The sequence below is a fragment of the Cryptomeria japonica genome, chromosome 11 (assembly GCF_030272615.1).
Source record: "Cryptomeria japonica chromosome 11, Sugi_1.0, whole genome shotgun sequence".
NCBI classification, from domain to species: Eukaryota; Viridiplantae; Streptophyta; class Pinopsida; order Cupressales; family Cupressaceae; genus Cryptomeria; species Cryptomeria japonica.
Window position 1 is genome coordinate 697,273,786 of NC_081415.1, and position 72,089 is coordinate 697,345,874.

A 72,089-nucleotide genomic window follows, 5' to 3' on the forward strand; every position below is an offset into this window, starting at 1 on the left:
AGTTGAGGATGTGAGATTCTTCACCAAATGTCATGTTGAAGAACTCAATCATGTTGAAATCAGAGACACCTATGATGAGTTGTGCACAGATGGTAAATTGAATAGCAAGTATGAACTCATCAATATCAAGGGATTAACTGAAGCCCTAACCTATCCCTGTGTGTTCAAACACCAGTGGGTTAAGTTTGTTCTAAGCAGAGTTCACAATGATTTCATGTGGCTAGAAGAGAAACCATTTAAGATTACCAAGGAAATCATTCATCTGATTACCGGTTACCCCATTTATAATCATTCCTGAGCCCAAAAGATGATATCACAGAAGGAATTGATCAGTTTAACCATAGTGGAATTAGATTGCAAAGGATTGAAACTAAATAATGTCATAGATTAAGAACTAAAATTTTCCATTAGAGTAATGGGCTACTGTTTCTTCCAATCGGCAAGGGAAAACAGTCTACCCTATGCAGCAGTAGACCTAAGAAATGAAGAACAAAAGATCTAGATGGACATAATGACACTTCAGACATTATTCCTTCCTCATCTTTCATCTATCCAAGAACAGATCAACCGAGCCACCTCCTTATCTACTGCACAAGAAGGAAGCACTCTAGATAGCTTAATATCATTATTGGCTGATATTCAAGCACATAATTCTTTAATGGATAGTGTAAATAATGCCCTCTCTATTGCTCTCACCAAAGCTTGAACCAAGTACAAATCCATTTTTGACTAGTTACCGCCCCTGAATGGTAATTAAGTTTTGATGTTTGTCAAAAAGGGGGAGTAATATGTTATAGTATTAGAGGAGTGATACAGTATTGGGGGAGTGTAGCATAAATCAAACAAAAGGAGTATAGTATATAGGGGGAGTATACCGAGCAAAGCAAGCAGAGTATCCAAGAGCAGTGCATCGAGTAGTATACAATACAGTAAGCAAAACATATAGAACAAATCACCGAGCATACAAAATCAGAGTTTTGTATAGTATATCGATAAGGTGAATATATCTGGATATATTATATTATTGACTATTGTATATACTGTCAGCATAGTCAAATTTTGCAAGTATATAGATTATTGAGTCATAACTTTGAAAGTAGTTTTTATCAAACATCTCAACTAATGTCAAAAGGGGAGATTGTTACTACTTATCAAGTTGCCATTAGTTTCATGTCAAAGTTATTCTATATACTCTAGTCAGTTATCTCTACCGAGATATTCAGTCGGTATGCATAGTCTAGTCAGTTATTGAAGAAAGTAGTCTCAAAATGTAGTATACACCAAACTGTCTACCGAGTATCATTTCATGTCTATCGAGCAGCAAAGATGACACACCAAGTTGATATACACTGAGTGAAATGTGTTACCAGATTCATTGAACCTGGACATACATATGAAAATGTGTTACAAGATTGAGGCACATCTAACCGATATCACATTGGAAATTGCATTTAAAGATTGTGTATGATTTTGAGGTCATCTAACCAATGAAATAATTTGCATGGTTATTCATTTGATAAATCATATTTGTAAGATCGAAGCAATGAATGGATCACCGTCATAAGAGATCTATTTATACAACATGAGTTAATAATTAAAAAGTGTGTGTGTGCATGAGTGTAAGAAGACTATTACAAAGACACAAAGGTCACCGAGAAGGTTTTCAGAGAACAGTCAAAGAACAGAGTAAACAGAAGGGTTTACCGAGTTACTATATGGGTTACCGAGGTATGCTATAAGCAAGGTAACTTATTTTGAGTACATAGAATCTGCTATAACATTCCATATGTAAAGTTGCAGTTATTTGTAATGATTTTATTGTAATATTTTGAAGTTGTAAGAGAAACCTTTAACAGGGTAAAAGACTCTAATCAAATCTATAAATTGTAAAGCCTCTAACCAAGTGCAACATTTAGATGAAGTGTTGTGAAATCCTTTAGCAAGGTAGATCTAATAGATCTTGTTACTCCTAATAGGGTAAGCTATCAGAAATAGCTAAACATGTAGCTCTAACTGAGCACTCTTTATTATTGTAGTAGTGAAGTTGTGGGTGCCATCCCCACCATGGTTTTTCTCTCTAACCAAGAGTTTTTGTGTCACCAAAATATATGTGTTATGGAGTGAATCATGTATGATTGCTATCTATTTGTTTTAGCTTTATATTATGTTACTGTACTATTCGGTTTATGCATAACAGTAAAGTTATTATTGAAGAAAAGTTTTGGAGTACTGATTCACCCCTCCCCTCTCAGTACATTAGCTTTCCATATTGGGCCTAACAAACCAATGTTTACTTTAGTGGTGAATATTCACCAATGGCAAATTTTTCACGTCGGTGACCTAGGAAATGGTGAATATATTGTACCGGCTAGGGGTGGCCATGTCGTCATAACATTATCATTTTTTGTCAAATTCATAGCTCAATCACAATATGTTTTATGTAATTAATTATTTCTATGTGAGGATTTTGCCAATACAATATACGGTGGACACACAGTAAATTTAAATTTTTCGCCTACACTCTCCGAGGTTGCTTTAATAGACAACCATAATTTTCCTATAGGCATATGAAGATTTGTTGGCCAGGAGGACCCAATTCACTTGACATTTTATCGACATGTCTCTCCATCCACCCCAAATTTTTCCAACTCTATTGTATTTGCCAATTAATTGGATGATCCATAATCGCCTCGAAAATTACACAAGTTGTGTTATAGTTAAGTGAGATTCACCAAATATTTATGTACCATATTAAATTCCCATGGAATTTGCCATTTAAGGATTTGTATAAATACAATCAAAGATCAGATCTATCTCTACACAAGCTGGTGGGTTCTAGGCTCTGAATTCAGATCAATAGTGAAGTTTTAGACCAAGGAAAACCATTGTTGTTGACTGCATTGGCAAGTGCTAGTGACCAAAAGGTGAGCGACCATATTTTTGAAGTGTTATAATATTATTATGAATTTATCTATATCTGTTTGCATTGTTGAGTTCATTCTTATTCAGTGGGGACGTGTTAGTGCCAAGTGGTCAACCGAGAGACCTCAAACATCTAGATTGTAGGTCATAGGACCAATGAAACATATATTATACTTTATAGTCTATTATTACTTCTTCAACAAATTGATATTTTTTTTGGAGCCTTTATTTCATTGGAGATGTCGAACAAGAAGAAGGGTAGGACTCTTGAATGTGGGGAAGCCCATGAGAGGCCATTAAAACATAGAATGTTGTCTTCATTTTTTGTCTTTGGCAAAGATTGTGGTGAAAATCAAGAAGGTACATCATCACAACTATAAGTACAAAATTCACAACCTACACCGCATGTTGAAGATGGTGGTGAACGTGATATCGTAGATCAAGATGAACTTGAAGAAGATTATCTGGTAGATACCCAAGTTAGCCGAAATGATATGATCAACTTGGGTGATAGTATCATAGATGATAATGCATAGAAGGGGAAAAGAAAAGACAAATCAAAAAATGATCAACCAAAATCAAAAGAGGATCGGGAGTGGGATATGCCAGTGAGGAATTTTCAAATTAATTGGGCATCAAAGTTTTAATTCATTGAACTAATGGAGAATCGAATTGAAGGTGAGCCTCTAATAGAATGCAGGTGTAATATTTTCTCTTGGAAACATAACAAGGAAATTAGGTTGGAGCTAAAAATTGACACCATAGAAAAGAATATGGGTAAATTTTATGAAAAACAAATGATAGACGGAGTTGAAAAATCAATGATAAGACATAAAACAAAGGAGGAATGTAAGCACGTGGGGAATGTCTAAGAGTATTATTTTCATGAGAAAATATAGATGAAGCTTACTGAAGTTAAAGGTTCTATTGAAGCTATTTTTAGAAAAGCAATTCAAATAGAACAACTGGGAAAAGTTGTTCAGTTAAGTGTTGTATTTTATATTTTGAGCAGAAGGTGTGCTATGACAAATTTCCCATCAATTAGTGGTTTATTACATTTTTTCAAAGTTCTTAACTATCCAAATAGTCATTGGTCAGTAAACAATGGATGGGAATGGGCAAGTTGTCTTGTTGAGGTTGAAAAAGAAGATGTAAAGGAAAAAATAAGAGAGTCAAACTTTATTGCATTTTCTTTAGACAAAGTTACGACAGTATATAATACTTCATGGGTATGCATGCATGTTTATATTGTACATAATCATGCTTGCCAACCTCATCTACTACCTATTGCTAAAATTAAGGATAGTGTGACATCAGATAATTTATTTCAACTAGGAAAGAGATGTTTTATTGAATATGGAGGTATGGATGACATGACAATTGCCAAAAACTTGGTGTGTGTTGGATCAAATGGAGCTTCAGGAATGCAAGGTCATAGGAATGGTCTTTGTACAAATATGGAAACTTCTTCTACACCTGACATTACTGACATTCACTACATGGCTCACAAAATGAATCTAGCTTTTGAAATTGTGAACAAGTATGCTCCTATTGTTAGTTGAGATGAGAGGGGGGGGGTGTGAATCATAAAACTTACAATTCAAAATTATTCAACAGATTCAAGCTCGGTAGCCTTTAATGATATGCAACTAAGACTATAAATCATTCAATACTTATAAATAGATACACTTAAATATCATAACACATATAACACCAGATTTAATGTGGAAAGCCAAATAGGGAAAAACCACTGTGGGATTTCAGACCCACTAAGAAATATACCCTTCTAGAGTATACTTGGTTAAAAGTAAATCTTGTTAAAGATTACAAACACATTGCTAGATGTGACCCAGTTAAGGGATTTCCCTTAGACTTTTTAGAGTCTTGCACTTTGTTAGAAGTGACCTTGTCAAAGGATTTCAAACACTCATTTAGAATGTTACCTTGCTAGAGGGTTTACAAATAAGACTGTTAAGTCCACTCGGTTAAGAGATTTCCTATCACTTACAGAATAAAAAATAGTAATAAAATATATCTGCAACTTCACATCTAAAATGCTAAAGCGGATTCTATTTGCTCAAAACAATCTTATCATACGACTTATCTTGTCCCTTGTTGGGCTTGCTAGGCTTCTCAATCTGTTCTTCAATCAGATCTTCAAGCTTCTATGCTCGATAAACATTACTGTAGCATCATTGTGTATACATTTTACCTGCATACATTTTTCATCAATAATTCCTTATTTATAGACAGTTCCCAACCGCTTAATCTCCTTGATCACATTTCCCATGATCAATCTTAGCCATTAGATCTTTAAACTTGACTAGGTTCATTGTATCCTTCGATCTAAAAATGTTTTACCTTGCCTTGGAACTTGCATTCCTTCCTTGGAACTTTTGCTAGGTTATTGTGATTCAATCTGTGTTGTCGATCTTCCTCTTTGATTTTCCATGTCGTCAATCCTCAACATACTTCATGCGCGGCATACCAATCATTTATTCATTTCTAGCTCATCAGCATCCTTTATTAAATAATGCTTTTATCCATCCAATGCGATCTATTATAACTCGGTTGTTACTCGGTAAATATTGAACTTCACTCAGTAGACATTCTACCTTCTTTAACTGATATCGATAACCTTAGGGTTTACCGACTAGGTTCTTTGCTCGATGACATAGTATAGTATTAAACAACATATGAAGGATATCAAAAATAATCAAAACAACATGATCTCATCATTTTTTAACTCGGTAATAGTTGCCCATTGAATAACTTATTATTCCCCTTCATTATCACATTCTTTTTAAGTCACTTACTGACCTCTTAATTTTCATCAAAACATACTTCTTAAGATATGGCAACATCATTCTAAGTCAAAAAATCAATTGCTTAACATCAATGACAAAATAATATTATTAAGATAGTAATCATCCTTCTTCAGTTATATCAATGATCTACAACAACCTTCTCAATATCCTTATTGAAATGCCAACAATCTCCCCCTTTGGCATTGATGGAAAAACCAACTTGATTTGATTCAATTGATTCAAATTTTGATTGTTGTGTCAACTTCTCCAGCTGTGTAGATTTCTTTTGAAGTCTTCTCCTCCTATCATTAGTCTTCACCATTTAGTCTTCTCCCCCTTTGACAACAATGCCAAAAATATAACTAATTCATGATTTCTACCTTTGTGAGGTAATATCCTTGCAGTCTCATTCATAGTCAGAGCATCTTTGTCTTCAATCACTTTTTATTGTACAACTTTAGGTGACCTCCTAAAGTGTAAAGCAACATCAACTTCATAGATAGTTATTCTTTAGATTCAGAGAACTGATGCTTTCACTGAACTTTGTCAGTGAGTACTAGATAGGGGTAGGTCCCCTAACTGACTTATGAGATACTCAAAAGTGTCCCTTGGTAGTGGCTTTGTGAAAATATCTGCTATTTGTTCTTTTGAACTGATATATTCTAACATAACTTTCTTCTCTTGAACTTCTTCTCTAAGATAATGATACTTTATAGAGATATGCTTTGTCTTAGAGTGCATTACCAGATTCTTTGAAATGTTAATGGCACTAGTATTATCACAGAATATAGCTACTAGTTTGGTAACTTTCTCATTCATACCTTCCAATAGTTTTTTGATCCATGCTATATTGGTACCATTCAATGTTGCAGTGACATATTCAGCTTCAGCTGTTAACTATGAAATGCATCCTTGTTTCTTGCTAAGCCAACTTACTAGTCTATCTCCCAAGAAGAAAGCTCCACCGCTTGTGCTTTTCCTATCATCAATGTTTCCTACCCAGTTAGCATCAGTATAGACTTCTAGGTCAAAAATATTCCCTTTTTGATATGCTAAGCCATAATCTTCAATGCCTTTCAGGTATCTAAAAATTCTCTTGATTGTTGTCATATGTGTTTCCTTGGGATCTGTAGAAAATCTTGCAACTATACCTACTACATGTGCTATATCCAGTTTGCTGTGAACCACATATTTCAACTTTTCAATGGTAGATCGATAAAGTGTCTCATCAATAGATGCAGATTCATCATTCTTTGATAGTTTACAGTTGGTAGTCATAGGAGTACTTACAGGTTTAGAATCCTCCATTCCAAACTTCTTCAAGATTTCCTTTATATATTTGGATTGAGTAATGAAAATCTCATTTTTCATTTGCAGTATCTGTAAACCTATAAAATACTTTATTTCACCGATTAATGACATCTCAAATTCTTTGCACATTTCATTTCCAAAGTTCTTGCATATGGAGTCATTTCCACAAAAAATAATATCATCAACAAATATGGCTGAAAATAGTATACCATTGTTCTCATCATTCTTCATATACATGTTGTTGTTTTCACTTGTCCTTATAAATCTAATCTTGATTAAATAAGAGTGTAGGCTTTTATACCATGCTCTGGGTGCTTGCTTTAGACCATATAATGCTTTGTTCAGCTTACATACCTAATCTTTATTCTTATCTTCAATAAATCCTTTAGGTTGTTTAATATAAACTTCTTCTTCTAGTATACCATTCAGAAATGCAGATTTAACATCCATTTGATATACCTTGAAATTTTGTAAGAAGCATATGCCAACAATTTTCTTACTCCTTCAAGTCTTGCCATAGGTGCAAAAGTTTCACCATAATCAATTCCTTCTTCTTGAGCATAACCTTTGCAAACTAGTCTTGCTTTATTCCTTCTTTTTCATTCAGCTTGTTTCTGAAAATTCACTTTGTACTGATTACATTTTTCTCCTTTGGTCTTGAGACCAATGTCCATGTTTCATTCTTCTTGATTTTATCAATCTCTTCTATCATAGCATTTATCCAATCTTCATTACTAAATGCCTCTTTTACTATCCTCGGTTCAAATTCAGATATCAGACATGAGTTTTGTCTCAATTTGTTCCTTGTCATTACTGGATCATCCTTATCTCCTATAATTTGACTTGAAGCTTGATTTCTTCTGACATATTTGGCTAATATAGGCTTAGTAGGCTCTATATGATCTTCTTCTTCACTCAGTAACTGAGTATTCTCTTCATTTTCTTCATAAACTTTCTCGGTAGAATTTCTCAGTTGAACATAAAGAAATTCTTCATAATTTTTTGGTTCTTTGGAATTTCCTTCATCATTTCTTTTTGCAAATTCATCAATTTTCACATTTGCACTTGTAAATGTTAAACAGACTGTTAGAATAGTTTTATTTAATCAGTTCTCTGATCTCTGTATATTGTTAATTCGATTTTATTCTTCTATCGAATTGCCTCTGTTGGTTTGCAAATTACATATATCTATGACTGATCTCTGTAGTGATTTTATTACTGTATGTAATAAAATGAACCTTTGACAATGTCAGTATGGAGTTTCGTATTTATCCGTATACTAGTCGCCTATACTCTATTATCTTTTCTTAACATTTGTAGGGAACATGTTTGGCATCTATATATCATTCACATATTGGATTGTGCCTCCACAGGAAGTCATGATCCTATGTGGAACCATCGTGGTTCCACATAGGGTCATGACCCCTATGTGGAGTCACGATCCTACCCAACATTGGCATCAACAATTGAAGAGATACTTAGGATGTTTGTTTATGTCTAAGTATTGTTAGTTAAGTCTGCTAACAAATATGCAATCAGTACGATTGTTACCGTGCGACGTTCGTCTGAGACTATAAACTTAACACTCCCTCTTAGTCTTAGAAGAATAGGCTTGATACATATCACTTTATCTGAGCTCAATACTAATCTCATGAGAATCTCATCACCTAGGTGTGAAGTATCAATGTGTGATACTAAGGATATACTCACTTTGATATCCATGTTATGGTATATGCACTGACATTAATACACTTACATAATGTCTACCATAACTTATCATATTATTGATATTCAAATTGTATGATTTTTAGTTTATATGATCTTCCAAACATTTGTAAGATCGTCACCTTACAATGTTTAAATACAAGTGTTCATTAACTAGAGAATCATCATCCTTTAGTAATGTACACAAGAAAGATTGTAAATTTCATATACTCATTTATATGAACAAGAAGTTTACATAATTAAACATCTTTATATATCACTAATTATATTTTAACCATACCAAGAAGCCTCCTGAAGTGATCAATTTTCACTCTTGCTAGAGGTTTGGTGAGAATATCAGCTATCTGATCTCTTGTATTGGTATATTAAAACTTTATTACCTTTCTTTGTCATGTCTCTTACATAGTGATATGGAATCTCAATGTGTTTGGATCTATCATGGAAAACTAGATTGACTGAAAGTTTAATGCAGCTTGGGTTGTCACAATGAATGATTGTAGGTTTTAGGCTTTCACCAAATAATCCTACTATCAGTTTCCTCAACCATACTGCTTCTTTTGCTGCCATGGATGCAGCTATATATTCAACTTCTGTAGAACTTTGGGCTAAAGAAGATTGTTTTCTACATATCCAAGATACCATAGCTGATCCCAAAACATAATCCAAAAGTACTCTTCCTGTCTGTTACGCTTCCAGCCCAATTTGAATCAGAGAATCCATGTAGGTTCAATTCAGTGTGTTCATAGTGAAGTCCATAATCCAGAGTACCTTGAAGGTATCTCAATATATGTTTTATTGCTACTAAATGTATTTCTTTGGGCTCAACCATGTGTTGACTGAGTGCATTCACTGCATAACATATATCAGGTCTGGTATTAACAAGGTACAACAGTGATCCAATAATCTGCCTATATAATGTCGGATCTGCAAACTTGGAGTCTACTACTACTTCTTTTAGTTTATGAAGATTTGTTTCCATAGGGGATGACATTGACTTACAATTCAACATTCCAAATCTCTTTAGAATGTCAATGGTGTATTTACCTTGATTTAGATAAATACCATCTGGTATTTGCCATACTTCTAATCCAAGAAAGTAATGGAGTAATCCTAAATTCTTCATCTCAAATTCTTAAGCTAGTTCTTGTTTGCATTTTGTAATGAGATGATCTTCTCCTATAATTAATAAGTCATCTACATATAGTATCAACATCAACATTTCACCTTTGACTATCTTAAAATATAGATTTAGATTAACAATATTCTTAGAGAAACCTATTCCTAATAAGTAACAATCAATTCTTTTGTACCATGCCCTGGGATCCTGTTTTAATCCATACAGTGCTTTTTCTAACTTGCATACATGTTTTTTTGCATTGTTTACCTCGAATCCTTTAGGTTGTTCTAGATATACTTCTTCTTCAATTTTCCCATTCAAAAATGCAGATTTTACATCCATTTGATGAACTTTCCATCTTTTAGATGCTACTATAGCTAGGATTGTTCTGACTGAAGTGTATCGAGCAACAGGTGCAAATGTTTCTTCATAATCAATTCCCTCCTTCTATGAGAAGCCTTGAGCAACAAAGATGCCTTGTGTTTTTCTATACTGGCATCAGTAGCATGCTTGATTTTAAAGAGCCATTTAGACGATACAACTGATTTTTCTTTAGGTCTAGGTACAATTTTCCATACATCATTTTTTAAGATAGATTGATATTCCTCTATCATGGCATTCTTCCATACTTGTTGTTTAAGGGCTTCTTCTGCATTTGAGGGTTCAACATTTATGATTTCTGACATTAGAGTCACATAGCTAGAAAACCTTGAAGGTCTTTTGCTTTCCCTAACTATTCCTCTTGGTGCTACATAGGTTTCTGCTTCCTATACTATTTTGGTGGTCCATAGTGTTCTTTTCCTAGGGTTGTTAGTAGTAGTGTTCTTTTGTCCCAATGTGTTTTCCTCAAGATGCTCCCTCTGCATTTCAGAAATAGAATCTTCCTCCAAATTTATGGAGTTGGTTGAAGTCTCATGTGTAATGGAACTTCTTATTTTGTTAATAGCTACATCTTCTTCAAATATGACATCTCTGCTTAATTCTATTTGTCTTTGACTAGGGATGTATATTCGGTAAGCTTTTGAAGTTTCACTATATCCTACAAAAATCCCTTTCTGCCTAGTGGGTTCTAGTTTAGTTCTTTTCTCCTTGGGTACATGAATATAGATAGGACATCTAAATATTTTGAGATGGCTAATATCAAGTTTAGTTATAGTAAAGACTTCTTCAGGAGTTTTGTCAATGATATGAGAGTGAGGACATCTATTTTGAATATATACAGCTATGTTAGAAGCCTCCCCCCAAAGTGCAATTTCTAAGTTTTGATCAAATAGCATAGCCCTTGCAGCTTCTACTATTGTTCTATTCTTTCTTTCTGCATTCCCATTTTGGTGAGGATTATAGGGTACTGTGAACTCCCTCTTAATCCCAACATCTTTATAGAATTCTTTAAATAAGTCTGAAGTGTATTCCCTAACATTGTCAGTCCTTAGTGATTTGATTTTTCTACTAGAATGGTTTTCTATAATAGATTTGAATTCTTTAAATTTTCTAAGTATCTCTTCAAATTCCTTGCTTCTAAGAAAATAAATCCAAGCTTTCCTAGAGAAATCATCTATAAATTTTACATAGTATAATGAATCTCCTATTGATGGTTCAGACATAAGTCCACATAAATCAGAGTGAATTAGTTCTAAAACATCCTTAGTCCTTCTAGAGTTGCAGGGAAATGAGCTTTTAATGTTTTTCCCTAGTGCACATCCCTTACAAGTGCCTGAATGAATTTGATTTAATTTAGGTAGTCCTGTGACTAATTCCTCCATAGAGGGTAGAGCGCGAAAGTGTAAGTGCCCTAGTCTTCTATGCCAAATTTCTGTTAGATTTGTGACTTCATGAAATAAAGTCTGATTTGGCTCATTACACAATTCATATAGATGACCCTGTTTGTAACCAATCACTTGTGCTCTTTTGAAGGTGGATGATTTTGCCCATGCCATTACCTTTCCTTCTATGAATGAGACCCTGTATCCATTATCTTCAAGTGCAGAAATAGAAACTAGGTTTCTTTTGATTCCTGGTACAAATAGTACTCCGGTGAGTTGAACTGAGATTCCAAACTTTAATTTTATGGTACATGTTCTGACACCTCTTACCGTATGTGCAGAATCATCTCCTATCATTACCTCCTCATTAGATTCCTCTTCCATTGAGTCTAGTAATTCTCTGAATCTAGTGACATGCCTTGACAATCCACTGTCTATCACCCAAGTGGTAGATTTGTTTGAATCTTGACTGGAAAGTGCAGAGTAGAATACAAACTTCTCAGATTCAATTTCTGACTTCCTCCCTACTTCGGTGAATGATGTTTGTTGTTTTACTTTGTTAGGACAATTGAATGACATGTTTCTGTACTGATCACATCCATGGCATTGAATTTTTGACATGTCTCTCTTGCTTTTCCCATGGTGAAATTTACTTTTCTTGAAGTTTTTCTTCTTACCTTTCTTATGAGAGTCAATATCGAGAATGTGAAGATCCTGATCTTTAGTTTTATGATTTCCCCCTTTTATTTTCCTTGATTCTTCTAGAAGGCAGTCTTCCCTTAGTCGGTCAAATTTTGTATAATTATCTCTTGCATTTATGCCTTGTTTGAATGATTCCCAAGAATCAAGCAATCCATCTAGAGTAATTATTGATGGTTCCCTTTTCTCGACATGATAATCAAGTTTTTGTAGTTGATCTCTTAGAGAAACTAATCTCATGAAATATGAATTCATTGATTCCCCTTTATTCATGCTTATGTGGTTTAATTATCTTTTTAGAGCTAGGGTTTTGCTCATATTGTTTATTTCATATGTCTTCTCTAAGGTTCTGTACATTTCATATGCTTTATCATGTTTTGATATAATTGGTATTATATGATCTCTAACTGCGTCGATAATTATTTTAACTACTTTATCATTTCCTTCAGTCCATATAGATTTCTCTGGTTCAGCCTTGGGTTCAGGTTTGTCTTCTTTCACGAATTTGTCTACTTTGTTCTCTTTTAGCACAATCATAATTCTGACTTTCCAAGATGCAAAATTTACTGCTCCTTCAAGTTTGTCTTCGAATCTGATTTTGTCCATCATTTTAATGAGTCTTTGTTTAATTATAAACTTCTCCCTTAGTCTATTTGGATCTTTGAATAGTTAGGCTTTGATACCATGTAAATGTTAAACAGACTATTAGAATAGTTTTATTTAATCAGTTCTCTGATCTCTGTATGTTGTTAATTTGATTTTATTCTTCTATCGAATTGCCTCTGTTGGTTTCCAAATTACATATATCTATGATTGATCTATGACTGTTGTGTGGAGTCACGATCCTACCCAACATTGGCGTCAACAACTGAAGAGATACTTAGGATGTTTGTTTATGTCTAAGTATTGTTAGTTAAGTTTGCTAACAAATATGCAATCAGTACAATCGTTACTGTGCAATGTTCATCTGAGACTATAAACTTAACAACACTTTCTACTATTTTGTTAGATGATTTTATCATACATTTAAATGCTTTGCTTCTAGAAGAATAGCCAAGAAATGTTCCTTCATCATTTCTGATCAAACTTTCCATTTCTATCATCTTTGTGAACATAACATCTACTTCCAAAATCTTAAAATAACTTACATTGGGTTTCTTATCATACCAGATTTCATATGGTGTCTTCAAAGTTCCTTTCTTTAGTTGTACTCGATTCAGGGTGTAAACAACAGTGCTGATTGCTTCTCTCCAAAATGTTTGAGGTACCCTCTTTTCTATCATCAAGGTTCTGACACAATCTACAATTGATCTGTTTCTTCTTTCAGCTATCCCATTTTGCTGAGGTGTTCTCGGTGCAGACACTTGTCTCTTTATACCATGATAATTGCAAAATAGGTTAAATTCATCATAAATGAATTCTCCTCCTCTATCAGATCTTAGAAATTTCAACTGTCTTCTTGTTTCTTTTTCAACTCTAGCCTTATACCATTTGAACTTTTGAAAGGCTTCTAATTTCTCTTTTAAAAACATAACTGACATCATTCTTGAGTAATCATCCACAAATAATATGAAGTATCTATCTCCATAATAACTTTGAACTTACATAGGACCACAAAGATCAATGTGCACAAGATCTAAAATTCCTTTAGAAGTGTAGGACTTACTTGTAAAACTTGACCTTGTCATCTTATTCATCTGACATCCATGACATATTGCATTCTCTAGTTTTTCCAAGCTAGGTAGACCTCTTACTCGGTGCTTTTTGCTTATTTTGATCAGGTTATCAAAATTTACATGACAAAACCTTTTATGCCATAACTGGGTATCATCTATGTTACCATACAGACAATTGTTCTTAGTTGAGTCAAGTTGAAATGTATTACCTTTTGTTTGTGTCTCGGTACCAGCTAGCTTTCCATATTTGTCATGAACTTTGACACATCCCTTCTGAAATTCTATTCGGTATCCTATATTGTTTAGTTGTGCTACACTCAACAAATTATATTTCAAACCTTCAACCCAGTATACATCATCACATTTAGAATTGTCAAGAAGTGTTATGGATCCTTTACCTTTCACTAGACATGGTGCATCATTACCAAATATTACATAACCTCCATCATAGTCTTCTAATTTGACAAACTTGTGTTTATCACCTGTCATGTGATATGAGCATCCAATATCTATGATCCAAGAATCATTTTTATTTATGTGATGTATTAGGGATTTTTCTTCATATCTTTCTTCATCTGATCCATCTTTGATGGCCACATAAACAACTTCCTCTGTATCAGTTCCATTAGATTTATCATCATTGGATTCCTCATCAGGTACTAGGAATGTCTTTCTATCTTTCCTTCTGAAGTCTCGGTGTCCTCTGTATTGGTTGTCTTTCTGTCTGTTATCTCGGTAGTCTCTCTTTTCACTAGATTCTTTACCAAGACAATTAGAAGCCTTATGTCCTATTCTATCACAGTTAAAACATTTTAAAGGTATCTTTCCTTTATACTTACCTTTTCCTCTTGGTAACCTTCTGGCTAATAATGCTTCAAATTCTTCTTGCTTTTTGATTTCTTCATATAGTTTGTGTACCTCTTCCATGTTTTTGTGAAATCTTTCACTTGCTCTGCTGTGATTTCCTTTAGTATACTTATACATTCTATCATTGTAATCATTAGATTCACCAATATGAAAAGAACTGAATGCAGATTCAACTTTATTTACCGAAGACCCACTGTTATCAAAATTACTTAACTCAAATGCATGTAGCTTACCAATAGTAGCATCCAAAGAACTGACATATTTGGTACAGATCTTAGTCCATTGATTGGAAAGATATGAATGGCATAAGTAGGTAGAAGTGTTCTAAGCAACTTACTTGTTACATCCTTTTCTTCAATAGTTCCTCCTGCTCCTTTGATTTGATTGACAGTCTTCTTTAACCTTGTACTGTATTGAGTTATGTTCTCACTTTCATTCATTCTCATGGATTCAAGTTGACCTCTTAGGCTATCTACTTTTTCTCTCTGAACATGTTCATCACCACCATACATAGATATGAGCTTGTTCCACATTGCTTTGGCATCATTGCAGCCTTCTAGGTCATTAAACTCTGAATCAGTTAATGCAGATGTTATTTCAATCATAGATTGAATATGTTCTTGCTTTGTCTTTATCTCTTCCATTGTCATCGGGTTGGTGCTGGGTGCTATGTAATCATTCTCCAGATAATATGTTGCATATTCTCCAATTCCCGATAAGTGTAGCTTCATCCTTTTCTGCCATGTGGAGAAAGTAGACTTGTTCAGCTTTGGTGCAACCCTTTTGTACATCTTCGGATCTTTGCCCCAAGTACCTTTAAAATTTTATTTCAGAGTCCAAAGCTCTTATACCAATTGTTAGTTGAGATGAGAGGGGTGGGTGAATCATAAAACTTACAATTCAAACTTATTCAATAGATTCAACCTTGGTAGCCTTTAATGATATGCAACTAAGATTGTAAATCATTCAATACTTATAAACAGATACACTTAAACATCATAACACATATAACACTAGATTTAATGTGGAAACCCAAATAGGGAAAAACCACTATGGGATTTCAGACCCACTGAGAAATATACCCTTCTAGAGTATGCTCAGTTAAAAGAAAATCCTGTTAAAGATTACATATACATTGCTAGATGTGACCCGGTTAAGGGATTTCCCTTAGACTTGTTAGAGTCTTGCACTTTGTTAGAAGTGACCTTGTCAAAGGATTTTAAACACTCATTTAGAATGTTACCTTGCTAGAGGGTTTACAAATAAGACTGTTAAGTCCACTCGGTTAAGAGATTTCCTGTCACTTACAGAATAAACAATAGTAATAAAATATATCTACAACTTCACATCTGAAATGCTAAAGCATATTCTATTTTCTCAAAACAATCTTGTCATACAAATTATCTTGTCCCTTGTTGGGCTTGCTAGGCTTCTCAATCTATTCTTCAATCAGATCTTCAAGCTTCTATGCTTAGTAAACATTACTGTAGCATCATTGTGCATACATTTTGCCCGCATACATTGTTCATCAACAATTCCTTATTTATAGACAGTTCCCAACCACTTAATCTCCTTGATCACATTTCCCATGATCAATCTTAGCCATTAGATCTTTAAACTTGACTAGGTTCATTGTATCCTTCGATTTGAAAATGTTTTACCTTGCCTTGGAACTTGCATTCCTTCCTTGGAACTTGTGCTAGGTTATTGCGGTTCAATCTATGTTGTAGATCTTCCTCTTTGATTTTCCATGTCGTCAATCCTCAACATACTTCATGCATGGCATACCAATCATTTATTCATTTCTAGCTCATCAACATCCTTTATTAAATAATGCTTTTATCCATCCAATGCGATCTATTATAACTTGGTTGTTACTCGGTATATACTAAACTTTACTCGGTAGACATTCTACCTTCTTTAACCAAAATCGATAACCTTAGGGTTTATTGACTAGGTTCTTTGCTCGGTGACATAGTACAATATTAAACAACATATGTAGGATATCAAAAACAATCAAAACAACATGATCTCATCATTGTCTAACTCGGTAATAGTTTCCCATTGAATAACTTATTATTGCCCTTCATTATCACATTTTTTTTGAGTCACTTACTGACCTCTTAATTTTCATCCAAACATACTTCTTAAGATATGGCAACAGCATTCTGAGTCAGAAAATCAACAATGACAAAATAATATTATTAAGATAGTAATCATCCTTCTTCAGTTATATCAATGATCTACAACAACCTTCTCAATATCCTTATTGAAATGCCAACAATCTCCTTTTTTGTTGTAATGCCAACACCTATAAAAAAATTGAAATTTTAATTAGAGAGCTCTACTCACACTTCTGTCAAAGTCCAAAGTGATTTATGGAATTTCAATACTTTGCTGATGGAATAACCAATGGGGAAAATCTTCTCAAGGATAATGATACCAGATGGATCTCTATGGATGGTCCAACGCATCGATTTTTTTTAGAATATCCATCCTTTACTAGACTATTTCACACAACTCATGATGAATTAGAGCAACCAAAATTTCCTGACCTTCTTTGGAGGTTAAGTAATATAGAGACACTCTTAACTTTAGTAGCTCTTATGCCCATGCTAGAAGAAATGAGGAATATTATTAAGAAAGCCCAATAAAGAGCTATGTATATTGCATAATATGTTACATTGCGTAAGTTGACATGCATGATCCTTAATAATCTCTATCGAAGTCAACCAACACTATCTAATGAAAAATTTGTTAAGTGGCGAACACTCACAAATTTGAACAATCCTAATAAATTTTTACAAATTGGTGCAAATGGGGAGGTATGTGCCAATGTATGGGGAGTTGAGATACCAATGAACTTCTATGGCATGGTCGACCCTAAGGAACCAGGAAAGCGCCCCAAGAAGAAACTAGCAAGAGTTACAAGGGACGATTTTGACAAGATTGTTGAGTCTGTAACTACTTTTTTGAAGAAAATTGCCTATGATCTTTCCTAACATATTAGAAGCAGATTCCCTCCTGACAAACTACTCGAAGCCATGTCTATTGTGTTTCCTCAATATTGGAGCCTCAACAGTCCAACTGATTTTCAAGGTAAGCTACTGACTTTGATAAAATAATTTTGCATATCCAGAGATTGAATGGAGTAACTATAAATGGAATATTAGATGAAACTCTTCCTAGAGAGAAATCAACTCATTTTGCATGCACTATGAGGGAACAATATGATAGAATGGAGAACCCCCATGAAGAGGGATCAGTAACAAGGATTCAGAAAAATCTAGGTGAGAACGAAGTGTTCTATGATTCAATATCATAATATTTCAAGCTTGTTGATTTATGTCTTACCATGATATGGGGTTCGGTGGAAGATGAGAGATTTTTTTAGTGCTTTGGGGTTCCTAAAATCAAAGCTAAGAAACAAACTAGACAAAAATTTACTAACGATAGGGCATTGAAAATATGAAGGTCTAAATGTCAAAGAAGAGGTTTGGTAAAAACTTCAAACCAAAGTGACAGTGGGACTATTGACTCATGTACTAGACCTAGTGGTAGCATTGATATGGAGCTTAGCGAAGGTATGCAGACTAAGAGTGAAGAAAACACAGACTAGAATCAAGAAATCTCTGAATTTGATGAGGAGGAATGGAAACTATAAGAGATTGGTATTTATTAATCTTATTACTATATCTCATCATTCATATTACAAAAGAATATTATTATGGTTGATAACTTGATGATATTTTATGAGTCTGTCAGCTTTTTGCAATTAGAATTTAATATTGATTTGTAATTGTATTTTTCAACTTTCTATTTCCAGATTTAAAATAGCATAATAAAAGACCAGAATGTGTTTGTTGATATAGAGATGTTTATTTAGACATGTTGAGAACTTAGATTTTTATTAATTCTTTCGAAATATAGCCATATGATATTATTCATTCAATACATGAATCTATGTGATTCTCCATGCAAAAATCAATACAAAATTTCAGAACCCTTTACAAATGACCCTGAATTCTCTTTAATAGAAACAAGGGAGCAACAACAGATTTGGGTTAATTTGCAACATGTGAAGACTCAACATCAAAATCAATTACTAGGGCACTAAATAGTGAATATATCATCCTGACTGCCATCAGTATCACAAACTTAGTACAAATTTAAATGACCATCATAGGCCGATTAGCAATTTAACAATTTAACAACTGCTACATGTCTCCTATTCAAAAAACAAAGTTCAAAATTAAATATTAATTCAAGCCATGAAAAATTAAATATAGAAAATAGTAGTGCCGAAAACCTAGAAATCAAAAATAGAAAAATGCAAAAATGTTAAAACTTGGGAGAATTTGAGAATATAAATTTACAAGGCTGAAGGTTTGCACTATGCAGCATAGGCTGGATTAGAAATAACGAGTGTTGGTTTTTTCCTATTCATAAAACATAGTTATTTCAAGCGATGCCAAAATTTCAAACAGAAAAAAATAAAACCTTGAAATTAAGAGTAAAAGCATAAAATTATGCAATACATACAATGATTCATAAGATTTCTGTGTCAATTTTTGTAGTGTGCTCCACTCTTCGTCTAATGGATGTCCAATATTCTTTAAACTAAAGTAATTCAACTGCAACTTCAAACAATCTATATTTAGAAGAGTGACTTGACATCACTGTTTCACCCAGTACTGCATTCAAAGTTGTAAATGGTTTGATGAATTCCACAAAGCTTTGGGGAGTTGTGTCCTTAGGAATCAAGTCTAAATTATGTTGGCATATGCACACTCCAATGAGACATTGAAGGTGATTGAAGGTTTTGTCATTGATGGCTGTGTATGGTGAAAATGGATAACAATAATAACAATATTGAAAGGCTAAATGAATTCAACCACCAAACCCTAGCCTAACAATCAACAAAGATCCACCATAACATATGAAGATTACCTAAGACAATGCAAATCAAATGAAATCACAAAGATTATACCATCACATGTCCAATAGGGTTTTGATCTCCATTCTTCCTATCTCCATTGATCTTGCTTGATATATTTTCTCTCAGATTTTATATGCACAAGAGCTCAACAAAGAACGGAATGTGGTTGCAAGTAGGATCGTAATGTAGTCAAGTCCTCCAAATTGTCGATTAGGGTTTGATAATGAAGGAAGCATCTCCTTATATAGAAGACACTATATGAAATGGAGGGATAAGATTGAGAGGTGTAAAAGGAGGTCGGCTATGATTAGAGGGTAGGTAAAAGAAATAATAAAATAATGAAAGGGGTAGGTAGTGTATGAATTAAGAGATGAATGACATGTGTCATGGGTAGAAAAGGTTAATGACTTAATTAAATAAATAAAGATTTATTTAATTAATAGAAGAAGTGGGATCAATTAAATAAATAAGATATTTATTTAATTTAGGAAAATGATAATTTAAATAAATAAATGTATTTATTTAAATGAGAAATAAGGCTAGAAAAGGATAAATGAATTAATTAAATAAATAAAGATTTATTTAATTAATAGAAGAATTAAGCTTAGATAATTAAATAAATAAAATATTTATTTAATTAGACATGACAATTTTAGGTGTCTACATTTTGCCCCTCTTTGAGACAATGCGGCTTGTCGCGTTGTTTCAAAGAAGATAAGATGAACTGATACAGCGTTGCCCCAGAATGGGAATGATATGCCCCCTCGAGAGATTGGATGAAAATGTCTGAAAAGATTGTAGACAATCTCTCAATAAGAAAGAGAGGCTAGAATGGACTGACCGGATAAAGTGACAAAGTCACGGGATGAGGAAAACTGACTCGGGAAACGAAGGCGAGGGCTAGGGTAGGCTATAAGATAGACCACGGGGGAAAATACATCCTCATTGTCATCTACACCTTCACAAGATCAAAGTGCAGAGCAAGAAAAGAGCAGCAACAGTTAGCAGCGATGGCTTCCGTGCACAGATTCGACCGCGTTCGACGATTTCAGAGGCCAGCAGGGGCAGGAGAGCTGATAAGTACCACCAAGCCTCCTTGTATTTTGACGCATTTATTTTTGTCATTAATGCATGCTAGTTAGAGCAATAAATGTGCTTCGGAATAGGGTACAAAAAAGTTTGAAAATGTGCAACCGCATCTGCGTCGGTGCTAGGCGCGTCTGTGTCCGACAGGCGCATCTGTGTCGATGTCAGGCACGTCTATGTCTGGAACCGCATCTATGTCAAATGCGGGTGCGTCTGCGATGTGCAGGGGCATCTACGATGTGCAGGGGCGTCTGCATAGTAAAGTCAAGTTTGTGCACAGCTTAGGCACGTCTATGTCATACAGGCGCATCTATGTTATACAGGCATGCTTGTGCAATCCGCAGGTGCGTTTATGTCAGTCAAGCGCGTTTGCGTTGAAAAATACAAGTTTTGGTCTTCTAGGTCAAATCGGCAGTTCTGTGATGAACATACGCTGTCGATTGGATAAGCTGCTGAGAGGATACACTCAAGCAGGTCCTCTAGGAAGACTAGGATAGATCAAGGCACTTTGTGATGAACAGTGAGTACCAAGATAGAGTACTTTGTGATGAACAGTGAGTACCCAAAGTATGAGCAGCACTTTGTGATGAACAGGGAGTGCAAGTGTGAGTAACACTTTGTGATGAATAGTGAGTGTCACCCACGTAGTACTTTGTGATGAACAGGGAGCACTACTAGGATAGAAGCAACACTTTGTGATGAATAATGAGTGTCACTAGGATAGATAACCATATGCATTTAGATAAAGAAGTAGCATTTTGTGATAAACAGTGAATGCCACCATGACTGACATGATTGATTTGCTTGACTGCAGGAGTACTTGCCTATGTTGGAGTCACAGGAGAGATTCCCGTCGACACAGAGATTGCGACCAGAGCTATCATTTCAGGATAGAGCTGCCATCGAGGAAATGGGCTTGAGACATATATTGTACGTGCATGAGTTTTGAGCAAACATGGGTTTGCTGACTGCACTTGCCGAGAGATGGCATTCTGAGACATGCACTTTCCATTTGTCGATGGGTGAGATGATAGTCACCCTTGAGGATGTCTATAGGATTCTGCGGATACCGATTGATGGAGAGTTGATTCCATATGATCGTGACGGAGACAGGGAGGCATTGAGACGGGTGTTCCAGGATCCCGGACTAGAGATGAGGGCAGGACACATGGCATGGGACACCATGACCACCACAGGGTTAGCATTGCCGGCCGTGATCGGAGGAGCGATTAGTGGATTTCTATGCCCAGACAGGGTGACACAGGGATTGGCTGTGGGCTGGGGGGGAGCACTGGAGACACTGATGACAGATCACACCAGATATGCCTGGGGACCATGTGTATTGGCCCACCTATACTATGAGCTTCACCAGTTTGTATACCATGGGTCAGTGGGATTGGGCTGCGGGGTGACACTACTATAGGTTTGGGCCTATGAGCATCTGCTAGTGATGAGGCCGATACACTTCCGAGGCAGGGGACATGGACGCAGTTTTGTCCACTTATACGACATGATCACCTCGCAGCTGCGGATTGGCAGGTTGGAGCATTGGCGGCGAGTGTTGGATGATATTGATGCGGTCATCTGGAGACCGTATCTAGGATGCAAGGAGTGGGAGGATGACGTCGTGGACCTGCCATACACCTTCCGGAGCAAGTATCTAATTAGGGCGGATGCCCTATGTTTTAGAGAGGCAGCTTGTGGACAGGGTATGCAGGCAGTATGGCAGGATCCAGAGGATGCCACGAGGCTCGGGTATGTATGCCCGTACAGTTAGGGATCAGGCACAGTTTGGGCCTTTATTGTCATATGATCAGGCGGTCACATAGCTGGCAGAGATGGTACCCCTACCCTGGGACATGTGGCCACAGGTCGACGATGCTGGGATGGATGCTGAGTATTCAGCATATTGGGCGGAGCATCCATTCCCATGACTGACAGATCCAGGGGAGCTGGTGGAGGGAGATGGAGGAGGAGATGAGGATGATGATGGCGGAGGTGATGGGGGGAGAGGCCGACAGAGGCGGAGGGGAGTAGTTGGGGAGAGGAGGGTTGCACCTCGGAGAGAGGGTGGAGAGGAGCATCAGGCTCGGGTGGTGAGGGGTTGCGGTGGCTTACCCCTATAGGTACCAGCAGCACAGGGTCCCAAGCAGAGACAGGGACAGAGATAGGTACAGGGACAAGTGCAGGGACAGAGACAGGTACATGTACAGGCACCAGCATAGGTACAGGGGCAGGCACCCGCTGAGGGAGAGCCATAGGCAGTGGCAGAGGGTGGGGATCCAGAGGAGGATGAGCTGATTGAGCTCAGGGAGATCTGCCAGGGTCAGGCAGATGAGATATAGGAGCTGGAGCGGGAGAGAGACCGACTTAGGACGAGGCTCAGGGATACTGAGCGGGAGAGAGACCAGGCGATTCAGCGCTACACAGAGGCTGAAACAGTGCTGAGGGTAGGGAGGTAGGCGGCGGAGGACACAGGGGTAGGCTACGCATATGTCCTGCGGGCTGGAGAGGAGATAGGGTACTAGAGGGACCTCTACTACGGTGCAGTGCTGGTAGATCAGCGGGCGAGGAGCTTCCATAGACCGTCACGTACAGCGATAGCTACGGGAGGGAGTCGGAGGAGGCAGGCATCGAGTGGTGGGGTCATGAGTCCTCCACCACCACCAGATAGAGGAGATAGGCAAGGTGATCCTAGGGCAGGTCCCTTAGGGGCTCAAATTCCACCGAGGCGAGGCGGCTCCGAGGGAGGGAGTTCATCATAGCCTTAGAAGGCTCCCATTGTATCAGTTTTGTACCATTTTTTTGTATTGTAGACACCTGCAGGTGCTTTTGTAGCCATGTGATTTTTTTGACATCATTGTATCATGACACTTTATATATATATGAGATGATTCATCTTTGCGGCAGCTATATGCATGTGTACCTATGTGATGAGATGTTTTAATGATGTATGTTTCTATGCGATGCTTATGATATGGATGCAAATATGTATATGATGCAATGCAATATTTATTTTGTTCTTTTATGTTTTATATATGTATGCATGATGCAAATGTGAATGTAAGTAATGCAGATGAATATGATAATGTAAATTGTGCTAACAGGTGTTGTGTGTAGGATGTGATGCAATTGTGATATCTATATGTATGTATGAAATACTTATATGTGGTAATGCAGGTGCAACTACATGAAATGCAAATGTTTTTGGTGTGTCATTATACTCAGTCATGTGATAGTAGGCTACGTGGACTCGAGAAAGACGATGGAAGTCAATCAAGAAAAGGGGATGGAAGACAGAAGATATGAAAGTGAAAGAGCTTCTTGTGCGTTATCATCATTGAGCTTTATTATAGCAAAATAGGTTATGACAATCGAGGCATATGTTCGACCTAGAAAGTCATTGTACCTGTTTGCATGGAGATAAGACAGTCACAAACAAGGAATGCCCCAGTTCACACTAGACTCACAGTGTCCTCATATCCTTGGACAAGTCATAGCATTACTAAGAGACAATCCACAGACAGCAAAAGAAAATGGGTGACGATACCCCATCCTCGCCTTTCTAGTCAAAGACATCCTGGAGATAGAATCTCTAGTCAGAGACATCCCGGAAAAGCTAAAAGACATGTCACCAAAAAAGATGAAATCAAAAGAAAACCAAGACTCGACACCAACATCCACTGTAGTCCTCAAGTTTAGTGTCTCTTGTCACTTGTATAAGTCTTATTTGATTGTGGTCACAATGTTTACTTTCATAGAAAGGATAGATAGCACTGAACCATAATGTTGTCTGAGTCTGTTGAAATATTTGATTTGTTGAAGCCCATTGTTGCTGCTGTGTCTCATCTGAAACTGACTGAATCCATGAAGCTGATACTTTATTGCAGAGAAGATGAAACTTTATTGCGGATCTTGTGATGCAGATGTTGCTTTATTGCGGATTGTGTGTGGATAGACTGAAGAAAGCTGGAAGAAACTGTACTCCTCGAAACATGTGATATTCTTAGTTCCACCCCCATCACTAGACGTAGGATTTTGCCTTAGCCACAGATAGGATCTGATTTATTATGGATGGAACGGGATGTGAAAAGGGAGGTTTATTATGAATGGCTAACTAATCTTAGGTAGATCAATAACAAGCCATGATGGGACTGGGTAAGTTTATTATGGATGAATAGGTTGTGAGTGTGTGCAAAGTGAAAGGATGAAAGTGAATCCTGAAGGAGGGAGGAGCAATGTCTCTACGCATGGCGCTGGTGACCCAGTTTTCAACATGGTACTTGCCCAGGGTGCCACCGAAGTGGTTTTCACCGTTGGACGAAATTATTTCTCTTTACTTTTTTTTGATTTTTCAATGTTTTTTTTTTTGTGTCACAAGGCGCCTGTTTGCCAGGTTTTCACCAAGTAACGATTTTTTTGTTTTATAATTTTTTTTGTATTTTTGAATTAGGATATTCTAAAGAGCTATGTGTAGAACCTACGAAGGTGCATGCTATTGATAGGATCCTCCAAAGGTTCACCTTCTATAGTTGAGAGCTGATATGCCCCAGATCCATATGCTGCTATGATGATGTAAGGACCAAGCCAGTTTGGTTCGAACTTGCCCTTTGTCTCTCTGTCTTGCTAATTCTTGGGGTTTTCTCTGAGAACCAAGTCACCTACCTCAAATGTGCGAGGCTTGACCTTGTGGTTGTAGCTGCGACTCATTCATTATTGGTAAGCCTTGAGATGATTAAAAGCAGTTTGTCTCCGTTCATCCAGCAGTTCTAGTTCTTGTAAGCGAGAGACCTTGTAGTCTTCATCAGCGATGATGTTTTGCAAAGAGACCCATAAAGAAGGTAACTCGACCTCAATAGGAAAGATGGCTTCAGAACCATAGACTAATGAATAGGGTGTAGCTCCTGTAGGTGTGCAGACACTTGTGCGGTAGGCCCAAAGTGCAGGATTAAGTTGGATATGCCAATTACGACCAGCATCGTCGACTGTCTTCTTGAGGATTTTAAGAATTATTTTATTAGATGCCTCAGCTTGGCCATTACCTTGGGGGTAATATGGTGTGGAGAAATGATGGGAAATATGGAAGTGGTCACAAAGTTCACGAACATCCTGATTTTTGAAGGGACGCCCGTTATCAGTAATAATGGAAATAGGAATACCATATCAGCATATGATATAGTTAAGGATGAAGGTAGCAATCTGTTTTCCAGTGACTTGTGTGAGAGGTACGGCTTCAATCCATTTTGTGAAATACTCTGTGGCTGTGATAATGAATTTATGACCATTGGAAGAAGGAGGGTGAATCTTGCCTATGAGATTGAGTCCCCACTGACAAAAGGGCCAAGGAGACACAAGTGGTTGTAATTCTTGTGCTGGCGCATGTATGAGGTCTCCATGAATTTGACATTGCTTACATTTCTTAACAAACTGATATGAGTCCTTTTCCATATTGGGCCAATAATATCCAGTCCTAATGAGTTTCTTGGCCAAGGTAGGACCACTAGCATGTGGACCACATATCCCTTCATGCACTTCACGTAACGCAATCTGAGCTTCGTCGCTTTCTAAACATCTAAGAAGAGTGCCATCTAGACCTCGTCAGTATAGGATATAAGCTAAAATGACATATCGAGAGGATTGGCGAATGAAGGTGCGACGTTGGTTATTTGATAGATCGGGAGGTAAAGTATTGTCATGTAGGTATGTGAAAATGGAACCATATAACTGGGATTCGGGACCAACAACACATATCATTTCAGTAGGAGTGATCTCATATGAAGGAACCAAAAGGTTATCCACCAAGAACTCATAGTAGGTCTCATTTTGAGGTAGATCAATCAGTGAGGCAATTGTAGCCATGGCATCTGCGGCACGATTCTGCTCTCTTGGTATCTGCTCAAAATCTATCTTTGTGAACTGTTGTTTCAAATCATCCACCATTTGCTTGTAAGGTAGTAATTTTTCATCTTTTGTTTGGTAATCATCAGTTGCTTGACAGATGACAAGTTGGGAATCTCCAAAAACATGAAGTTCTTGGATCTTCCACTGAACTGCAATTCGTAATCCTATTGTTAATGCCTCATATTCCACTATATTGTTAGTGCAAGGAAGTGATAAGCGGTATGATTTTGGTATAGAATCGCCTTGAGGAGTTATAAAGAGAATACCAGCTCCTGGCCCATGCTGTGTGTATGAGCCATCAAAATACAGTTGCCATGGCTTTGCATATGATATTGTTAAAATGGATTCATCTAGAAATTCTGAATTTAGAGGAACATCATCAATCATGGGGGCATCTGCTAATTGATCCGTGATGGCTTGTCCTTTTATTGCTTTTTTGTCCACATACTTGATGTCGAATTCACTAAGGATCATTACCCATTTGGCCAGCCGCCCAGTAAGTGTTGCTTTATTGAGGAGGTATTTCAATGGATCGATCCTTGCAACTAACTTAGTCTTATGAGTAAGCATGTAATGTCGTAATTTCTGTGAAGCAAAGACCACGACGAGACATGCACGCTCGATTGGCGTGTAGTTTAGCTCATATCCCACCAATGTGCGACTGATATAGTATACTGCTTTTTCCTTGCCGTTAGCAATTTGTTGTGCTAGGAGTGCCCCCAGTGCTGTTGGAGTAGCTGATATGTATAGTAGCAAAGGTTGATCTGGAACTGATGGCATCAAAACTCGAGGATTCAAAAGATAATCTTTGAGCTTCTGAAAAGCTTGTTGATAGTTATCATCCCATTGAAATTTGGTATTTTTATGTAGCAGGTGTTGAAAAGGATTGCACTTATCTGCCAGTTGTGCTATGAATCTTCGAATAGACTGGAGTCTTCCTTGTAAGGATCGAAGTTGACTGATATTTCTAGGTGGCGGCATGTTCAAGATAGCCTTAACTTTTGCTGGATCGGCTTCAATTCCTCTTTTGGACACAATGAATCCTAGGAGCTTCCCGGAGGTTACTCCAAAGACACATTTCTTGGGATTTAATTTTACTTTGTATTTTTCCAATCAATCAAAGACGACTGACAGTATGTCCAAATGTGTATTTCTGTCTACTGATTTACCCAAGAGATCGTCAACATAATCTTCCACAGTTATGTGCATGAGATCATGAAAGATAGTGGTCATTGCTCTTTGATATGTAGCACCTGCATTTTTCAGCCCAAAGGGCATGACGTTCCAGCAAAAAGTTCCCCACGGACAAGTAAATGATGTTTTGTGTTGATCTTCGGGTGCGATTTTAATCTGATTGTAGCCAGAGAATCCATCCATTAATGATAGCATTTCATGACCTGCTGTAAGATCAACAATCAAGTCAATGTTTGGTAATGGGAAGTCATCCTTTGGACAAGCTTTGTTGATGTCTCTAAAATCTGTGCAAATTCTGATGCTGCGATCTGGTTTACTAACAGGTACTAAATTGGAGATCCATTCAGGATAATCAATTGGGTGTATGAATCCGACATCCAATAACTTCTCCAGCTCTGCTTTGACTAGTAATGCCACTTGTGGATGCATTTTTCTTAATTTCTGTTTTACTGGTTTTGCCCCAGGTTTGACTGTCAGATGATGCATTACCAAATCCGGATCCAATCCAGGCATGTTAGCGTATGACCATGCAAAGTTGATTTGTCTTTCCTTGAAGAAGCTTATGAACTGTGACCTTTCGAACTCTGTCAATGATTTAGCCAGGAATATGATGTGTGGAACCTCTTCCGTACCAATATTTTTCTTGATAGTCTCCTCTACCAGCATGGATGACTTTTCCTCATACGAAGCTAGGAGAATGTCAAGCCTTCCATCTTCGGGTGCCTCAGAGAGGTTTTCGCCCTCAGATACGTCCTTTCTTTTTACTTTTTTGGGATCAGATAGCGCCACAATGTGGTTTTCACCATAAGATCCTTGATTTTCTCTTATTTTCACATTTTTGCGACTGGAAGGTCCAACACCCTCACCAAAATATGCCATGTTGTTGAGTTCTATAGTGTATCCTGCTTTATGGTCCCCAAGGGGAAGATCATCTTGTATGCCAAGATAGTCAATAACAGCCTCATCATTTTGAAATGTGTCAAACTGTGCTGGCCCTTCATAATCCCAGTCAATGAGTTGGTGGTGAACAAGGGGAAGGCCTTTAATGTTTTCAGAGTTTGCGGGGTTAAGAGTGAAGATGTGGTTATATTCGGGTATGTCGAGGTAATTATTGAGGTCATCGATGGCACTCTCCTCATCAGTCTCGATCACGAGCGAATCCAAATTATCATCACTAGTAGCACATTCCGGAACAGGTGTTCTCATCCTATGTGATTTCAACCTAGAACCTTGAGACAAGGACTGTGTAGACTCCTCATGGGTTGTTTCTTGACCAACTCTGAATTTGTTATAAAATTCCTCCTCTTTTGTGGGTTCATCTGGCTCTCTGAATGTCTCAGTGAGCTCGTAGTCACTGGAAGACTTGTCGGAACCCCATTCCCATTCATTGGAATCTGTGGAATAGCAATTCTCTTGTTGAATTTTGGCAGCTTTGATTTGTAAGGCTTCTTCTGTCCTTTTAGTATGGATCTTGGAAGTCAGAAAACCAAGTCCTTTCGTGCGTTCCCTTTTTACAGTCAATTCGGGTTGTAAGGGCTCCATAACACCTTCTTTGCGTAACCCAAGAGGGCTTTTTCCATCATACCCAAATTTTTGTAGAATCTTGAAGCCTTTGCCATATTTCTCACAGGGTATATTGATCTGTTTTTGTGTGTCATCTTCAATGTCTTTGTAGAGCATTTTGTATAAACTTTCCTCTTCCAGTTCGCCCCATCTTTGAAAGGTAGTAGGATCCCATTTGAATGCCATGATGGATATTTGCTTGTTAGGATGTGGCCTTCCATATTCTTTTGGAGAGCTCATGACTTGTCGTAAATTCATGGTCTGATTTAAAGTGTATTCTCCCATGCCTTTGTCCTGAAATTTGCCTTTAAGTCCACCTTGTTTTGATGTCGAAGGTTTTAATGACTTGGGATCAATGTATGCCGAAGAAGGAACAGCTTCACGATTACTGGGAATGATGGTCTCAGTATGTGATCTCAAGTTATTGCAATATATGAATGGATTAGGATCACCGTTAACTGTTACCTCGACTCCGTTGTGAGGAAACTTAATGCATTGATGATATGTCGATGGGACTGCCCTCATTTCATGAATCCAAGGACGTCCTAACAATATATTATAAGTGAGATCCAGATCTAGAACCTGACAAACCACATCCTTTGTGACTGGCCCAATTCTTAGAGGTAAGGTGACTGTGCCCTTGGATGAGCATTCTTCATCATCATATGCCTTGATGGTGATTTGATTTGTTAAATTCACAGCTTTATCAGAATATCCCAATTGTTTAATGGTGCTCAATGTACAAATGTTTAGACCAGCTCCTCCATCTATCAGGACTCGCTTTATTCGATGTTTGTGTATGAAGGCTTCAATATGTAATGGTGCATTATGTGGCTGACTTACGGAGGCATCATCAACTTCTGTGAATGTAAGGGAGTGTGGAATGGAAAGGTATCCCACCATGGCTTGAAACTGGTCCACGTTCAGATCAGTAGGAACGGCGGTGTCTCTTAAGATTGTGTCAAGAATAGCTTTATGAGTGGGGGATATGCGTAAAAGCTCAAGTATGGAGATGAGCACGGGTGTCTTCCCTAATTGTTCCACAAGGTCATATTCAGGTTTGGTTGATGAAGAAGTGGTGGTTTTAGTTGAAGCTCCTAGCAAAGTAATTTTACCTCGACGGGTTGTAACGTGACATTCAGAGGTAGGTTTGGAAGAAGATCCAACACCTCTTAGGACAATCTTGGGTCACTGAGGAGGATTCTCAGGGTTTTTGCTCTTGATGGTAATAGTAGAGATATGATTATCCATCGAGATATGATTGATAGTTGAATCATAGTTGTAAGGTGCTCTAGTATAGTTGGCTTGATCATGTGTGACTTTAGCTTTTCCATTGTCGTGCTTTGGGAATGGTTCCTTAAACATCTCATGATCTTGATTGGATGAGTGTCCCTCAATCTCAATGTCACCTCTATCAATGAGATCCTGCATGATGTTCTTCAGTCGATGACAATTTCCTGTCTTATGACCCTTTCTCTTATGAAATTCACAATACTCATCATCATTCCACCAATTCGGCTTAACCTTTGGTTCATATGGAGGAAAATCTGGAACTGTAATCACCTTGTTTGCCACAAGCTTCTTGAAAACTGACTCAAATGGTTCTCCCAATGGGGTGTACTTCCTTCGTGATCTGGGAGTTGTTTGAGTATTTACTTGATTGTTTGTAGAACTTGATCCTGAAAAGATGAATTTAGGTCCCACTGTGTTGGCATCAACAACACCATCATTGACTGTGTTCTTGTTTTTATTCCAAAATCTTGGCTTGTCTTTTCCTTTAAAGCCATCTTTGTTTTCCTTGAATATCTTAATGACTCCTTGTTCAATTAGGACCTTTTCTGTTGCTAAGCCTTTTTCAATGACATCCTTGAAGGTGGACAAACAAGCTTTCCTTAGATCATAGCCAATGTCCTTGTTAACGTTTTGGGTGAACATTTCTACCATTTGTTTTTGTGGAATCTCACAAGAGCATCTACTGGCTAGATTTCTCCATCTTTGCAAAAATGATGCAAAAGATTCTCCCTCTTTTTTCTTGGTGTTGCACAAAGTAGTGACTGATATGTCTGTCTCTATGTTGTAGGAGAAATGTTGAATAAATGCCTCTGCTAGGTCACCCCATGACTTAATACCAGGTGGAAGTTGGGAGAACCATTCCATAGCTTGATCACCTAAGCTTTGTGGGAATAATCTCATCAAATATGTCTCTTCTGCTACTACCTCAATGCAAGCTATGAAAAACTGTCTTATGTGTGCCTTAGGATCTGCTTTTCCTCTATACTTGTCAAATTTAGGCATCACAAAATGTGTAGGAAATGGAGGCATTGGAATGCTCTTGTCAAATGGATAAGGACATATGTCTCTCATTGTGTATGTTGGCTTCGGTGTATTTATGTCCTCCATTTTCTTTTGTAAGTCCCTGATTTGTTGCTCCAAATTGCTCTTAGGTGGAGATCGACTTCTTGGACCATATCCTATGTTTGAGGTACCCATTGGAGGAGGTGCATGTTGCATATATGGATGATATTGATCATACACATGTTCATATGGAGGAGGTCTGTAATGATGTTGCATATATGGGCCACTTGGTATAGATTCATGTTGAGGAACACCATATCTATTTTGTGCATGTATACCATACTCTACAGGCATGTCATGTTCCATTATGTTGCCCCCAAATTTGACATGAGGTTTCCTTGTGTCCAAATTTTGAGCATGCCTTGGAATATCCCATTGCTTTGGTGGTTGTTCCTTAGCATTCGTATGTGATTGAGCATATTTTTCTCCATAAGACTTCCATAATGGTCTGCGAAGGTGAGTATCATATGTTTGACCATGTGTATGTGGGACCTCTGGTTTTTGAAGCAAAGCTGATGGTGATTCAGGTACCATGTGTGGTCCTCTATTTCCTCCACTATTAGGTCTCCTTTGATCCATATTGGAGTGAGGTTGTTGCAAAGGTCTATGTTCCATTATTTGAGACATGTCAAAATCATGGGGTATCTTGGCTCCACTTTGTGCCATCATTTGTAAGAAGTATTGTCTATCTCTCCTTATTATTTCCTCAACCAATCGATTGAAATGGGGATTCATAATGGATTCTTCCACATCTGCTGAATGTACTGAAAAGTTGTCCACATTGTCATTTTGTGTAGCATTGTTGTTTATAGTGTCCATGTTCTCAACATTTGGATTGTTTCTATAGGCATCCATGTCAGGTAATGTAGTATGATCAGAATTGAAAAAGATCTCATTATCATACTCATAAGAACTCATGTTTGCGGACTCTTGATCCTCTTTAGTTTCTCTCCTAGATTTTTGAAGATGGGTTTCAACCATGAACTAGGTATTGACCAAGATGTGTGAGACTAGATGAAAAATGGAAAGAGTATGGAAGACCAAGAGTTGGATGAAATGTAAATGAGTCTGAAGTGTACTTGCAATGTCCAAAGTGTAAGACCAAGTATGTATGTAGTAAAGTAGGTGTGACTTCCAAAGAGAGGATAGTTTGAGGTAAGTTGACCTTGACTCTAAGTAAAACCAAATGAGACCCAAAGGCAAGAAACCTTGATGAGGGACCACTTAGCAAAGTGTTGTTGTATGTAGTGTGTTGACAAAGTATGATGAGGACAAGCAAGTGATCTTTTGACTCAAGTTTAGACAAATGTGAATGTAAAATGAGATGTGAAGCAATGATGGACTATGTGAGACCCAAAGACAGGTTGAATACTAGATGAAACCTGAAGAAACAACCTAGGAAGCTCAAGTATTCCGAAACTGATTTCTTGTGTTTGCTGGACTGTGAAATTTTTTCTTGCAATTTTGAACATAGACGTGCCTGTATACTTCACATACGCGCTTTCCTGACCCAGACGCTACTCTGCCCTTCACAGACGTGCTTATGAGATTTTTCCTATTTATGTTTGCTGGACTGTGAAATTTTTTTGCAATCCTGGACACAGACGCGACTGTATACTGCACAGACGTGATTATCCGACCCAGACGTGTTTCTATTCAACACAGATGTTGTTATAAACATAGACGCTATTCTGCACTTCACAGACACGCCTAGACAACACAGATGCGTTTCTGTAAAATTTGTGCAATTTTTCCAATATGTGAAGTCATTTTTGTTGTGACCAAATCTGACTATTTTGACTGTTTTTCGTGACAAGAGGACACAATGTTGATGAGGACTCAATGTTTGCAAGTGTTTAGACTCCAAAATGACTCAAAGAAAAGTGTGTTGTTTGATGTAAAAATGTTTTGCATACACTTGAAAATACAAAAGACACAATGTTTTGTTGTTTGGTTTTGAATGTTTGAATGTTTTAACATAAGTCAAGCACAATTTTTATGGCTGGCCAAGACAATAGTTGTTGATCCCACATGGGGTTTTACCCCTGAGGCTACGCTATTCAGAGTGGATACTTAGATGCTTGACCTCACTGGCTCCACCCTCGGCACTCACTTCTCGGGTCAGCCAAGCATCAGTCCCCATGAAAACTCCCCATGGCAAACTTTGTATCTCTACTAAGAACCGTATGTGTGTGGGCCGCTACCAGAGGTCCGACCTCCTGCCCCAACAACTAGAAGGATTTGGGCCTCTAAAACAAAATGGTGCTAGTAAGGGCATCCGCTCGTGTGGCCATACATGTGGCACTTTCAGCTCTGTAAATACAGAAGGCTCCCAGCCGGTAGGGGTTACGCCCTACAAATGATCAAATAAATTTGATCAAACGGATTTATGGGGAGATATAGTGTCGGTATGAACTAATCAGCACACGTTATTCATAGCTTTCACCATGAATACATTTGATTATAGTGGTTCGGATGAGGTGGGTTTTCCTCGCTACCACTTGGGTCATTCTCTTCTCACTAGTAGTCCTAATGACCACACGGGAAGACAGGCCCTCTAAAGATTAAACAAAAAGAGCCTATTGCTCAAGACACAAAAGACAATGATTCAATTTTAGTGCACCAATGGAAATGTTTGCTAGTCTATGAAAACAAGGCACACAATAAAAATCCAAAACCCTAGCCAAGGACCTGCAACAAAGAGTTGTTAGTAGTTTGGGTTGTTTGAAATAATCACCCCTTCCTGCAAACACACAAGTTAGGTAAATTTTAAAACCCAAAAGACTTTGTGAAAATAGGGGCCTTCAACCAAACGATTTAGCTTCCAAGGCAAGCTGCACTAATGTTAGCTAGATCTGAAAGTGTTAGTCCAAAAATAAACCAGATCTGAAACCCTAAATGCAAAATCTAAAAATTGAATCACTAAAATTTCAAAATTTTGAAACAGTAAATACACAGACGTCGTTACCCTCAACACAGATGCGTCTGGAGCACACAGACGCGATTCTGTGATTCACAGACACACTTAAAAGTCACAGACGCTCCTTTTAGACACAGACGCGGGTATAAATAACACAGACGCGTTTATGGAACACAGACGCGCCTCCCTGGAACCTGCAAAATGAAATATTTGACAAAACACAGACGCGGATCCCGTTGTCGCAGACGCGCCTGAAAATCAAAAATGTGTTCCGAAAGTGCGCAGACGCGAAAATACCAAAAATGCTGCCGAAAATGTCCGATCTGCAACTTCAAAAACACAAGATCTGCAACAAGGAGGTTAAATGCAAAGGGACAAGTGTCCCACCGGGCGTGCCAAAATGTGTATGGTGAAAATGGATAACAATAATAACAATATTGAAAGGCTAAATGAATTCAACCACCAAACCCTAGCCTAATAATCAACAAAGATCCACCATAACATATGAAGATTACCTAAGACAATGCAAATCAAATGAAATCACAAAGATTATACCATCACATGTCCAATAGGGTTTTGATCTCCATTCTTCCTATCTCCATTGATCTTGCTTGATATATTTTCTCTCAGATTTTATATGCACAAGAGCTCAACAAAGAACGGAATGTGGTTGCAAGTAGGATCGTAATGTAGTCAAGTCCTCCAAATTGTCGATTAGGGTTTGATAATGAAGGAAGCATCTCCTTATATAGAAGACACTATATGAAATGGAGGGATAAGATTGAGAGGTGTAAAAGGAGGTTGGCTATGATTAGAGGGTAGGTAAAAGAAATAATAAAATAATGAAAGGGGTAGGTAGTGTATGAATTAAGAGATGAATGACATGTGTCATGGGTAGAAAAGGTTAATGAATTAATTAAATAAATAAAGATTTATTTAATTAATAGAAGAAGTGGGATCAATTAAATAAATAAGATATTTATTTAATTTAGGAAAATGATAATTTAAATAAATAAATGTATTTATTTAAATGAGAAATAAAGCTAGAAGAGGATAAATGAATTAATTAAATAAATAAAGATTTATTTAATTAATAGAAGAATTAAGCTTAGATAATTAAATAAATAAAATATTTATTTAATTAGACATGACAATTTTAGGTGTCTACAATGGCAACCTTACAATCCTATGGCACTGGCGAGGCATTACACCAACATCAACAAATCACACTCTACACCAGCACTTAGACCACCGACACTGGCAGAGAAAGGAAGCATACCAGCACAGAGGCCGACAAGATTTTTGATATATTATATTTTTTTATTATTGTAAAAACTTTGTAAGCCAACTTGGCAAGTTGTAAAATGACTCTTATATATAAGAGAGATCATTTTAGACATTTTGGATAGAGAGAGGAAAAATAATAAGGCAGACCTATTATGCGAAATATAGGTTAAAGGGTTTATGTAAGAAGCAGAGCAAAAACTAGTACTGAATCTGACATTATAGATGCTATTGTAATGCAGTACAAGACATTAGATTTGTATAATCCATATTGTAAGTCAGTGAGACTTCCCATTGAACAGTGAGCTCTAGGCACTTGGCCTTCTACATGTGCAAGCCCCTCTTGTAAGTAATATTCCCTTATTGACCAGTAAGTGAATATTGTGGGTCACAAATCCCACTGAGGTTTTTCCCACACCGGGTTTCCCCGCTAAAATATTGTGTTATGGTGTGTTTCTTATGTGGTTACTTTCATTTCTATTTATTGCATTATTTCTTGCATACCGGTACACTGTTATAATATGCTCTACATGTTTTAAGTTAACAAAATCTAAATACCGGTCAGATACTGATTCACCCCCCCCTCTCAGTATCTGTAGGAATCCTAACAAATTAGACTTCATTTTTTCCTCCATGTTTTTGTGTAAGCTTCTTTTCCAATGAATTTATTTGATGGGTCAACAGACTTTGACAAACCAAGTTTAATCAAAGTGGTTGTCTTTTCTTGTAGCTTCAATATCCTTTTGCCACCTTTATCCATAATTTTTTATGTTTCCCTTAGTTTATGGAATTTTTGAAGGAGATGATGTATTAACCATGACATCAATGTGGTTATTAATTCCCTTGGATACCAAATAGTTGTCACTGGTACTGTAGACTACTTGCAAAATTTATTTTTCCATATCCTCTTTTGAATAAACATGTATGCACTTCTGAATGTGCCCTTTGATCTTCGAATAAATTAATCTCAGACTTTCATTAAATTCAAACCATTCACACAACTTATCACTCCTCTGCATTATTTGCCCCCAAATGTTTTCTTGTATATACTTCGTTGTATTTTTCATATTATCTTTCAATTTGTCCTCCAAAGTTTTAATTTTATCATTTGCATTATGCAGGTCTTCTTTCATTTGTGCACATTTTTTTCTTTCTTCCTCTACTTCCTCCTCCAAATGTTTTGCTTTTTCTTTCTTATGATCCAATAGGTCTTGTATTTTTTTTATTTCAGCAACAACAAACTCATAAATTTTGTATAATTTTTGTGAACTGGCTCTTTCATCATCAAATTTTTTATTGCTTTCAGCCAGTTTTTCCCCCAGTTCCTTCATTCCTGTCTCCATCTTTTCTTGCTCTACAATTTCTACTGCAGAGCCTGAATTTTTTATCCTTTTCTATAAATCATTGCACTTGTTATCTGCTCCTTTCATCTTTGATTTTTCATTTGCCAAGCCTACCTATAGATTTTCTATTTGTTCTTCTAGCTTATTTTTTCTCTCTCCATCTTTAGAAGTGAAGTGTAGACCAGTTTGTTAGTCTTTTTTGACACACTAATTTTGTCCACATTTTTTACTTTGGAAAAATCCATTTGGAGGGTGCTAACTTGAAATTGAGAGGGATCTATCTGGCTGTGTGGTGGATTTTTATCTTTATTTGGGGGCATAACAACCATGAAAACCATCATATCTTTGTGTGGGTCATATATTGGAAATACCCTGTTCGTTGCAGGTTGTTCCTCTAAAAATTTAGTCAGGGCAACCCTCTGCAATGCTCTCTTTTTTTCTTTATTTGTATTTGTTGTGTGTTCAAATTTTTCATAGTAATCACGTAATTGAAAATATGGGTTTGTTGAAGCAATTGAATGTTTGAAACGTGAATTAGCAGAGGCTCTAGTTCCACCTATGCCTATGGTTTTTACTAATGCATTATGAGGATTACCAATAACCATTCCCAATCATGTCCGACAGTCACTTGCATGTGTAGTTTTTCTAGTCTTTTGAGGTGTCTGTTCTGAAACTACAAATGATAGTTTTGTAGCAGAAGTGGCACTTGATAGAGGATTCTGAATAGAATGAGTATCTACCACTAGTGGCCTCTTGCAAGAGATATTTTGTTGTTGCACTTGTCCAAAACCAAGACAACTAGTATCAGTAGTAGTACCCATGCCAACCCCACCAGTCATAGTGGCACTTGATTGAATACTAATAGGAGTATTATCCCTAGATTCCCCACCAGTGGTAGTGGCGCTTGATTCACCACCAATAGCAATGCCATGATGTGGTGGTGGTTGTGGATTTGAACCGCTAACAAATGCAGCTGGAGCTGAAGGGTAATGAATAGTACCTTTCTGTGATGAATCTGACGAATCAAGTCTAATGACTAGTTTAATAGGAGCTTTTGATTTTGAATCTGATGGAAGTTGTACCTCATGTGGAAACCTAATGCATTTTCCTTTGGGACATAGACCACCACCTTCAAACCCATTTTTTCCATAATGTTTGCCCCTTTTCTATATTTTTCTTTCATGGACTCATTGACTCCATCAAATATTGCAGAGACCTTAGTAGTTGTTGGAGTGGCCTCAACCTCATACTCATTTTTATCATCACTCCTATCATATGTTGTTTTTGGATTCTCCATATTCCACAATTTGCTAAACTCTTCATCCTCGTCGATGGACTCCAATTCTATACTAGTCTTTGGTTCACCAAGATTCTTCCTCATAGTCAAAAAATCATTTATTTTGGTTTGAGTCCAAAATCTATCTTTACATTCTTGCAAAATTGTTTTGGGAATAAATTTGTTAGATGGATTAGTATATTTTTGGTAGAAATTGTAGGACCTCCTATTTTGGATCCCCTTCTCTATTGTCCTCTATGTGTGCAATGCCATAATTTGTGATGACAATTCTTTTGATGAAATGTTATTGTTAGCGACAATTTTCTCCATCTATTTTTTTACCTCATCCTAGGAGTCCATGTTTCTAATCTTTTCTAGCAATGGTTTACTTTCATGTTTGCATAACCTTTTAGAGTTCCCATTTTTCTTAATCCTTGCTTGAACTATACCAATTGGATCATACTGTTAGATAGATTAAATAACCAAAAGACAACTAGGAGGGAGGGGGGGTGAATCAGTTGTCACCAGATTACCAGAACCTTAAGTAATTAAAACTTTAATAGGGGAACCCAAAAGATCAATACCGGAATGCATAAACCAATTACCAAGATAACAAATATATCAATGAATTACAAGCTACAATTAGAGAATAAACACTATCCACATGACACCAAGATTAGTACATGGAAAACCCGGTAAAGGGAAAAAACAGAAGGAGAAGCCTACCCATAGTTAGATAATATTTTTGCATTAAGTATGTAATTAAAAATGAGGGGTCTGCACTTGCAGGAAGGCCAATAGCCTAGAACACATTGCTCATTATAAAAGGAGTCTCATTGACTACATAAAATCCAGAAGAAAGAATGAACTACAATGATAGTATCTCCTATGCTTCAGTACAGTTTTGGTTAAGCTCAATACCAAAGGACTAAATCCTCTTACATAAACCCAACTCGATCACCAATGATCGACCAAATCATCTGCATTAATTATTATTACATTATTCACTCCTATACATCCTTTTCATCCCCACATATATGATCTACAATGAGATCTTACATCATATATATACAAATCGTCGATCACAAACAATAAGATCGACCACCGGACAATAAAAAAATTACATAATTACAAAACATGTCATCCTAAGACCAAACAAATAATATCCAACCCATAAGTCATCCCAGAAACACATCGAGAGGTCTAATCAACACGTTACATTAAGCCAATCCATAACCTAGATAAACTGAGACTCAATTTAGGTCCAAATACACTAAAACAATGATCCCAATAAACCAATTCTTGAAAATGATCACCATCAGCATCCTGAATCTCTACTAGAAGCCACACCAACACCACTTATGCATATCATCAAAGATCTTTAACAAAGATCTATCGGTGAAACCTGATGAATCCTAAGAGGGGGGGTGAATTAGTATACCAATAAATACTGAACTCAAACACTTTAATAGTCTAGCAGTAAATTGGTAAAACAATTTTACAAACAAACCGGTTAACACACATGCAAACCAAATAGCAAATAAGGCATTCACCCATAGAATCACAATCACCATCACACAGGAGATTTTGACATGGAAACCCAAATGGGAAAAACCACGATAAGATGAAACTCACAAGTAACTATCTGCAGAATAGTAACCAGACCGGTTAAGGTCATACAATGTTCTTTACCAGAACAGATCCTGTTAGGAATCTCAATCTCTGTTAGGAGATAAGTCCGATCAAAGACTACCTTGTGAGAGGATTTCAGATCCATAGTTGTGAACCACTTTATTAGAGGATTTACAAAGGCTTTGCCAAGCCTACCCGATTAAAGGTTTGAGACTTGTCGAAGATGTGAGTAATCAATAAGTGAGTGATCTAAATATTAGCACGACATGCTTGGTTAGATCCTTGATAGCTCATTATTAATGCATTTTAGCATTACTTTAGTCTTCAATATCTCCACACTTTGTTTCTTCACACAGACCTATTCTTCTTCTGTAATCACACATGTAAAAAACCTCAACAATCACCTTGAACCCTAACAACTACTAAAACCCTAGACATGATGTCCTTAAAAGGAGTGTGATCTCATGTCGGTCCAATAGGATTACATTGCAAGTTCCTAGGTTTAGTGTATCTAGACACATTTGGTAACATAGCACAAAATCACTGTCAAAGTGTCGGTGGATGGTAACTCATCACAAAGTATTACCAGTTTATACAACTTTAGTGATTACCAATTGGTAACTCAGAGTAATACTGGTTTAATTATTAAATAGATTACCGGTTGACAAAAATGAAGACTAGGAAAATGATAATTGTTTCTTTTAGTTCCTTTGCTCCATTCCACTTGAGATCCTCGAACCACTTGATGTTGTCATGTCACTTGAGATCGGTAAACACTTTCTGCAAAACACCGATAGCCTATAGACTATAATGCAATACCAGTTTGAAACAAATACCAGTTGAGCATAATTCATACATTCAAAAAGTGATCTCATAGCAAATGTGTGTCCATCAATGACAATCACAACATAAACATAAAAAATGCCAACAATCTCCCCCTTTGGCATTGATGGCAACACTTAGGAAAATTTTGACATCTAAGTGTTTTACAACAAAAATATGCCATAATCGAAATTACTCCCCCTAAGCATATACACTATCCCTTTTACAAAGAATACATTGTATACTAATCCCTTACAGAGATAAACATGAAAGTATACATAGCATGCATAAAAATTTTAAATACAGAATACATAATACTACTCCCCCTTTTCCAACAATGACAAAGTATAGCTGAATAACCCATGTTTCCATTAGCATTAAAAATAATAAGAGTTTATGACAATAAAGAGTGAAACTTATCAAAAACCAATTTAAAGTCTTGCATAAATGTCTTCATGGATAAAAACCATGACTCAAGCAATGAGGTAGCAACCTCACTCTCCGTTTGCATCTGGGATACCTGTTACTCCATGGCATCCAAGGTACTCATCTCTTGAGTAACCATCAAGGCATCCAGATTGAGATAACATTTTGAAGTATTTGCAGTCTTGGTAGTAGAACTAGTTGTAGTTCCTACAAATCCCTGGTCCGGTTGCTGATCTCCAAACCAATTCTTGTAGCCTGAAGTTGAAATTGGTTAATGGTTTGCCCATAAGTGGTGGAGTCATATGGCATCTCGAAGGTGCTTATGAATGTCTGCAACTCAGTTTGTAGTTTGCCTTTCTGAGCAAGCACATCATCATAGAATAGATGGGGTTGATAAATCTTGCTGATTAGTAGATTCCCCTCATCTTGAACATCTTTAATGTCCTTATGTGCCTTCTGCAAATTGGACCGGAGCTCATTTAACTTTTTCACCAAGGTAGTGTTCAAAGCCTTTTGATGCTTCTTTTTGGCATTAGCTTTGGCGACATCTTCTAGACATTGCACTTGGTCCTCTACAACTATTCATAAGAGCTTCAATTGTGCTAAAGATGAATTGGTACTTGGGAGATTGGTACCAAGAATTAAACTGGTGAGTTTTTCCATCGTAGTTTGAATCACATCTTCCTCCTTTTTCCTTCTTAGTGCTTCCAATCGCTCTTGAGCAAGCTTGATGCTTTGCATTAGCTCTATTTCATTTGCAAACTGGAGGTCAATGGGACTGGTAATGTCAGCCAGTTTGGCTTGACTACCAGTTGCCTTTGGGGTCTCCACTTGAGTTCTTTGTACCACTCCCTCCTTCTCTTTAGCCCTTAGCTTGTCCTCTTCTGCCTTCTTTTTCTCCTCTTCCTCTATCTTCCTTTTCTCTTCTTCCTTCTTCTCCTCTTCTTTTCACTTCTCTTTGTCTTCATCCTTCTTCTTCTTCTCCTCTTCTTGCTTCCTCTTCTCCTCTTCCTTTCTCTTCTCCTCTTCCTTTTTCTTCTCCTCTTCCTATTTCTTTTCTTCTTCCTTCTGTTTCTCTTCTTCTTTCTTTTCCGCTTCCTTCTTCTTCTTCTCTTCCTCTTGTCTATTATTCTCCTCTTCTTTTCTCTTGTCCTCTTCCCGTTTCCTCTTTTCTTCTTCGTTTCTCTTTTCATCTTCCTGTTTCCTCTTTTCTTCTTCTTCTACCTATTTCTTCTTTTCTTCTTCCTATTGCTTCTTCTCTTCCTTTGCTTGTTTTTCCTATCCTGCCACTTCTGTTGATGTACCCAGAGTAACATCTTCACCATTCAAGGCATCAACATCAATGGGTTCCATTTGATCAGTGACCGGTACTCCTTCACTGTCATACACCTCATTTGGTTTATTGATTTTTGGTTCTTGCTCAACTTTCCTATTGGCTTCTGCCACTTGGTGAAACCTTAGAGCAGATTGAGCAAGGGAGTGGGTATCTTTTACCACTTCTGGGACTTTTCCTTCTAGCAACAAGAGTCTCCTTCTTCTCATGAAGAAGAGGCCCTTATATCTTTCCACCACTTCATAAAGTTCTGATTTAGGCACATCAAGAAAGTACTGTGCAAATACTTCCTCTCTTATTTCCTATTCCTTCTCTATGGAAATGTGCCATTTTTTATCTAAAAAATTATATAAAGAATCAGGTGTCTCAGATTTAATTTTTGATGGCCATTGGTCATTAATACATAAATATTTGATGACTTCTTGTTCAACTTCTTCCTTTTCATTATCATTAAAATCATCAAAGCACTCTTTCAAATCACCAAGCACTTTTCTTCTAATATTCTTAATAGTTCTTTGACAATGTGTCAAAGGTTTGTAGGAGGAAATATCAATATTTACCAGTGCAGATGTTACCGGTTCACTGCTGGTTGTCTTTGTCTTTTTCCTCATTTTCCTAGTCTTCTTAGGCTATTCTTCAGACACTATGTCCTTTGAGTCTGGTGTGTTACCTTTTGTCTTTTTCTTTCTCTCAAATACTTTGGCGGGTGCAGCTTCTAATTTCTTCTTTGCTGGTGACCACTTGGTCACTTTGGGACTTGCTGCAGTAACCGGTGTCGATACTAAAGGCACTGCCTTTCCCTTCTTTACAGAAGGTTCTTCAACCGGTGTAATCCTTTCCAAATAGGTCTCAGTTCTCTTTGCCTTTGAGTCAAGGGGCAAGGTGAGTAGGGTAGAGGCATACCCATCTAGCATGTCATACATTACCTCATATCCCATGGGTTCCACTTCTTCTTGTCTAGGTTCGATTGCCTCCATTATGCACTCATCAACTTTGATGGTGAAGCAGATGTCATCTTCATATTTCTTGATAATATCACCTGATATTCTCACTCTTTAGCTCATTTTGTGTCTGAGCTCATCAAATTATTTGTTCAGAACTTCAGGGTAACCAGTTCCAACCGCTTGTAGACTTTCCTTGATTTGCTTTGTAACCGATTGGTCAATAGACCACTGAATATCACCCACTCCTGGAAAGTAGCCTTGAAAGTAGAAGAACAATCTGACCAATAGTTGTCTGAATTTGAATATCAAGGCATTGTCCTGTTTAATCGACTTCAGGTTCACCAGAAGTTTCCTTTGCATATAGGTGCATAAATCAAATGATGCATCTTCCATGATCATCCTGTACCCAGCATTTACTGCTGCAACAGAGACAGAGTTGATCCTGCTAGCATAGAATGTTTGGTAACCTATCACCATGCAGGCATACTTGACCAGAGCATCCTTGATGGTATTGATAGTCATTCCCCATTGGTCGCTCACAAAACTGGTGAGCTTGGTCATTTCAGTCTTGTTGATCTTCCTTAGGGCTGGCACTTCCCCAATGTTACAGAAACCGGTGATGACATGAATCACTTTCGGTGTGATGTCATGCATCGATTCTAAATACATTTTGTCACCATGCACCCTCCTTAGAATGATGCGAATGTGATCATCTGAGAATTCTTCAAGGAAATAGATTGCATTATGAAGATTCTTCTTTTCCAATATGTTAAATTCCAGTTTGATCTTCTTGTCTTTTCCACAAAAAAAACTCAACTAAGAATGGATCACTAGAGATCCTAGGTCTTCAATTTTACAGTTAATGTAATCCGAAATACCTTCCTCTACTATAACACCAACATGTATTTGAGATAGGGCATTATATTTTGCCTTTCGTTGGATGAAATCTACTGAATCAACGAGTGTACTTGAACTAGAGTGTGATGTTGAAGCCATGATAAATAGAGAAATTCAAAAAATACCTTCATAAATCAAAATTTAGGGCTTGCAAATTCCACTTCGCCACACACTCCTTTGGTTGCTGAAATACCACTTTGAGTTCTACTTTGACCAACTGATATTAGCTTCTGATTCTTCTTCAAGGTTTTGAAAATTCTTTGAATCGCAATCCAAATCACTTTTCATCACTCAACACTTGAAGACTTCTTCGCTCGAGAACTGATAAGTGAAAAATGACTTGAAAAATCCTTTTAAACAAGTTCTTCACCTACCATAATAAATGCTCCACTATTAGGGCGCAAACCCTAATTTGCCTTTTACTATTTCTGGTCTTCTACTAGTTGATAGGTATCACATACCAGTTAAGGTCTTTTATCAGTGTAAACTGGGGGTTTGAAAAATTTCACCGTTTGCTCCCCCTAAGCTTTTCTGATGCCTAGTTTGTCAATTTAGTGACTTCCACACTAGGTGCAGAAACTGGTTCTTCTTGAATCACTTCTTCTAGCTTCTTTTTCCATGCTTTCTTCATATCCACTTGAACAATTTCAACATCAATCTTTCTTTCTGGAGTGACTAGTATATCATTCGATATATTCTTTCTCATCCTACAGAATATTGCTATATGACCCGGTTTGTTGCAATGATAGCAAACCATTCTAGGTGCTCTCCAAGGTCCATTGTTCATGTTTCCATTCTTCCTTCTACATGTTGTAGCAATGTGACCACTGTGATGACAAATAAAATAGGTTTCTCTCCATCCGGTTGCCACTTGATAGCCATTGTTACCCGACTGATGATTATAGGTATTAAACCGGTTTGGGTTCCGGTTCCCAAAGGGTTTAGGAATATCTCCTTGACTCCTTTGAGGAGACCTTCCAGTGTTGTTCATGAAAAACCTTCATTCAAATGCTCTATGCCCAAACTTGTTGCATGCATAACAATTACCATTGAATCTATTGGGTCTAGGCTTATCATTTAAAAAAATAAGGAAACTTATTGTAAGCCTTACTTCTACATACATTAGCAGTGTGTCCTTCCTTGAGACAATTAAAGCAAATAGGTTTGAACTTTTTCTTACCTTTATCCTTTGGTGCCAGTTGCTTCTTTGATGCTCCATCTTTTGTTCCAGAGGACTCACCTTCCTCATATTCAGAGAAACCAAGTCCATTAGTATTCTTTATCGGTCTAGCTGATTCAAGATTTTGCTCTAGCTTAACAAAGCTCTTATTGAATTTGGCAAGTATTTCCTTTGACTCAGTGAGTTCTTTGGAAATAACAACATTAGATTCCTTTAAGGTTGCATTCTCATAAACAACCATGTGTAGTTCACCTTGTATTTCTTCCTTTTCCACTTTACTTTCATGAAGATGAGCGGTAAGTGCACTGATCTCTTGCTTCAGCTTGGAGATCTCATGATCTTTGTCTTTTACTAGATCTTTAGCTTTCCTCTAGTTCTCAAGCTCTTGACACATTCTGATAGTTAGTCATTTAAGTTCCCTTCTTAGGTTGGCATTGAACTCATTCAGTTTTTCAACTTCTTGAACTAGGGCTTCCATGTCCGCTTCATCAGAAGATCTATTTTCAATTAGCTCCATCAGTTTTTTAGCATGCTCTCTTCTTTTTGCCTGAGAGACCTTATATTTGACTTTAAGTTCATCATAGGCTTGCTTAGTCTTAGTGAGCCGATGAGTAAGTTTCCTCATAGTGTATTCCCCCATATCTCTTTCCAAGTGGTTAGACTCATAGAAAGGTTGCCTCTGATACCAATAGATGAATACTAAGAGGGGGGTGAATTAGTATACCAATAAATAATGAATTCAAACACTTTAACAGTCTAGCAGTAAACTGGTAAAATAGTTTTACAAACAAACTAGTTAACACACATGCAAACAAGACAACAAATAAGGCATTCACCTGCAGAAGCACAATCACCATTACATAGGAGATTTTGATGTGGAAACCCAAATGGGAAAAACCATGGTGAGATGAAACTCACAAGTAACTATCTATAGAATAGTAACTAGACCGGTTAAGGTCATACAATGTTCTTTACCAGAACAGATCCTGTTAGGAATCTCAATCTCTGTTAGGAGATAAGTCCGATCAAAGACTACCTTGTGAGAGGATTTCATATCCATAGTTGTGAACCACCTTGTTAGAGGATTTACAAAGGCTTTGCCAAGCCTACCCTGTTAAAGGTTTCAGACTTGTCGAAGATGTGACTAATCAACAAGTGAGTGATCTAAATATTAGCACAGTATGCTTGGTTGGATCTTTGATAGCTGATTATTAATGCATTTCAGCATTACTTCAGTCCTCAATATCTCCACACTCTGTTTCTTCACACAGACCTATTCTTCTTCTGTAATCGTACATGTAAAAAAACTCAACAATCACCTTGAACCCTAACAACTACTAAAACCCTATACATGATGTCCTTAAAAGGATTCTGATCTCAGGTCGATCTAATAGGATTACATTGCAAGTTCCTAGGTTTAGTGTATCTAGACACATTTGGTAAAATGACACAAAATCACTGTCAAAGTGTGGGTGGATGGTAACTCATCACAAAAATATACCAATTGGTAACTCATCACAAAGTATTACTGGTTTATACAACTTTACCAATTACTAGTTGGTAACTTAGAGTAATACCAGTTTAATTATTAAACAGATTATCGGTTGACAAAAATGAAGACTGGGAAAATGATAATTGTCACTTTTAGTTCCTTTGTTGCGTTCCACTTGAGATCCTCGAACCGCTTGAGGTCTTCATGCCGCTTGAGATCGGTAAACACTTTCTACAAAACACCGATAGCCTATAGACTATAATGCAATACTGGTTTGAAACAAATACCAGTTGAGCATAATTCATACATTCAAAAAGTGATCTCATAGCAAGTGTGTGTCCATCAATGACAATCACAACATAAACATAAAAAATGCCAACAAAACCCTCACTAAATCAACAAACCAAGCTTACCAGCATACAAGATAGCATCTAATCACCAGAACAAAACCAACTGACTAAACATGAATATGAGTAGCATATCTAAGCCAATTCTAAAAGCCAAAGCATATCGGATCATCATGATCTTATCCAACTAGAAAGTAAACAACCTACCAGGACCAGAAGGATACCAGTAAAGCAGTGAAAACAACTAGTGTTGACATCAATGACAAAACATCAATTCAACACATAATCAATTCCTCCAAATGGCCAACAATCTCCCCCTTTGGCATTGATGGCAACACTAGATGTGAAAAGCATCCAAGTGCCAAGAAATGCCAAACAAATCTCCCACAAAAGAATATAGCAATGAAGTTATGAAATTTCTCCCCCTAATATATATATCCCTTAAGTTTTTCACATGAATATCTCTCCCCCTTTGACATAAATGCCAAAAATATGACAAAAATATCAAAACAAAAACAAAAACCACTAAATCAAAAAACTAACTACTCCCCCTGGGTAGTAGAATCCCCACATCAATCCGGAATGAATAATATCTCTGATAATGCATACTGGATTGATGCCAAATAGCATCAACCAGTTCTCTATCAGAGGGGAAAAACCCCTAATCTGTCTTTGAGGTACTCAAATGATTCTTTAGGCATAGATTTAGTGAAGATATCTGCAATCTATTCTTTAGTGTTCACATAAACTAGTGTAACCTCATTTTCTTCCACCTTCTCCTTCAAAAAGTTATATTTGATAGATATGTGCTTTATCTTAGAGTGAAATATAATATTCTTTGATATGTCTATAACAATAGAGTTATCATAGTGAATAACTACCGGTCCATTGCAATGCACTTTAATGTCCTCCAATATTTTCTTCATCCATAGAACTTTTGTACAGTTAGTAGCAACAACAACATACTCAACTTCAACAGTAGATAAAGAAGTACATGACTATTTCTTGATGATCCATGAAATAAGTTTCTTTCCAAGAAAGAAAGATCCACTGGAAGTACTTTTTCGGTCATCAACATCACCTGCCCAATCTGCATCTATATATGCACATAAAGTAAAGTCATCATCTTTAGGGTACCAAAAACCATATTCAAATGTATCTTGTAAGTATCTAAAAATCCTTTTCACCACACTCTCATGATTTTATCTAGGATCACTTTGATATCTTGATGCAATGAAAATAACATTCATTATATCAGGCCTAGTCTGATTCAAGTATAGCAGACCTCCAATCATAGACTTTTATCTTGTAGGATTTACCGGTGTAGATTCATATTTCCTTATCAATTTCTCACTTGTAACCATAGGAGTAATTACCGGTTTAGAGTCTTCCATACCAAATTTCTTCAACAACTCCCTAGAATACTTAGTTTGATAGATGCAAATACCTTTATTAGTCTGAGTAATCTGCAAACCTAAGAAAATTTTCATTTCCCCAATCATAGACATTTCAAATTCTTTCTCCATATTGTTAGAAAATTCCATGCACAATATATCTTCACCTCCAAAAATAACATCCACAAAGACCTCAATAATCAGTATATCATAATCAGTGACTTTATAATATAGATTACTATCAGCATTAACTTTAGTGAAACCAAGCTTCAAAAGGTACTTAGCTAACCTTTCATACCAAGCTTTAGGTGCCTATTTTAGTCCATATAAAGCTTTCTTTAACCTACAAACCATGCTTTTATCATCTGAAAGTGAAAAACCATTAGGTTTCTCAATATAAACTTCCTCATCAAGATCCCCATTCAGAAAGGCACACTTAACATCCATCTAATAAACATTGTAGTTTTTATGTGCAACATAGGCAAGAAATAATCTTACAACTTCAATCCTAGCTACTTTCACCATAATCAATTCCTTCCTTCTAAGAATATCCTTTACAAACCAATCTAGCTTTATTCCTCACAAGTTGTCCATCTTTCTTTAATTTATTCCTAAAAATTCATTTAGTTCCAATAACATTCTTATTTTTAGGCCAAGGAACTAAAGTCCATGTGCTATTCTTTTCTATATGATCTATTTCTTCTTCCATAGCTTTCATCCAACATTCATATTTACATGCTTCAATTACTGATACTGGTTCAACTTGAGAAATTAAACATACCTCATTAGCTACCAATATTATTCTTGCCATCACTCTATTATTTCTATTCCCAATGATCTGATCTTCTGAATTATTCAACCTTACATACTTAGGAGTCTTCTGACTCTCTATTCCTCTTCCCATTTCTTTAGTTATTGTTGAATTTTATGATACTACCAGAGTAACTGGTTCAACATTTTATTCAGGTAAAGGTGTTCTTGGTTCAATTATGATCATTTTCATTGCTGGTTCTTTCTCATAAACTCTTATTTGACTTCTATTAAGCTCATCCACCTTGACATTAGCACTCTCCACAATTCTCTGCAATCTCTTGTTATAACATCTATATGCCTTTCTTTCATTAGAATAACCAAGAAATACTCCTTCATCACATCCAGGATAAAATTTTCTAATCAAATAATCTCTCTTGATATAACATTTACTACCAAAGATTCTAAAATATTTAACTGTAGGTGTATTGCTAAACCATAATTTATAAGGTGTCTTACCGGTTTCTCCTTTGATATGTACTATGTTGAATGTATAAACTATTGTGCTCACTGCTTCTCTCCAGTAGATATGAGGTAGATTATCTTCCATCATCATCATTCTAGCAACATCCAAGATAGTTCTATACTTTCTTTCCACAACTCTATTCTATTGAGGTGTCTGATGAGCATAAAATTGTCTCCTTATGCCATGCTTCTCACAAAAGCTATTAAACTCACCAGATGTGAATTATCCACCATGATCTAACCTTAAACACTTAATCCTCAATCATGTCTCAGTTTCAACTTTAGATTTAAAGATTTTAAACTTTTCAAAAGCCTCAGATTTCTCCCTTAGAGAAGTAACCCACATCATTCTACAATAATCATCAATGATTAGCATAAAATATATATCACCTTGAAAACTTTTAATTCTAGTAGGGCCACAAAAATCAGTATGAATAAGGTTAATAACATCATTAGATTTGTCTTATATACTCTTAACATAGGTTCTGACTTATTTTCCTATTTCAAATTCCTTACATACCGGGTTATAGGGTTTCACAATCTTAGGTGTATCTCTAATTGCCTTAGTTGAACTGATCTTTACCATGCAGACAAAATTCACATGACATACTCATTTATGCCATAGCCAACTCTCATCAAATTTTGCAATCAAACATGTCTTCTCATCAGAATTTAAATTAAATATATTACTTTTTGTCTAAGTACCAGTTACAATATCCAATCCAGATCTATTAATGATTTTGTATTTTCCATCTTTGAATTGTAATTGAAATCCCTTATCCACCAGTTGTCCTATACTCAAAAGATTATGCCTCAACCCTTCAACATAATGAACATTATTTGTATTATGCTTACCATCTAATGACATAGTTCCTTTTCCTTTGATCATACATGCTTTGTCATCTCCAAATCTAACTAGACCACCATCAACTTCTTGCAAAGATAGAAACTTCCCTTTATCTCTTGTCATATGATTTGAACATCCACTTTCAATTACCCATGCATCCTTATCTTCAATTTTAGCAACAAGTGCCTTCTCTTTAGGTACATTCTCTTCCAGTGCTAGAACATCTTCCTTGATAGCCAACAACACCCATTCCTTTCCATTGTTAGAACCACTAGCAGAGTCTTAGGCTGGTTCATCATCAAAATTAGTCACACCTTTCTCATCCGCAATGTAGCATGATTTATCTATGTTTTTCCTGTACTTATACTTGTTATGATATCTAAAGTGTGGCTTCAAAGATCTTCTATCTCTCTCTTCAAATCTTAAATTCCTTTCAAGACATCTAGATACAAAATGACCTATCATATTACATGCAAAACATTTAAAAGGTTATTTTACTTCATACTTACTTCCTACTGGTCCTTTAAGTACTCTTCTAGAAAATAGTGCTTCAAGTTGCTCAAATTATTCATATTCTCTCTTCATAACATCCAATTCCTTTGCATACAAAGCTTTCCAATCTTGCTTGCTAGTTGATGATGTAGATGTATGAAAAGAAGGTTCAAACTTCAAAGCTCCAGAAGGTCCAAATTCTTCAAGCTCAAAAGAAGATAATTTTGCAACCAAGGTATCTCTATTAACAAAGGTATTAGCCATTGTTATCAATTCATTAATTGCAGTAGCCTTCATCTTATAAGCTGGTGGTAAAGCTCTCAGAACTTTAGAAACTATTTCATCTTCACTTAGAGATCCACCACAACATTGAATTCCCATAACAATTTTATTTACCCTTTCCATGAATGTAGTAATCCTTTCATCTTCTTCCATCTTCAGGCTTTCATATCTCACCTGGTAACCATAAAGTTTAAAAATCTTAACAGCAAGGTCACCTTCATTAAGAGTCTCCAACTTGTCTCATATAGCGTTTGTTGTTGATTTGTCGATTAATCACATTATTTGTTGATCAAAAAGTGCACACAAGAGGGCTTCTCTAGCTCTACAATCATTCTCAAGCTCCTTATCAAAGTTTTCCAAAGGAGGATTTCTAGATGCCAGATTAAAAGGTGTAACACCATTCTCTGTGATTTCCCAAATTTCCTTACTCAGACATCTCAAATGAGTCTCCATCTGAATGTTCTATACTCTGTAATTTGTTCCATCAAGCCTAGGAATTTCTCCTTGAAAGATAGCAACAGATGAACTTGAGTTGTTAGTCACCATAGGATCTTCCTCAAGCAGTTAAGATTTTGTAGAGAGGACCAGAGCTCGGATACCAATTGTTAGATAATTCAAATAAATGGAAGACAATTGAGAGGGGGGGGTGAATCAGTTGTCACCAGATTACTAGAACCTTAAGCAATTAAAACTTTAATACCGGAACCCAAAAGATCAATATCGGAATTCATAAGCCAATTACTAAGACAACAGATATATCAATTAAGTACAAGCTACAATTAGAGAATAAATACCATCCACATGACACTATGATTAGTATGTAGAAATCTTGGTAAAGGGAAAAACCATGGTGGGAAGCCTACCCACAGTCAGATAATACTTCTATAGTAAGTATGTGATTAAAAATGAGGGGCCTACACTTTCAAGAAGGCCAACAACCTAGAGCACACTTCTCATTACAAAAGGAGTCTCACTGACTACATAAAATCCAAAAGAAAGAATGAACTGCAATGATAGCATCTCCTATGCCTGAGTACAGTTCCAGTTAAACTCAATACCGAAGGACTAAATCCTCTTACATAAACCCAAATCGATCACCAATGATCAACCAAATCCTCTACATGAATTATTATTTCATTATTCACTCCTATACATCCCTTTCATCCTCACATATATGATCTAGAATGAGATCTTACATCATATATACAAACCCTCGACCACAAAAAATATGGTCAGCCACCAGACAATAATTCAATTACATAATTATAAAACATGTCATCTTGAGACCAAACAAATAATATCCAACCCATAAGACATCCCAAAAACATATCAAAAGGTCCAATAAACATGTTACATTAAGCCGGTCCATAACCTAGATAAACCGGGACCCAATTTAGGAACACACATGCTAAAGAAATGATCCCAATCAACCAAGTCTTGAACATGATCACCATCAGCATCTTGAATCTCTACTAGAAGCTACACCAACACCACTTATTCATATCATCAAAGATCTTCAACAAAGATTTGTCGATGAAACCCTCACTGGATCAACAAACCAAGCTTACCAACATATATGATAGTATCCGATCACCAGAACAAAACCATTTGACTAAACATGAATCTGAGTAGCATATCTAAGCCAATTACAAAAGCCAAAGCATACCAAAGCCTACTAGATCATCATGATCTAATCAAACCAGAAACCAAACAACCTACTCGAACCAAAAGGATACCGGTAAAGCAGCCAAAATAGCTAGTGTTGAGATCAATGATAAAACATCAATTCAACACATACTCAATTCTTTTAAATGGTCAACACATACTACCAGAGACCCTCATCACCAAAGCTTAAAACTGTCAAAAAAACATGTGTCACATTGAATGCTTTTCTCTCAAATGTGAACCCTTCACATGAGAAAGGAAAGGAAGGAAATATTCTCTTCTTTTGATGACCATGAAAGAGCCTATATGTGCTCTCCAACTATCGTAAATATTCCAATGCAAATACCCTCTCTGTCACATGTATTGGAAGTTTGTAGGGTTTTACTGTTGATCCATAGAACCTTAACATAGTGTATTCTTCCATTAAGAACTAGTTAGCCAATTATATTTGACTTCCGAGTTGAATACAATCTCTACAAGATCCAGACAATCTAGGCATTGGAGTGCTTGTAATTACATGAAACATTGGTGCCAAAAACAAGTCTACAAAATGGTTGTAGTTTTTTCTGTTATCATCCTTTCTTATCTTCGGTATCCATTCATATATTGGATACTCTGTTCTATTATGAGTCTTCTCATAAATCTTATAGTTCACAATGTGAAGATTGTTGGTCTCGAGTATTGCACAATACTTGAATAGAAGAAGATAACAAAAGTAGGATGAGAACCTAAATGTCTTACAAGAACCTTTTTTATCATTAGTAATTATTTTTGCATGGATTGAACAATGTTCTCAACAAAATTATATCTTACTGGTTGACTTAGACAATGGATATTAAAAATCATTTCAAGAAGGCTATCACCCACTTCCCTATCATTTTCCAATCCTAAGAAAAATGTCAGCAAGGAAATAGTATCCTGAACCCATGAAAAAAAATGTTATAATCATAAGGAGGCTTATGAATCCAATCTAATGGAGTACCACGCACTATCAGAGCTCTGAAAAATAAATCTCTATGGCTTGGATCGAGACTCTCATATTTCTTTGCTAGCTTTCCTAGGTCAATGAGGATGTTCGAGTTTTGTTCTTCAAAACCTAGGTTCAACAAACGAGCAAATTCTCCCTCGGTTATGGATAGAATTTCCTCTTTTGTATTTTTATTGACAATTGCTTTTTTATCTTCATCATAATTTTTAGTCCAGGCCATGACAAATTCAAAGCAATGGAATACTTCAGGTAACACCGTGCTTCCCAATCTAGCATCCCATGATGCAATTTTATTTGTACTTTGTTTTAACATTATGTTGAAAACAATAAAATTTTCCCTATTTGGATCTCCCACCTTATTAGATAATTCATATCTAATTTATATGATATGCTTTTACTATGGATAGCAGGGTCATAAATATTATGGTATTCATCAGTGAAACCTAGTATTTTAACCAGTTCGGTTAGTATATTTTTTATTCACTTGGCTTTTTGTTGAACTACTTACTGCTTTTCGGTTTCCCCATCGCTATGACTATTAATGGTTCAAAATGATGCTAGATACAATCTTGAAAATTCTAACCCTCAAATTGAACCACGAGATTCAAAAAATAAAAAACACGGGATGTAGGTGTTCTAGATTGGCACCGATAGACTTTGTTTCATTCCTCAATCTAGTAGTCATTTTTGAATCTCCCAGGATTTATTGGTTTGTCCAAAAAATGATATATGATTATGAGACACTTATTTTGAAAACACTGAAAAGTTCAAAAGTAATACCTAAAGGGCAAAATTTCTAGAATCCTATTGTAATTTGATAAATTATTATTAATATCTATTTGTCGCCGAAGGATAAAACATTCATTGCTTCAGTCTAAATTCCGAGGACAGTGGACACATCACTTGACACAAGTCACTTTTCTAGACTATTTTTGAGGTCTTTTTAATCTTTTTCAACTTCTGCCTGAAATAAAGATTATTAGACTTAATTATAGTTAATTAAATATAAAACGTTTAATTCTAGGTGAAGTTCTCAAAAATGTGTTGACTTCCCACATTTAGGCCGAAATCCACCCTAAATCATTGATTTGTGCTCATCCAATGGATACTGGTATCTGTTGTTAGTTGTCGTGGGTCCTAGGACTTTATCCATTTTTCGACCATGTCACCAGACACAAGTCACTTTTCCAGACTATTTTTGAAGTCTTTTCAATCATTTTCAACTTCCACCTGAAATAGAGCTTTTTAGACTTAATTATAGTTAATTAAATGTAGAATGTTCAATTCCAGGCGAAGTTCTCAAAAATGTGTTTACTTCCCACATTCGGGCCGAAATCTACCCTAAGTCATTGATCTGTGCTCATCCAATGGATGATGGTATCTGTTGTCAGTTATTGTGGGTCCCAAGTCTTTTGCCATTTTTTGGCCACATCAATAGACATAGTGACACTTCATCATCCTATGGGCGGCTGGTGTTTCCGAGTGAAGTTTCAAAAAAAAACTATCGTTTCCACTTTCGACCTGAAAATCCACCTTACATCCTTGATCTATGCTCGTTGCTCATGAAAAGGCATGGTCCAGGACTCTAATGGATTTAATTTTCAAATTGTTTATCAAAGTGATGGTCCGAGACTCCGATGGATTTAATTTATTTCAAGAAAATAAATTAGAAAATAAATTTTTTTTCTAATTAAACAAATGCCACGCAGTGACTAGTACTTGCCTTTATAGTATTATAATATCTGCATATTGTAATAAAATAATTTTATATGAGCCTATGAATTTATAGATAATAAATAAGATACAATATAATGTAATGTATTGTAAATATTATTTAAAAATATTCAATTTTAAAGTATAAATTATATTAATGAAAGCGTTCCTTTAGGGCTAATCCTGAGGTTGTGTGTGGTAGTGGGAAATTACTCTCAAAGAGATTGGTTTGGTGAAGGAGAGAATTCAAATCTGCAATGGAGGCTAATTTCTTCTTCTCCTCTAACAAGAAACTTGTCCCATTTGTGGGGAAGGTGACAGACAAAATATTGAAAGGCTTGTTCAAATGTAAGGACAAAAAGATTGTTGATGCGGTGAAGCTAATCCTCTACAAAGACATCTCCTATGTAGGGCATCGCTATCAAACTAACAATGAGATTTTGGCCCTCATAGTAGCATGAGGATTTGACGTTGAGGAGGAGGTGTTTAATATGCTGAACATCCTCACCACTCTCATTGAGGAAGACAACCTAGTGAATTTGGACGCAATAATTACGGGGATGGTGTCGTAGGTGGGACTCACTCCTATCAAAGGGAGCTTGGAGAGAGTGGCTACTATCCCATTTATTAGGTGGAAAGAGGAAGGGTTGATGAGGAGGTGTAGAAGATGGACCAGATGCAGATGGGTAGCAGTGAAATTGTGTGACAAGCTTATGCATACAGATGAATACCTCCATGCCCTGAATGTGATTGCTTGGACTGAATTTGGAAGAGAGTTGCACCCAAGAGAGCCAACCGAGTAGGCCTCCAATGTGGTGGCTAGTGTTAAAGAGGACCCAAGGCTTTGTTGCCTACTAGGTCTTTCTACTCCTGAAGAGTCCTAGTGCTCTCTAGTTTGATGTTCTTTTTGATATGTGCCCGACATGTTCTTCTTGCGGGTTAATCCCATTTCTCCTCTTATGTCTATGATTTGAAATTTAAAATTATTTAACTATGGATAGTTGGACGGGTTCTGCTATGTCATCCAAATTGGGGTTGGTTTGCAATAGGGGTTTAGAATAGGTGTTTTGTAGTCTGGTGGTTTTGTGCATGGCAGAAAGATAAAACTGGCTACCATATTTTGTATCTTTCTTATATATTAAAAAAATTATAAAATTATTTTCTTATATATTAAAAAAATTATAAAATTATTGATAAAAAAAAAAATTAATGAAAGCATATATAATTATAATTTCTATAAAATAGTAAAATAATATTTATCTATATGGAAACAAGATTTTTTTTTTTGGATCAGTAAAAGGCCAAGGGCCATAATTTTATTAATAATTAATAAAATGATACATTTTACAAACTCCATTTAGTGCAGGCACCAATAGGAAAGAACGAAGTCAAGAAAACCTTCGGTCTTTCCTAAGATTATTAAGTCTAGAATAATTCCAATAAATCCTAAATCAAGCTAAATTACAAAGTTTCTCCGCCCTGGACTTAGCGGAAGAACTAAGGCTAGTATTTAGAATTTAGCTCCCCATTTACATGTACAATGATCTATTACATTATTATACATAACATTATATTACATCAACTAAGGATTATCCTTTCACTATCTAATGATATCAATCATTCGCTAGATTTTAAGCTTGATTGTTGATGTCTATTCTTTCTTGGTTAGCTTCCACTCTTCCTACCATGGTCCTACAAAAACTACTCAACAATTCTTCTGCAATCTCCTCTACAAGCTGTTAGTCAAAAATATACTTATAAAATAAAGTATATGAATCTATGGTGATCATCAATCAAACAACTTTAACAGTTAGGAATTATCAAAAGCATAATGCAGAATGCCTTCAAATTACCAGAATACCCATGTATGATTACCTATTTATATCAAGTATGATTAATTGTAAAAGTTTGAAGTTACTATTAAACTATATCACTTCAAAGTCTGACAGAGCTAATATATTAAAGTAAAAATAGCATTTCGAGGGTTTAAATTTTATAACTATTTTAACAAAATTTTGTCTCAAACTACCCATTAAGCCAGGCCTATGCCTTGGCTAGAATTTCCCATTTCTCATTTACCCAAATCCCTTCCTCTATGAGGTAGTTTTAAAACCAATCCTCACGACTAGGTCCTTGGACCTGAAAGAGTTAGAGGAGAAAGTTTAGGCTCCGCCTAATTTCAGCTCTCCTCAATGCAAATTCACCTACATCATAAATTGTTAGAATAGGCATCCTTGGAACCAAATGGTTGTTTAGTATAAGGATATCATAGTGCCTTGGTTTGGGAATAGTTAATTCATCATCAATATTAACCAGTTCACTATGTCCAATTCCATAAGAATTGTTGGGATGAAAACCTTCCTACAGATTCACTCAACCACGTCTCCATCCTACTTAGTATACATTGCAACAATATCAGGATTAGCCCTATTCCTATCATCACTTTTCATGAAATCGTTTCCTAATATCTTGGTCATTGCATGAATAACTACTTTATGCAGATATTGCAAGATGACATGCAATCTTTCATTCGTAATCTCTCCCCAGAAGGCCATTTGCCTTTTCAAGATTTTCAGTCTTATATAAGTATCCATCTATAGCAGGGAGTTTTTTGAGCTTAATCTCAGACGTCAGGGTGAGATCAAACATCGCCTTAATGCTGAATTTAAAGGTGAAATCTTACCTTGAGTAATAAATTTTGAGGGGACATATCATAAATATGTGTGAGTTGTGATTGTCAACCTTTATGCATAAGCCTCATATGCAACAAGGGATATGACAAGGTTAGAAATTAGTATCGGCCACATAGAAGGAAAATCAACATCCAACCTCAAAGGCCACCACTGGAAGGACAAAAGCCAGCTTCATTCCTCGACAATAGAGAATGAGTGGTATGTATCATCATTACTATGTCAGGGCTAGCCTAGCTTCAAATCGCAAAACAACAAGTTGTGCTGGCAATAGAAGGTGGATGAGATCGTTATGATGAATAATGATGAATAGTAAATACCCAACAAATATTGAGAAGGGGGGCTGAATCGGTATAGATAAAAACTTTCTCAAACAACTTAAACTGCAAAGACTGCACTAACTGGTAAACAATATCACCGATCTAAGTCAAGGCACTATCGGTAAAACATAGTATGACTGTAAAAGACATAAACCGGTAATGCTAAGATCTTCACAAAACCTAATATCTCATTTCCACTTCACCCATATGCTTAAACAAGTAATACATCAGAAATATAGTGACCATTGAATCAAAATGCTTTTATTGCTTAACATAAAACACTAAAACATCACATGAAAAAGCATCACACATAACATATTTATTTTTCACATGGAAACCCAACTAGGAAAAACCACAGTGGGGATGAATACCCACAAGTTGTTCTTGAACTCTTTTGAAGTCCACTTTTTTAGGAGCCTAGTCCGGTTAAAGACTTTACAACAGGTTCTGCTAGGAACCGATCTTGCTAGGGATCACCCGATTAAGGGATGGCTAAATACCCAGTTAGAGGTTAAAACCCTGTTAAAGGTTACCTTGTCAGAGGATTTAAAGAACTCAATGATTTTGAGTCACACTATTAAAAGATTTACAAAAAATCCTATTAAAGCTACTCGATAAAGGGATTTTCTATCTGCTGAAATGGTTAGAAGTCAACAGGCAATACACTGATTTGATAACAACACATAATGCCAAGGAAGATCTGCTTCAGTTCCTTTACATCTGCAATCACACTCTGCAGATCTCTACTCATTGCTCCAGTCTGGCAAGAATCACTTCATACACATTCATTTGCCAACAACTTCAAATGAGAATCATCAACGACCTTATAGAAAACTATTGGGTCGATAGCCAAAACCTAAAAACCTAAGCATCTATGTCAACAATACAGTCAATCCAATCCTAACCATTTAATCACATTAAATAGGGTAAAACAATCTTGAACAAATCTCAAGATGTTCTCCATCATTCATTCTTCACCGCTTTTGGAAGCTAATAACCCATCACGCACTCTCCACCATTTACCAAGATTTTACACATTCCTGAGGTAGATAGAATCAATCTTCTTCATGCAAGCTCCTCAAGGAGATTCTTCACACACACAGGGTTGACATGGCAACACAATCTGATCTTCATTTCAATGCTAACTCATCACAGGATGTTGTCGGTCGAATCACATAGACTTGGAATACATCAACCGGAAACCCTAAAGCTGAGATACAAACTTTGCATATACCAGTTCACTTCAATATATTAGTTCACTTTGTGCACATACCAGTTCATACTATCATACCGTCTCACTTGCTAGTTTGCATACTTCAATATACCAGTTCACACATTAGCATATTGACATCAATGACAACATACAATCATACCATGTTATCAAACTTTGCACATATGCCAACAATCTTCCCCTTTGGAATTGATGGAAATACAAAAAGATATCTCTACATCTTCTTCCATATAATATGTCTTCAATACTACAGATATCCTCTCTGCATCACATGTTTTCCCTCTTTGATAATAATGCCAAAGTGGAGGCACAAAGATCCATTATCTACTATGTTGATCCCCTTAAGGAGTAGTATCCTTCAACACATCAATCCTGAAAATATTTAACAATGCAATACCTGACTGATGTGGAGAACATACCTTTAGTTCACCTCTTGAAGGGGAAGCACCCCTAATTCGCCTCTTAAATAGGTAAATGTAGCATTCAATAGAGGCTTGGTGAAAATATCTGCTAACTGCTCCTTACTGGAAACATGTATTAATGCAACCTCTTTGTTATGAACTTTCTCCCTCAAGAAATGATACTTGAGATCAAAGTGCTTGGTTCTAGCATGCAATACCGAATTCTTAAAAATATTAATTGTACTTGTGTTGTCACAAAATATACTCACCGGTTTAGATACAGGGACTTTGAAACCACTTAATACATGCTTCATCCAAATTGTCTGAGTGTAGTTTATAAATGTTGCTACATATTCTACTTCTGTTGTATACTGAGAGATACAACTCTGCTTCTTACTCATCCATGAGACTAGTCTACCACCAAGAAAGAATTCACCACCGATTGTGCTCTTTCGGTCATCCATATTACCAACCCAATCAGCATTGGTAAATACTTTGAGATTGAAATCATTATTGTATGGATACCATAGTCCATAATCTATAGTTCCCTTTAGATATCTAAGAATCCACTTGTCTGCTACCAAGAGGGATTCTCTTAGACTTTTTTGAAAATGTTCAACAATGCCCACTACATGTGCTATGTCCTATCTACTATGTACTACATAGTGCAAAATCATTGATCAGTATTCCTTCTCATTCACCAATGCTGAGTCATCTTATTTTGACAATTTACAACCGATCATCATAGGTGTACCAATCAGTGTTGTCTTCCATGCCAAAGGTCTTCAACACCTCTTTGACATACTTGGACTAAGTGATAAAGATACCATCTTTCATTTATTGAATCTGTAGTCCAATGAAGAACTTAATCTCTCCGATTAGTGACATCTCAAATTCCTTCTTCATCTCATCTACAAACGCATGGCTCATCTTGTCATTTCCACCAAAAAATATGTTATCAATAAACACTTCACAGATCATAATCTAATCTCCTTCTGACTTCAGATAGATATTGTTGTCTTCACTTGTTCTTTTAAATCCAATCTTCACAAGATTGGAGTGCAAACATTCATACCATGCTCTAGGTGCTTTCTTCAATCCATACAAGGCTTTATGTAGCCTACATACCATATCACTGTCTTCTGATAGGGAAAACCCATCTGGTTTCTCTATATACACTTCCTCTTCAAGTATTCCATTAAGGAATACAAATTTTACATCCATCTAATATACTTTGAATCCCTTGAAGGCTACATATGAAAGAAGCATTCAAACTCCTTCCAATCTAGCTACTGGAGCAAAGGTTTCTCCATAGTCTTCTCCTTCGTCTTGAGCATATCCCTTACATACCAATCTTTCTTTGTTTCTTACCACTGTGCCATCTTCATTTAGCTTTTTTCTAAAAACCCATTTGGTGCCAATAACATTTTTATGCTTAGGTATAGGTACCAAAGACCATGTACCATTCTTTTCTATCCGGTCAAGTTCCTCTTCCATAGCCTTAATCCAGTCTTCATCTTTGTGTGCCTCTTTAAATGCTTTGGGATCAAATTCAAAAATCATGCAAGAATTTTCTCTGGCCTTTCTTCTTATAAGAATTCCTACATCCTTATCTCATATGATCTGCTTTGGATCATGATGCAACTTTACATACCTAGGAATGATCTTGACTGATTCCTCTTGCTTTTCCTCTTCATCCTCAGCTTCAACTTCATCTACATTAGCATCTACTAGTGTAAGAGTACTATTACTTATACTTGGTTGTTTTACAACCAGTTCCCAGAAGGTTACCTCTGGTTCATCTACCGTTCGCTCACTGTCGGTTTCCTCAAGTTTCTCAGTGGTCTCGTCAATTCTAACATTGATACTTTCAACAATTCTCTAAGTCCTACTATTAAAAAACTTGAGAGATTTGCTCTTGGTGGAATACCCTAGGAATATTCCTTCATCACATTTAGCATCAAACTTGCTTTGGTGTTCACTTCTCTTAATATAACACTTGCTACTAAACACTCTAAAGTAGCTTACTACTAGAGTCTTACTAGTCCAATACTCAAGGAGTTTTATCCTTACCTTTCTTGATGAGTAGCCGGTTCATACTGTAGCCTGCAATGCTCACTGCTTCTCTCCAAAAAGTGTGAGCAACCTTCCCTTGAATCAGCATCATTCTGGTTGCTTCAACTATAGTCTGGTTGTTCCTTTCTGCTAGGCCATTCTGCTATAGAGTCCAGAGGCAGATAATTGCCTCTTGATGCCATTCTCTTCACAGTACTTATTGAACTCACTAGAAGTGAACTCACCTCCTTGGTCAGTTCTAAGACATTTAATCCTCTTACCACTTTCCTTTTCAACTAGTGCTCTGAAGGCTTTAAACTTTCCAAAAGATTTAGACTTGTCTTTCAAGAATGTGACCCACATCATTCTTGAGCAATCATCAGCAAGAATCATAAAGTGCCTATCTCCCTAAACACTCCTAGTTTTCATAGGACCACACAAATCAATATGTACAAGATCAAGTAAATTATCTATTGTGAAATATTTACCTTTGAAGGTTGAGGAAGACATTTTCCCCAGTTGACATTCTATGCACAAAGGATTCTCTGGTTTGTTCAGCACAGGCAATCCTCTAACTGCCTTTCTCTTACCAACCTTCACAATATTATCAAAATTTACATGGCAGAGTATCATATGCCATATCCAAAAGTCATCAAACTTAGCCACTAAACATTGACTGATATTTGTATTTAACTAAAATAAGTTACCTTTGGTTTGCATACCGGTGGCCATCAGTTCACCACTCTTTCCTTTTATTTTGCATACTCCATCTTTGAATTCCAGAGTGAGTCCTTTATCATTTAGCTGAGCAACACTCAAAAGGTTATGCCTGAGACCTTCTACCCAATACACATTATCAGCACTGCTTTTTCCATTTAGAGAGATGAACCCTTTTCCTTTCACCATACATGGTGTATCATTACCAAATTAGACTACACCTCCATCATACTCTTCCAGAGACAAAAACTTCCTCTGATTACTAGTCATGTGGTGAGAATAGCCACTGTCAATAATCCACTCATTAGAATTATCAAAGTAGGAGACAAGAGCCTTCTTATCTAACACATCTTCCTTAATGGCTACAAACACTATGTCTTTGCTTTCTTCATCATATGATTCATCATCAGTGACACCTTCATTAACTGCAACAAGACAATTTCTCCTATTTCCTCCTTTGAACTATTTGAACGTCTCCGATTTGTCCTTATTATCACTATTGGGACAATTTACAGCAATGTGCCCTATCCTATTACAAGAAAATAATTTCAAAGGGAGCTTACCTTTTTATTTTCTAGTTCCCTTAGGAAGTCTCTTAGCAAGAAGAGCTTCAAATTCCATTAGGATCTCCTCATCATCCATATCCCTACTTTGTCTAGGTTCACAACTAGTACTAGCTTCTTTTCCCTTTCTAGATAGTGTAGCAGATGCTCCAAAGGTTGATTCAATCTTCTGAACACTACCATCATAACTGTTTAGCTCATATGCGGTCAACTTAGCAATAATGGAGTCAAGGGATACCTTTGTCTTGTCAATAAATATCAACTCCTGAAAGTGGCAACCCTTATTGCATAGACCGGTAATAAGGTTCTCAAAAATTTACTAACAATGGTGGAATCATCCATTGTACCTCCTGCACTCTTGATATCTCCAAAAATAGTTTTAATCCTTATCCCATATTGTTGAATGGTCTCTCCTTCAACCATCCGCATGTCTTCAAACTTTCCTCTAAGGCTTTCTTCCTTAGCTTGCTTCACATGCTCATCACCGCCATAGATAGACTCTGTTAGGTCTCAAAGACAACTAAGAGGGGGGTGAATCAGTTGTCTAATAAATTCAATCAAAATTAACCTAACCAAAACTTAATGTTCAATACTAGTAAACCAAACTTTATGCCGATAAACATTCTTAACAGTTAATTGCAATACCGATAAATATTAATGCATGAAACAAAAACATAGTAACATCTACAACACATAACACCAATATTTGTACGTGGAAATCCTGTAAGGGGAAAACCATGGTGGGAAGCCTTACCCACAATCAAATGATACTACTGTAGATAGTATGTGTTTACAATATGGATTTTGTACATGCAGAAAGGCCAGCTACCTCGAGGTCACTGCTCAATCACAAAATGAGAGTCACACTAACTACAATTGGATGGTTAAATCCAATGATAATGTAATGCACAAAATAGCATCTTCATATGCTGGATTCAGTACTGATGTAGTTCTGATTGCCTTCACAAAACCCTCCTTCAACCTTCAAATCATGTCTGTGTGTACAACTCTACTTATTTTCACATATACCTTATTGCAATCCTATTCACATTCACAATCCCATCTCTTTCTAATCTTGCAAAAAAGATCTTACATATATACCATAACCTAAGACCAATTGAATAGGTCGGCTCACTAAAATATATTACAATAAAATTAATTTCAAACAAATCAATATCCGATGCATGATGTCAGCTCAATGCATTTACAATAATAATAAATCATCTCCATAACATGTCGCACTAATCTGGAATAGATAAGTCTATCTGTGCTTATCCTGGACCTATTTGTCGGTAACAATAAATATGCAAAACCAAATAAAAAGTTAACCAAATCACCAAAACCAAGTGATCGAATAATGTCTTCGACATAACCAAGTAGTTTCCAAGTTGTTCCAAGTACTGGTGAACAATATAATTTTTCGGTGAACCAAATACTAGTTTCTTGCTGGTGAACATAACCAAAATCTCCAAGTGTTGATAAGTATTGACAAGTGTTGACAAGCGATGACAAGTGTTGTCACCAAAATACCAACAATCTCCCCCTTTGGCATTGATGGCATCACAAGATGGAAAAACCATCAAAGTGCCAAAACAGAAATGCCAAAAACCAAAAATCAACAATCTCTCAAAGAGATCATAACCAAAAATCAAAATACATAATATCTCTCCCAAGGAATAATCTCTCCCCAAAAGATAAAGTATTTTTCCATAGATATCTCTCCCCTTTTGACATCAAATGCCAAAGCAATACAAAACTAAATTCAATTAGTTCAAAGAACTTATCAAAAAATACGAACTTATCAATTTATCCAACTACTCCCCTTGAGAAGTAGCTCTCCTCATCAAAGACGGAAAAAAATTTCTCTATTAATTATGTCGGTTGATGACAAACATCAACTATCTAAGTCTCTACCAGTGGGGTTAGGACTCCAAGTTTCTCTCTGAGATACTCAAATGTTTCCTTAGGCAAAGGCTTTGTAAAAATATATGCATTCTTCTCTTTAGTATTCACATAAACCAATTTCTCTTCTTTTGCTTCAACATTCTCCTTTAGAAAGTTCAGTTTGATAGAAACATGTTTAGTTTTAGAGTGAAGTACCGGGTTCTTTGATATATCAATTTTTGTTGTATTGTCACAATAAATAGTTATAGGTTCTTTGCAATTTACCTTTATGTCCTTCAACATTTTCTTGATCCATAATACATGTGTACAGTTGGTTGCTGCTGCAACATATTTTGATTCTATTGTTGATAAACTTGTACAACTTTGTTTCTTGCTCAACCATGAAATTAGTCTACTACCAAGAAAAAATGCTTCGCTGGTGGTGCTTTTTCTGTCATCCACATCTCCTGCCCAATTAGCATTTGTGTATGCACATAAATCAAAATTTTCATCTCTAGGATACCATAAACAAGGATTTGTAGTGTCTCGTGTGTGTGTGAAAAAGGGTCTGTATGTATGGTTAGTAAATCAATAATCAGTAAGTAATAAACCATAACAAAGCAACTAATTACCTTCTAAAAGATGCGAGTATAAGATTGCTCTCAGATTTTTATAAGCAATACTAGTGACTAGACTACACCAAGACGAATGATTTAATCAATATGATATTAACTATATGGATGCAAAATGAATGAATAATTCAAGCAATAACGAATTCAAGCAATATGGATTCAAGCAATATGGATGCAAATAATCTAAAAAGCACAATGATCTTCAATGACTCCAGAGTGGAATTAGCATGATAATAATCTCCAAATGTGTTCTCAAAAATCTCTGGGGTAAATTGGAATGAGAGCTGAAGGTTGAATTTATAGAGAATTACAAAAAAGCTCAATTTAGGATTAATTAAAAATAATTGAGAAATTAGGTTCAGTTAGCCTTGAGATAGATTCCAATTATAGTTTAATTGAAATGCATTTTATTTAGAAGTTCAAGTTGCATTAGAAATAAGGTTTAATTAATTCCATGCATTTGTGATAAAAATAGATAATTCCATGCATATATTTGATTTATTCAATAAAAAGGTCTTTTCAATGCAACTAAACTTCTTTTTTTGAAAAGTTTTGAGTTCCAATTTTAGAGAATAATTCAATTAATTGCTTTTATGATTTCAAGTTCTAAATTTAGAAAATTAAATAATATCTCAAGTTTGATTTCTCTCAATTCAATTATTTTTGTTTATTTTCAATTTAACTCTTGCTTTGTAATTAATTCCTCTTTTGTAATAAATTAATTCCTTTTGCATGATTAAATGGCAAATTTATTAATTAATTAAATATGCAAGGATATTTAATAAATTAAAATAGAATAATTTATCAAAATGATATTCTTGGAAATAATTCAATTAATTAAATGAATATTTAATTAATATTGAGTAATTGATTTGCCATGTGATTTTTGATGATTGAAGAATTAATAATGTGCTCAAGGTTGATTTAATTTCCTTTGGTTAGGACCTTGGTGATGTTGTCGAGATTAGGGGCCCATGGTTTAGATGACCATTTTTAGGGTATTGCATTTTCCCCTCTTTGAATTAATGTGCGAGCAGCGCGTTGGTTCAAAGAATGTGTGATGTCTAGGAGATGCCAGTTGTAAACTTGATTGATCACGAACCAGATGAAGAGCAAGGTGTTTAGCTTGATTTGAAGTGATGAAGTTGAATGTAGTCTGATTAAAGGGATACTAATCCCAAACTTGATTGAACTTAGGAACGATAGAAAACAAAAGATACCGAACTTGAACTTGATTGATCAAGAAGTGGATCTTACTGATCTAGAACTTGATTAATCTAGACACAACGAGCGAAGATAAAAATTGACCTTGAACTTGATTGATCAAGATACAATGAGTGAAAAATAAACTATTCAGCTTGATTTGAAGTGATGAAACTAAACACCTGCTTAGATTTGGCGTATGATCAAAGATGCTCTTTAAGCTTTTGATTAAGTTTAAACGAATAATCAACTTAATGAAAAGTGATGAAACTGATTAACGTTATGAGATTGATTCAAATGAAAGGCAAATATCAGCTTGATTTGAAGCGATGAAACTGATATGGCCCTAGTGATTGATTTGATTCAGATGATCGAGAGATCTCAACTTGATGTGAAGTGATGAAGCTGAGATGCCCTTTAGCAATAAGAATTGATTTTCTTTGGTTGAAAATATTTTTTTTCTCGACTTTTGATAAAGATTAAAAAAAATTCTCGACATGTGAGATGTGAGGTCATAAGGTCGTGAGTATGCCCCCTCGGGAACAAAATTGAAAGATAATGAGGGTACATGATAGGCAATTGTTGGCGATGATAAGTTATTTGAGCACAAATGAATTTTGAGGAATATTTGAAGATGTGGTGATTATGTTGAATTGATCGCAAAGTTGTTGTGTAGAATTGAAATTGAGATTCAACGGTGATTCATGAGAAATTGAGCCCAATTTGAAGAAAGAATGAGCATTTGATGAAAAAAGGCTAAGTGGTCCAAATTTTAAAATTGACTAGTAAAATGATCTCTAATTTCAATTTCGATCCCGAAAATGGAATCAGAACGCGCAAATTAACTAAGGGTACAATTTTCATGTCCATCAGAGCAAGTTGAAAAATTCGGTTTTTGGCTATATATGGGACAAAAGTGTCATTTTCAAATCATTTTAACCCTCCAAGTTTAAAAATTCAAAAAGCCTTCTATGAAGAAAATGGTGGTCCCTACTCGTATGCATTGATTTGATCACCAGAGATGACATAATCGACCCCGAAACTATGAGCCAGCAGTAAGTGATCGATCTTAAGCCTCTTTATGTTTTCAATTTTGAATTGTTTTGCTCATTTTTCAAGTTTTTCGCATGTTTGGGGTCGGGTTTCATGTTTTATCATGTGAGGCAGGATTCTATCTCATACAAGTAACTGTTAAATTTTATTTTGTCATTTTAGGCCACTAGAATGGTCGTTCAGACCCTACCCTCGTGTTGTACGACATGTCTGTAAAAAGACCATTTTGTCATGTGGGGTCTGATATTTTGTCATATGGGAATGTTTTATCATACGAGAGCCATTCCTAACTTGTACGAGATGTTGCCCTTCTATGTTTTTTCATTTGGGAAACAGTGAGCTTTTTTGAAGGTCTAAACTTGAAATTTTGATTTTACACTTGACTTAGTTAGATTTGCGTGATGTTTTACTTCTCTTGTAGGCTCATTTGGAATGCTTTATGATGCTTCATTGTTGGATTTTTTTTGTAGGTTCGATTACCTCCTGTTCTCTTCAAATGTCTTTATCCTCCCACCATGAAATTAGTATGATAGTTATCAGAGGTTGATCAGGCTCATATTGATTTGTGCAGTTTGACCCATCTTCTTGGTTTACCAGATATCTGTGTGAATCACGGTATGCTCACAACATTAGTTGAGTATTTCCATTCAGAGCATAACATGTTTCATTTGCTAGTGGGTGAGTTGACTATCACTCCCAAGGATGTATATAGGATCCTTCGTATCCCTTTTGTTGGGGATAAGGTGGATTATGATGCAACATTTTTTCCTGGACTACAGACGGTTAGGCATGTATTCTGGGATCCATACATTTTGACCCGTTCCATTAGTTGGGATATTATGATGAGCAGATACAGTGAAGAGTTTCCTCTGGCGTGTGTTCTAGTAGGATTTATCGGTTGCTTTCTGATGCCAGATAGAGGGCAGTAGGGTTTCCAGTGTGGAATGGGCAGGATGCTGATAAGATTGATGGAGACCCCTCAAAGGCTTAGCTAGGGTTCTTGTATATTGGCCCACATGTATCGCGAGATGCATGAGATTGTATATAAGGATGGTAGGAGCATGGCTGCAGGTGTATTTATTTTATAGGTTTGGGCTTGGGAGCACCTCCTAGTTTGTCGGTCGATGGTTGATGATAGTAGAGAGCTTGGGCAGTCGATTATATATAGGTATGTCGGTTATGTTACACAACCCTATCTGGGCAAGACAAATTTTTGGTGACAACAGTTAGATGACCTTATAGCCATAGTGTGGAGAACTTACAGAGGTTTAGAGCCATCGGATGACTAGAGGATGGTTTGTAGGGACCCTTTTGTTATGCACCCTCTTATCGAGAGATCACAGACTATTGTTGAGTGGTTCGTTGTATCATAGGTGATGAGGTAGTATGGGGGTGTCGTAGGAGTATACAACTTATGCACATTATGCAGATGAGGAGAGATAGGGATGGTCTCCATGATTTTCCTATGCTTTGGCTATGCAGGAGTTGACTAGTCTACAATGCCTTAGATGAGACTATGGATGATGTTACAGATGCGGGGGTATTGCCCTAGTATAGAGATTGGTTCTAGCAGCATCCATTTCCTAGGTTTATAGATTTGATTGAGTAGGCACCCCGCATAGAGGATATTGAGGATGATTCCCCCGCACCAGGATAGGGTCAAGGACAGAGACAAAGATGAGGATAGAGAGTCGAGGCTCAGACGCAGGAAAGTGGTGATCCTGGTGCTAGCGGTACTAGAGTTTTGGCTGGGGTTGGACAATAGAGGGGTGAGGATGAATCCCTAGGGAGTGTAGGAGTGAGATTGGGTAGAGTTGAGGAGGAGCGAGTAGCTCCGAGACAAGTTCGACAGTGAAGGGAGGAGCAAAGTGGAGTTGGAGGTGGAGATGGGGGTGGAGACCTTGCGAGAGAGAAGGGGACTGATGTAGGGTGGTCGATGAGAGCATGTCTTGCAGAGCTATAGTCACAATTGACAATGGTTCAGACTCAACTCGTGGAGCAAGATTGATAGCTTGCCGATCTTAGGGTTGAGTGTGATCACCAGATCTCAGAGATGAGAGCAGAGATAGAGGCCTTGCAACAAGAGGTCCTTCTTTAGACTAGTAGGACAACCTACTATGTTGCAACATATAGTGTCATAGTTCCAGTTGCGCAACATGTTATACCCTACTTGCAGTATATGGAATGTTCAGAGGGAGCTTGGGCACCTCGTCAGGATCCTGGTCATCAAGATCCACCTCCTCCACTAGGAAATGAGGGAGAGACCGAGAGCTATATATTGTTTTTGTAGCTTGGATATTTTTTGCAAACACACCCTTTTTTTTGTAGCCTATATGATTCTTTCTCCGATGGGAGCTTGTATATGTCATTCAACATCATTTTGTACACTTAGACTTTATATGATATATATATATACAAGATCTGATTTGACTTCATTGTACTTGTGTCAATCGATTTATGAGATGTCTTTTATATGCTTTATTCTATATGTATGCATTTATTTTTAGTATGTAATGCAAATGATTATGGATGTCTATTGTTGTTTCTTTTCATATGCAAATAAATGAATGTGTAATGAGTAATATAAAATGCAATGTTTCATTTTCTATGCAATAAGATGAATGCAGATGAGTGAATAATGAAATGTATGAATCTATATTAAATGTTTATGTATGTAGCTACACATCTCAAAAACACAAATACTCGATCAAAGAAATGATGATAAATAGACCACTTAGCATAAGAAATGATGATACTTTCAGCTCTCATTCAAAAGATAAAGAGATCATTATTATCACAACAAAATCACTCTAGATTCACAAAAAAATGCAGAATGATATGCAAAGCACAACCTAAACCTAGT